The following is a 65,061-nucleotide window of genomic DNA, read 5'->3' on the forward strand; positions in this document are numbered from 1 at the left end:
GTTAATCTTTAATAAAGATTCGAGGAAACTAATATATCACCATGACCAAAACAAAAAAATCAAACAGACAAACACAAGTCCACAAAACTAGGCGAAATGTAAAAGCGAACACTACCGTTTCAATATTCGAGTGGATAGTGTTTACACTATAAGCTTTTTAACACAAATGCAGGTAAATGGTATGTAAGTTGTTTTATTAAATATGACTTCAAATTAATATAGTGAAAGATTGAATACCCTTCGTGTATAGCTCCGAATCCTTGTCCTTGTTGGTTTTGTCAGTTCTTAATTCAACGTTTGTATTAGGTTTTGGGCTTTCATGCACTTTGGTCGAGCATTACTGAAGAGACATAAATTGTCGAATGCGCATCTGGTGCAATAAAAGAATTTCCGTTAATGCTATTCCTGGGCATTAAAATATTTCCCTGATCTGGAATCTATTCATTATTTTACAATATCACATTTAATTTTTAAGTCATAATTAACAAGAGTTAACTTCTGAACACGTTTAATATGTCTAACTTTTTCTTAAACTTAATAGCATCAGCGTTATTCCCATTTCGTTGAAATCATGCAAAAATAACAGAATGGTTTTGATTTTTGCCACCGATTTAGGAGCAAGGTCATGTTGGCATTTCAACATGATTTCAAAAAGTAAATAAGTTCGACTTCGAAAAAACATATTTTTACTGTGAAAAGCACATATATTTCTTTTAATAATTTATTTTCCTCTTTTAAAACTATGGAAACTGATTGTTTTCCTGATATTGACAATAATAGATGTGCTATCTTAACACAGAAAAGCAAAATGATCGATGTTCGCAGATGGCGGTATTTTGGGCAACTGCAAAATCTTCAATATAGGGTTATTTCTAGAACAATACATAAAAGTTGAATTTTTAGAATTATGAAAAAAAAAAAAAAAAATGCCCTATAAACCATATATTTTTTTTTAATTTTTGGTCATGTAAATATCGATCACCCAAGATATATTTCACTTTCAGAGCATTTTTTTATTTTTTGAGGATTTTTTAAGCATTGCAAATTTCTATAATTATTGCGCAACGTACCTCTAAGTTTTTGTCTGATTATTTTATAATTATTGTATCCTGTTCTATTTGGTTCATATGATATTTTGAAAAATTATATCATACACGAACCAAAAAATGTCATTTTGTTTAATTCTAGCAAAATTTTGAAATGTTTATTCTTGACCTCTGACTTTGATTTAACGGAAATTGCACCGTAAGAATATTTTTACGACCAGGCAAAACAGAAGGTACAGAAAATAAACTTTCAAATGATATATAATATACCCGTGTGTTAGGTGGGTGCATTAAAGTCCTTAACTTAAGAGTCTTTTTGGAAAATATCACTCGTCTAAAAGGGTACGATAACAAACAATCCATTGAGGATGCCAGGTTATAACTGTGTTCGCCAGCGCGTTTCATCTACAAAAGACTCATCAGTGACGTTCGAATCAAAAAAGTTTAAAGGCCAAATAAAGAACGAAGTTGAAGAGCATTAATTCCGAACGGTTTTACTAATATGAGCTCTGCAAATTCACAATAATAGCTAAAGTAAATCATTCCGTCATTGTTTGAACCTTATTTGTACGAGGTTAAAAAAAGGAAGAAAAGCGAAACTCCCTGCGTCTTTCTCATGCTTAGTATGTTTAAATAGATATACGTATATATTTTTTATCCTGCAATTTAACATTTTTTTGTACCTCCCAAATGAAAAAACATTTCATAAATTTGCTGCATCTTAAGCGCTTTCATCTGGAATGTTCAAACACAAAAATAAAGCAGGTCAAGGATGTATAAGAACTTGAATACATGAAGACCTGTATGACCAAACTGGACATACAAAGACAGCAAAATCCACGTAGGGTCAGCTTTTACTAAGGGAGTTGGAGCCTTAGGTTCTAAATAGTTTCTAAATTTATCAACGGAGAATTTAATAATGGCATCGACAAAGTTTTAATGATACAAAATACATGATACATATAAATGTATGCACCATTATCCGTTTTAATCAGTGTTGTCAAATCAAACCTAAAACTGGGAATAAAACATTAATAACATAAACGATATCAATTTTATTGGAGAAAATGCGCATTTCGGCAATTGAGTCTTCTCAATGATGCTCGACCAAAATTTGAAAGTCCAAACCCTAACTCAATCATTCAAAGAGCTTATAAAACTAAAAGGGATCAAAAGTAAAGCCAAACTCGCACACCGAATCAGAACTTTTTGAGAAACATATTAAGATATAGCAAAAAATATCCGTATTTTCATGCCCGAACCGAAGTACTAACTTCTGACCAAGTTATACCCTCGGGGAATAACGGCCAGCCAACAGAGTTATCAACCAGTGTTATTTATAACATTAAGGATATCAATTTTATTGCACCAGATGTGCATTTCGATAATTGAAATCTTGAAGAAGAGAAATTAACTGATCGTAGCTTGCTTACTATGGTAATTGATTCTTCAGTCATTTCATGACTTAAATGTTAGTAAATGTATCTGTCTTGTTTGAATGTCATTTATGTCATGAAAGAAAACGATCTGAAAGAGGATCTAACATGTTTCAGATTTTAAAAAGCAATTTCTTTCACCCCTTCATGCTAGTTTAGAAAGAGCGTACATTTTAGGTTTACAACGGGTCATAACTTTAGAAGAGACTTCCAAGAATACTGCAGGGCAAGTTTGGTTCCAATTCGCTCATTCGTTTCAGGCAGGGAAAATATTTCTGAAAGGTATGCGATAAACACCATGTTATGTCAAAAGCTTACACAAGCCCTTTTGTGAGCTGTCAAGGAAAACATAACATTCAACGCAATGCATGTGGCACCGGATGAAATAAAAAATAGTTTTACTTAAACAATTTCAAGTTTCACAATCATATCAAGTTTATATAAACTGTTAAATTAATATATCATAGAAAACTCTTATTTTATGACAGGATATTTTTTTTTTAATTTTAAAACCACAAAAAACAAGTGTCTATTAAAGTATGCTGTTACAAGAAATAATGCTTACATCAACGATTACATATTTCGAAATTACGAAATACTATGTTATAAATATCATCTTATAATTTTCAAAAAATGCTTCATCTTATCATTATGAGAAAATGCTCTACAAAAATTACACTACGTTGAAAGTAATAGATAGATCAACTATATAGATGTCATTTATAGAAGACATTATCGCTGTCTTGAACGAATTAGGTAACCGATTTCGATTTAAAAATGTAATCGTGATGACCAAATCTACCGTTTTGCTGTCATGTTATTCGCGGTATTCATAGAATTTAACATGTTCAGACTACTATTAGATGATACCTGTAGCAAATCAAATGTCTTCATTTTATCTATATTTTAGTCTGGGGTTTCATCCTAAAATAAACATAGTCTTAGCCTAATTATACTATTAACCGACAAAAAATACAATGTTATTTTCTACCGACATTATGCGGTACACAAGTCAAGTGTAAGTACGTTGAAACTTCTCGTCTATTACATTGATGATGTCAGAATAAAGTGTATTTGGTATCAAGCTCTTACCTATTACATTGATGATGTCAGAATAATATGCATTTGACATCAAACTCTTACCTACCACAAAGTCTGGCCAATTATCCATAAAAATGAGCTTTACTTGTAAAACACGTTGACACAGAGGTAAAGTCAGGTGACCCAGTGGTACAAAACAGGTACATAGAAATAATAAATGATGCAAACATGTTAAGCTTTATCACATAGCTAACAACTTAGTTGAAATAATACTAACAAGTTAGAGGGAAAACGAAAAATTCCTACTTCAATTTGGAAAATATTAGACCAACCTTCGACACATAGACGCCGGACGGAACCTGAAATTACGTTAATCAAATAACTGATATTTAGTTTTATGATGATGAGTCTATTTTGGGACCCTTTATAGCTTGCTGTTCGGTGTGAGCCAAGGCTCCGTGTTGAAGACCGTACTTTGACCTATAATTGTTTACTTTTTACACATTGTGACTTGGATGGAGAGTTGTCTTATTGGCACTCATACCACATCTTCTTATTTCTACTTAGTAGACTAACGGGCGTCTGGCGTACCAAATTATAAGCCTCGTATCTTTGAGGAGGTTTTACAACCAATGCATCGATGTCACTGCTGTGTTTGTATCGTTCCTTGGCTTCCAATTGCCCAGTAGTCAGCACTTCTATGTTGACACGAAATATCATTGGTACAATCATTATCTGTAAATTTATTGTTTATAAATTCAATATTGAATTATTTGAATTGCTCAGGTTTTTCTATTTTTTTTTGGCAAGGACAGGCTAAGATGCATCACAAAACGTGCGGAACATTCAAGATTTAGAATATTATCTATTCGACAAGGTTTTGCAAGGGTTAATAAAGGCGACATTAGTTTACCGATTTTCAAATCTAATAAATCGACCAGGAAGAGATAAATGTAGGCAACAAAGAGAAATGAACTCCAAAATAAGCTAAACCGGATAGAATTTTCAACTGTAACCAGCAATGGCCTGAAAAGGCTTTCCCATATGCAAATTCTTAATTTCAAGAGTTTCTACTTATTAGTGGCATAAGATACCATTTCTTTGAGGAAACACCGAAGCAAATACACCTAAGAAAAGCAAAATAATCTCCACATCTTAACAGAAATAAGCACGTGCACTTAGAGGAACGGGGAATTTACAGACATGAAAAAATACGTGGACCATTTGATTCCGGTTGCAAACCTGTCAATAGTTAATTGTAAGTCAGTAAAGGGTAGGAACGTTATAAACGAAATAAGTGAAAAACAGCTCAGGAAAAAGTTTGGTAAGAGAAAGAGCCATCTATCTGGTGATGTAGACAATCCAACACACTTATTTAATGATAACTTCTGTTGGGAAAACAAAACTTTTAAATCAGTTAGGTGACATTAAGAATACGTGTAAATGTCAAATGTGAACTAGACTAATAGTTATGATACTTATTATGTTTTTTTTTTGTCGTTTTCGTTTTGGCTTTCCACCTAACATCCAAATCCACAAAATTTTGGCATATTCTCCAAAAAAACAATTTTTGTTCAACGGCCTGAACAGCAAGACATTTTACTCAAAATTTTGTTCCAAATATTTTTCGGGAGGAAATTTAAAGCTATACCTCATTTCCAATTGGTACGAATAAATATGCAGTATTCTAATTAATTTGATATTCTTTATCTCCTTTCCCCTGAATTAATATTTCAAAGAATAACAGAGTTAATTCCTTTGGTTATTTCTTCATCTTAGATATCATCAAAATGCTATACTTTTTAATCGACAACATATTTGGTGATTTCGGTGGATTGATACTTCAGCAGACATTTGGTATTCTAATGGGTACTAATTGTGCATCATTTATTTTCGACTTGTTTTTTGTACTCATGGGAAGCATAAATCATACAGAACCTTCTCAAAGACAAAATGAAAAAGCATCATGCAAAGTTCTTTATTTGCACTTTCAGATATATTGTTGATGTTCTGTCACTCAATAACCCACATTTCAATGAGTGCTTACATCTCATATATCCCAGTGAACTTGATATTTAGGATACGACCGAAAGTAAAAGGTCTGCTTCATTTTTTCATCTTTCCCTTAATATTGGCATAGATGGACGACTTCAAACTAGAAACTATGAAAAACGTGATGATTTTAAATTTCTCAGCAGTAACATACTCTCTGCTCCATAATATGACGTTTAGATATCTAAGTTAATACGTTACGCTTAACATGTTCACTTTATACGAACGTCATTAACAGGGATGTGTTCTTTACACAAAAACGTTATGAGAAAGACTGAAATCGACACTACATAACATCTAGATATTTAAACAAGTCACTCTTACTTTTCTCCCTCTATACTATAACATTTCTCGGTACTTGATGAAAATATTTAAATACACATGTACGTCGTTTCCTCATAATATATTTTTTTTCTTCTGTTATTTGCATAAACAAAGGGAATCAAAATGAAATAAAGCTCACGCTGTCTTTCCACTTTTTTAACCAGAAAGATATTTCTGGGGTAGTTTAAAATATGTTCTGTTTAGAACAAATAGCCCGATGTTACATGGTTATCATATGGAAGTATTACATTCAATTTGCTACAGTTTATACGTTATCACTTGATCATTAACATATTTTTGAAATTATACAAAAATTTAAAATTAGTGCACTTTAGGAGACAAAAAATGGCTCTTATTACATATTAGGTACGATTTTGTATGTGTAACATTTATCGGAACTGACAGTCATCAATTTGCTGATATCTAGATATTTGACCTCAATTTTCAAGTTGACAACAGACTCCTTTCCTTCAGGTTTGCATTTGCAATTGAATTGCGTATTCAAATAATATCATATTTCTTACCCTTGACAAATGAATGTATGTATCGAAGTTAATGAAGTCTCTACATAGAAGTGCACTTTTACGCGTTTCACTGCTTGAAAATTATGGCTTTCTGAAGTTTGAGTGCATTGCAATATATAAACCTGATATATCGGTTTTATAAAACATGTCTGTAAAACATAGTAGTATAAACTCGCTGGTTGGTTTTGCAGTGCCTACTCTGGTGCAACTGGGAAATGGAAAAGCCCTTCTAATGATAAAGGGTTTTATACACCAATAATCATACTTACAAAACTACAATAGTATATCTAAAAATAAATCTGTTAAACTTATGTTATTTGTAATATGCATGCAATTTTATGTTGTCTTGTTTTCATTAGTAATCGAGGGAATTGAGAGATTTAATTTTTTAAACAATTTAAAGAGAATAGGTATTTTTGTACATATGTGCGGTCTTTTTGCTGTACTCGCAGTGAATGATTCATCGGAATAAGCTCCGTTTGAATTTGCCTAATGAATTACATTTACAGTGTAAATCGTTGCTGCATATCAATCGATTTTATTGATATTTTTCCTCTCTGGGCTAGCTGCTTATAAATACGGCAAATGGGTATGTTCCTGTGATGTATAGCAACATTGCATACCAATTTACACAATGCTCTGCTAGCCAGCTGTTTTCATCGCTTGCATTATTTAGACGAAAATAATAACATAACCGTTATTATTTTCTCTATTCTTATAAATTTAATTACTACTGTTTACCAGATAGCTTTCCTGTGAACTTCAAATAATTCGCATCCTCGCAGAAAAATATGCCAAACGTTGATCAGTTACCTTTATCACAGTTTGCAGGAAGGGGAATTTATGTAACTAGTTGGTTTTCCACTGGTTAAGAAATATTTCGGCTAAGGTTACTTGAGTACAAAAAAAATATAAAGGAAGATTATAAAGCAATAAGTGTATAGCTACCACTCTCTTACCTCCAATTTATTCATCCTTTTAGTAAAACATATAGTTAACTACGTATCGGCGTACGATCGCTTTAGTTGTCTGTCACTGTGCGTTTCTTTTTTGTTATTATGAGTCTTCTTGACACTTTTTTGTATTTATTTCGTTCTTTCTTATTCGATTCATCTTCCGTTTGTTTTTTTAATATAAAATTCGCCAGCAATATGCTCCTAGTACTAGAAGATGATTCCAGAGATTTAAAAAAAATATCCTCACTTGTGAACAACTTCTTAATTCCGCTTTTGATCTACCGAAAATCTTCTTCTTTCGTTTAATGTTTTGTAGTTTCTAGTTCTCCTTTGTACCAAATTATGAGTATGGTATCTTCGATTTTTTTTACATCCAATGGGTCGATGACACTGCTGGTGGACGTTTAGCCCGATGGTTTTCACCAGCCCAATAGTTAAAAAAAGGATATACCAAGGTAAATTAAAAAGGGTAAGTCCATATAAACCGACAAAATCAATTGTTGTAATCCAACGGATAACTTTTCCCTGCACATGAAATGTCGTTGATCGTTCATTGTCTGCTAAACTGTTTATGTGTGGAATTATTCCATAATACAAAGGTTTTTTATACCCCAGGAATATAAAACCTAAGTCGTATATATAAGAATAAAAATATCAAGATATATGTATTCTCTAACTAAGGGCCCTTCCTGAGCAGCATGTAATCAACACAGACATCCATTCGTTTGATGTGTTTCAGTATTTGATTTTGCCATTTGATTAGGGACTTTCCGTTTTCGATTTTCCTCGGAGCTGGGTTTTTTTTGTTATTTTACTTTTTACACAAAACAATACACTATGATTTAAAAAAAATGAAATAATAAAGTTTCATATAATTATAATACTACAGAAGAAAGAATATTTATTATTCCAATCAAGGGCCCTTGACGGGCAACATAACATGTACACATAAAACAATACATCATGATTTGTAACAGAAAAACATTTTTATATATTAAAATATACTACATATATTTCTTTATCTTGTATAAATCATGTACATTTTAACTCCAGGCAGGACCTAAATGTTTCGTCTAATATCTAAACATTTGATAATATAATTCCCTAATTACGTTATGACAGACAAATTTTAATTAGTAAATGAACAAACACATTTTGCCTCATTTCAAAAATCTGAAAAGTTATGACAAATAGTGTTGATTTCTTTAAGAAATATCTCTCTATCATCATTGTATGCTGAATGACTAATAATTAAATGTTGTTCATCTTCAATCAAAATAAGAAAACATTTCACACAAAGCATCTGATCTCTTTCTATATGAAGTTTTATATCTGTGTCTTTCTTTTTTGAGATCATGGGCTCTGATTCTCATATTACATATGGCACTTCTCAATCGAAAACTGTTTTAAGATAGATAAATTTCTTTGGAAAAAACAAGTTTTTACTTTGAAATAAGTATTTTATTAACTGCTGTTTGTATTTGTTCTTTATGTGTTCCGAAATTTTATAAAACTTTTAAAAGTATTTGCTTAACTGACTTGATAAAAAAAAGGTAAGCTTTAAGCCATAAAACCAGGTTCAACCCACCATTTTTTCTTAAAATGTCCTGTACCAAATCAGAAATACGGCAGTTGTTATCAGACAGTCCGTTTCTATGTATGTTGGCGTTTGCTTTTGTTGTAGTTCAGTGTTTCTGTTGTTCCGTTGTTTTCCTCTTATAGTTGATGTGTTTCCCTCGGTTTTAGTTTGTTACCCGGATTTGATTTTGCTTAATCGAATTATGACTATTGACCAGCGGTATACTACTGTTGCTTTTATCTAAATCTCAATTTCGAATATTCAGCTTTTTAAAAATATAATGTGTGGATGAATACCAGCATTTGATACTATAAGTAAACATGTTTTGTTACACAAATAGGTATCATACAGTATACCACGTTCCATAGTTCTTTAATTCTAAACCAATATTCACCATTGATAATACAACTGCAAAATACAACGGGAATTCACCAAGATCTCCTACCAGACTTGAAATATACTTCATATATCTAGAATTGGATTTATTTTTAAAAAATCATTGATATAAATGTGCTTTGATAAACATTCATTTTCTTTCTGGCATGCTGCAGTGCTAGTTTTGAACATATCTGTTATTTCAGTGCCATACATTAGACTATAGGTTTTTGTATGTTCATATAAATGTAAAATAGTATATTACACAAATTTTCGGATTTTTTGTTGTGTTCAATGCTCTACAACTTCGTATTTCATTTGGCACTTCAGGTAGTTTGATTCAACTGTCGCTGTTGAGTCTTATGTAAACAAAACGCGCCTCTGTCGTACCAAGTTATTAGCTTGGTATCTTTTGGGAGTTTTTACAACCACTGGGTAGATACCATTGCTGATGAACGTGTCGTCCCCGAGGTTATCACCAGCTCAGTAGTCAGCACTGTTGTGTTGACATGGAATATCATTAATCGTTCATTTTCTGTAAATTTACTATTTATAAAAAGAAATATAACAAAAACACCAAACTCCAAGGCAAATTCAAAAGGGGAAGTAAAAAAAATGACAAATTCAAATAAAATATTGAATTATTCCAATCACAAAGGTTTATCTCTAGCCAAATATAGCCTTAGTCGTATTCTGCACAACATTTCGGAATTTTTTGTTTTAAATGCTCTTTATCTTCATGCATCTTCGTATTTGATTTGACCTTACAACTGCTCTTTGATTCGAGTCCCAATGATGAGTCTTATGTAGACGAAACGCGCGTCTGTCGTATAATTATAAGCCTGGTATCTTTAATGAGTTTATATGATCTTACAGGATTTTTATCGTTCATCTTTTTTTTACTTTTGTTGATAAAGGGGAAATTGTCGTGAAAGCTATTCTCTAAAATCATAATCAAAATAGTCGTTCAGTTTCTCTTGTTCTACTTGAAGCCTGCAACATTCTTCCTAGTCAATGTCAAGTTTGTCGCCACTATTTATTTTGTTGCTGTAAAAAAATCAAGATTGACATCTAAATGTTTCATGGTTAGTGTAGAGGAGGTAACTCTGAAAGAAAAATATATAAAAAGTAAAATAACAAAAATACCGAACTCCAATGAAAATTCAAATCGGAAAGTCCCTTATCAAATGGCAAAATCAAATGCCCAAACACATCAAACGAATGGAAAATAACTGTCATATTCCTGACTTGGAAAAGGCATTTCCTTGTGTAGAAAATGGTGGATTAAACCTGGTTTTATAGCTAGCCAAACCTCTAACTTGTATGACAGTCGCATAAAATTACATTATATTGACAACAATGTGTGAACAAAACAAACTGACATAATAGGGGTACAGCATTCAACGTTGTGTTATAATCCTAATCACTATAAAAAACAAACAACTTTGTCAACAAAGAAAAACAAAACGGCACATAGATAAAGCACATAAGCAAAAATGAAAGACAAAAATACAAAAAAAAGACCACAGCACAACGTCATACTTCAAGACCATCATGTATTTGTGAAGTTGATACGGAATATTTATCCACAAGGTCTTGGTATCTTCCGATAAACTTTTTTTAGAAAAAGGACGAGAAGTTCTTTTACATAACCCTGGTTCATCAACCTTCTGCTCAGACACTGGTGACGTTTCAGTCATTAAACGTTCACTAATACTCATATATATGTACAATGTAAAATAACACTGATATTCTATTCAGATTTAACGTCTATATTAATAATATTTAAAAGCAAATCTTTTATCAGCACCTAAATATTTAGTTAACGTACAAACTGTAATGAAAATAGAACATTTATTTAACAAAGAAATACATGATTTCCTAGTCAGGTCACTCACAGGATTAGCCGCTGTGGCGTCATTTAGAAGATATATTGACCGGTTGTATCTGTAATGGTCAGTTTACACATGTTAAATCGAATATAAGCAATAGACCTTTTTGAAGAAATGTGATGCACAACAATATATCTATTTTAGACAAATTGTAACAAATTATATGCTTACTAAGTTGAAAGACAAAATTTTAATATAGCATACGTATATATATGAAAACATTATTTTTTTATTTAAGTTTTGTTGTTTATCTAAGAAGGCCCAAAGCCAAAATGAAAGACAAAATCCAACTATATTATTTTGAAACTAGATAAGATCTGACAGACTGATGTCTTTTTATTGAACGTGTGAATTTATAATACATGTGCATTGCGATTTTCATCTTCAATGCAAAAGGGAACCTTAAGATACCTACCATATATGTATATATATGGTATATGGAAACAAACGATGTCTGACTTGCAAACAAATACTGGTTACCCAGACTTTTAACAGTCACTCCACTGGTACAGAATACACCATATTTTGCAATGATAATTGCAAGACTACAAATGTTGTGTATCTCCTACGGTGTAAATGTGGTAAACAGTATGTTGGCGAGTCAGAACAGCCGTTTCACAAACGAATGAACGGTAATCGTAGCGACTACCAATGCAAGCCAGACCTCCCTCTCAGTCGACATTTGAGATCCCCTGGCCACACTAAGGCAGATCTCAATCGACTGACCATTACAATCATTGACAACAACTCTGCTTGGTCTAGGGAGGATAGGCTCACTCGGGAAAGATTTTGGATAAGAAAATTAACAACTTTGGCACCAAATGGGATAAATGAAAAGAGACTCCATGCAGTGCTTCACATTTGGGTTATATGACTTATTATTACAGTCTCTGTTTCCATTTCTTTACCTTACTCATCTCTAAAATAAATCTGTTGAATATACCAATTTAAATTGCTTAATTTTTTGAGGGATGTAAAAGTACCAAGCCACGTTCAACTAGTTAACCTTAGTCAAAATTTATTATTATATTTTACGGCCGTTTGTTTGCGATGTTTAAATACGCAGACTCTGTTGTAACTACTCTACCGTTGTCAAATTTGAAATATTTACAAATTTAGATCGTTCAGTGCTGTTTATTTGGAATTCTTATTTACGCAATCGTTCTTGTAACATCATAACTGTCGTCACCGTTAAAGCTTTAGAATTGTGCTAGTTCATATCGCACATTATTATTTTTATTTAAAGCATATATTTGAACTCTCTGTTGTAACTAGTCATATAACCTATGTCGTGTTTAACAAATATTTAAAATTGTGCAAGCGTCTTACCTGATGTTCGGTTGGACTTTTTTATTGTAAAAATTTCAAGATTGTTATAGTTTAATCTAAGTAGACTGATATATGATTCATTCAACATCACAATCATATTTACTAAGGAAGGATATCTGTTATCCGAAATATTTATAAATAATTACATTTATAGTTCCTTTTTTGATATTGGTGTTGTTGTGTACACTTTTTAGGCGTTTATATAATTTATTTATTGTGTACATGTATCGTTACTCGTAACGATCCAGCGCCCTCGTGGGAAAAATCATTGACTATTATTCAGACGTTTTATATATATATATATATATACAAGTCTAAATTGAAAACAACGTTCAAACCTATGATTGCGTTGGATAAAAACCGCAATTTTTATACGTGTGCATGCAAAACAAATTTCTTGGTAGAGGGGTCTAAATACAGCACAAACAACATTTTCCAAAAGACCAAATGAGTGAAAAAGCATATATGGCATGTAGCTATCAATATAATCATAAAGTATATTATCTAAATATCGATGATCAAGCTTTTGTAATGGTTCATTTTCTTTGTCAAATGTTGGATATATGTCGTAGTTCAGTTTGAGAATACAAAAAACAAAACAAAAAGCAAAACAGCAAAAGCAACACATAAAACAGTCGGTGTTACAATATGTACTAGTCGTGCATGTGTGACTTCTGTTGTACTCATTTGAATCAGAATGCATAAAAACCATCTAAAATATGAAAAGAAAAAACGTCTTCCACAAAAATTTACAAAAATACCGAACTCCAAGGTAAATAAAAAAAGGCAGAAGTCCATAAAACCAGGAAAGTAAACTTGGAACAAGCATTTTCCGGTGAAAACGGTGGGTTAAACCTAGTTTTATAGCTAGCTAAACTTCTCACTGGTATTTTACAGTTCCTTTATTTTGATAAATTGTGTGAGCAACCAATTAGACATAATTGGTTAATGTGACAATAATTTGGATCCAGCCGCCAAAATTGTGTAAACATATATCATAAATCTACAAACACAACTGACTTTAAAAGTAAATCTAACGAAAAAGCCAACAAAAAGGGAAAACTGCAAAGTAAATAAAATGTTACATAACGTCAGCACCTTGAATATATAACTCAACACCATCCTGTATTATTTGTGAAATTGACACTGAATATTTATCTATTAGGTCTTTGACAAAACCCTGGTTCCGACACCGATGACGGTTTTGAATATCTGAGTTGCAGCTGGTAAAGTTGGTACATTGATGCTAAGATAAGGAAAATTTATTATTTCAAAATTGAAATCGTCTCGTTTGTCATATACTCTGGTACTGAGATGACCGCTGGATTCAAATTCGAGGTAAATGTCTAAAAATGATACGGAGGACTCGTGTCTGTGGTTTCTTTAATTACTTATCCAGGAGGATATATAAATAGGACCCAATAAGAAAAGTATTAATTGTTAATGGAGAGAACATCATCAAATTACATGTATGTGAAATTAAATGATATAGCTTCTCCTATCTACTATTTTTTTACACAAGTCTAAAGGAACTCCAACTATGAAAATATGAAAAGATTGGCCATGAGAGGCGCAAAGTTGGTTCACATAGTAATGCCGACAATCTACAAGAAAATTCTACCTCCAAATTCAACAAATATATTGTCATTGAAAAACTCCAGAATACTGATCATTTGTTCTTTGGTGTAGCATGAGTTATCATCGGGTTCATATTTTACATGATATGCCGAATATCTTCAAGGTTGATGACCCCTTTTGTAGCCATTTGTATTTCGAAATTTTCAAAGTGCAATAATATCAAAACAGCAAAGATAATGAATAATAGAGATGTGCCATTTTTTACATATACAAAAGGGAAACTTTGTTCAAAGTAATGAATATTATTTATTGTTTTATTGCATTTAATAGAAAATGGGGATTTTGTGGCAAAAAAAAGCCAAGATTTTTGCAGAAAATCCTAAGGCTTTAATACAGAGATTTATCGTTATAAAATTTCAAACATAGATTACTCACTTGTTTGTCCATGATGTGCTAGCGTTTATTGTTTACAAAAAAGTCATAAAAACCTTCACATTCTAATAAACCTCGTGCTGAGTCACTAAAGTCGAGCGCACCCTAGAAGGTGTATTTAAATTGGTCCATATTTATATTTGTTTTAATCAATGTCTTAATTTATAAACTTGTTTTAAGGAAATCATTGCTAGCACTGCATGCAATGATCCTCTATCTATCAGGCACCGCATTGTTAAATATTAGAGTACAAGGGGTTAGGCTGTGGATTTTCTATAAAATTTCGATATGTTAAGCATTGAAACAACAAAAGGGTACATTATATATGTATAGATTTGTATGGAATCCTTTTTATGGAGAAAAAGTATTTTTTATTATTTACTTTGGATGGGTTTTTAATTCATCATGTGGTATGGTGGTGTAAAGCGTGGGAAAAATTGAAAGAAGGGCCGAGATTTAAAATGTTCTTTAGAGTTTTTGTGAATCTACATATGGGTATAGTTATGCTTGTGTATGTTCATATTATACGGACTTCATTAGCAGGGATATTCTCCTTACACAAAACTGCTCTATCAGAGTAGTGAGAAAGAACGACTGAAATCGACACTACATAAGATTTATGGTCACCATCAAGAATTGGTTGATTAATACGATATGTCAGTATCTTAACTCACTAGCGACATATTTTTGCAGTCTTAGATCTTTCTTAGCCAGAATAGTTGTCTTATCTGTAATTTTACCGTTTGTGTTCCATTCCCGATTGTAACATTTTGACTGAGTATTGATTCGAGTGACGGTAATGCATGCATAGCGGGAGACGCTTATCCTGTCGACGGTCTCGCTCTAAGGAGTTCGTCATATTCCTTCACTTTTAGTTTGTTACCTTGATTTGTCTTCTTCATCGATTTGTTTTGCGACTACTGTTGCCAACTTTATCTTAAAAAACTGAGCAAAGATACCAAAGCTTATAATTTGGTACGCCTTTTGAACATAAGATTCATCAGAATCAAATACAAAGTTGAAAACATAAGTCAGTAAATTCTGCTTTTTGAATAGTTTAAGCTAAATATGTTTATGTCATTCGTATCGTTTATCAAAACTATTGTATTCAAATTTTCAACTGCAGATACTTATTGCAGAAACATAGCAATGACATTATTCAAAACCTGTTGTTTGAACCTCCAAGTATTTAAGTGAAACATCAGTCCTGCTGATCACCTTTTCTCGATCTTTTAATTAGATCGGAAAATACACTTTTCTGTAAAAAGTTTAAGGTAAACTAAAGGACTAAAAGCAATTACGTAGATTCCAAATGTGTTCAGACTTAGATGTCGTTTATGTAAGTAATATAAGAAAGTAAGGTATTAAATTTCAGAGTGCTTCCCTTCGTAGCCTTCTACTGGTTTAGCTTTTTGAGTACTCTTTCAGCTATGATGCTCATTTAGAGTGATATTCTATGGGGTTAGTTGTTTTCTCCGTGAATGATTGTGCTCGGGGGCTTCATAAATTGCAGAAATATCAATGATTGGCATACAAATATTTTACCTTGCAGCAGACAAATTCTTTATGCTACGGTGAAACAGACGTGTGCTTATTGAAAGTACAGAAGTGCGCGATTCACATTACTCAGAATTCTAAATGTCGACTAGAAACAAAAAACACCTCGAGCAAACCTCACAGAAGTACAAATTTGAAGTGTAATTGGCCACGCAAACGCTGCTAGATTAGTCAATCGCAAATATCTTATAGTTAAACCAGATTGTAGCATATATCGTAAATATGGGAAGAGTTATGAAATTAAAACAGCAGTCCTTATCGTCATACGCAGCAAATTGCGTAGCTCCAAAATAACTTAACTGGATACAATCATTCAAGTACACTTATACATACATATACACATGGACACAGTGCAGGCGGTGTTGTCTCGATATCTCAATAGCATGAGTCTAAATTGAAAACAACGTTCAAACCTATGATTGCGTTGGATTATACGTGTGCATGCAAAACAAATTTCTTGTTAGAGGGGTCTAAATACAGCACAAACAACATTTTCGAAAAGACCAAAAAAGTGAAAAAGTATATTTTAACAAAACGCATTTGACTAACAGGTCGAACAACAAATGTTCTTAAACCCTGCTGACTGCCATTGGAGATTGCCAAATAAATGGATCACCGATGTAATAAATGGATATTAATTTTGAATTTAAAACTAAATAGAAAACAATAAACTTGCGGAAAAGATGATATACCGCAAACAAAAGGTGCAAAGGTTTTTGTACACCATATCCGGATTTCGACAAATAATGTCTCTTCAGTGATGTTAGGAATCGAAACGGTATTTGGAAAGCCCAACAATTTGCCTCAATTTAGGATAGACTCTTGAATTTTGAGGAGTCAAAATAGGATGAACGGATCATATAAACCCTAAGGCAAATATAATACAAGCCCAAACGAAAAAATAAAAACAAGTCTAAATTGAAAACAACGTTCAAACCTATGATTGCGTTGGATAAAAGCCGCAATTTTTATACGTGTGCATGCAAAACAAATTTCTTGTTAAAGTGTTTTAAATACAGCACAAACAACATTTTCGAAAAGACCAAAAAAGTGGAAAAGTTTATTTTAACAAAACGCATTTGACTAACAGGTCGAACAACAAATGTTCTTAACCCTGCTGACTGCCATTGGCGATTGCAAAATAAACGGATCACCGATGTAATAAATGGATCTTAATTTTGAATTTAAAACTAAACAGAAAACAATAAACTTGCGGAAAGGATTATATACCGCAAACAAAAGGTGCAAAGATTTTTGTACACCATATCCGGATTTCGACAAATAATGTCTCTTCAGTGATATTAGGAATCGAAACGGTATTATATATATATATATATATTCTTTGCACCTTTTGTTTGAGGTATACCATCTTTTCCGCAAGTTTATTGTTTTCTGTTTGGTATCAAATTTATAATTAAGATCCATTTATTACACCGGGTGATCCGTTTATTTGGCAATCGCCAATGGCAGTCAGCAGGGTTTAAGAACATTTGTTGTTCGACCTGTTAGTCAAATGCGTTTTGTTGAAATATACTTTTTCACTTTTTTGATCTTTTGAAAAATGTTGTTTGTGCTGTATTTAGACTCCTCTAACAAGAAATTCGTTTTGCATGCACACGTATAAAAATTGCGGTTTTTATCCAACGCAATCATAGGTTTGAACGTTGTTTTCAATTTAGACTTGTTCAATTGCTTCGCTCTCACCCCATATGGAATTTACTGACCCCGTATATATATCTTATTATGTCACTAGCACACTATGTAACTAATAATATTGGCTATATGTATCCTTGGTGTAGAAAGCTGATTAGAATTGATTATTTAGGCTGGTAGCTTGGTCTACTGGATGCGATTGTAGTAATCCCTCACTACGAAGTGGTGCCACTCCACTGCTCTCGGTTCGCTAATGCTTTAATCATGTATTTCCAGAACAGTTTTGTGTTACTGTTTTGATTGTTTTCATCTTTGGGTGTTACTATGTTCTCAAAAATAATTCCAGTATGCACGACGGAGTTATCTCTGTTTCATTTGCTTGATTTGTTTAAATATAGAGCTGTTCTGACGACGTTTTAATTTACGTACATTCATTTGCAGCTAATTCTTTGATATTCTGATGAGTTTAATCTATTTCCTGTTTAATAGTTTTCTACTTTGATTTCCTATATAAGGGGATTCTCCTTGGTTTTTGTTTCCTTGAAATATGCTTGGAATCTATTTCACTGAAGACAATATCGTGGTCTGACACGTCAGGTATTACTTTGGTACGAGTGAAGCGTGACGGGTTGTGTGTGACCACTAGATCCAATGTATAAGACCTCTTAATTTCTTGGTTCCTCTACGAGTTGTACAAGGTTATTGTCATCTAATATGTCACGGAATTTGTAGTGTTTTTTTACGAAGTAGAGTCTGGTTTAAGGGTTCTTGTTAATTAATTTCAGCCTAGAAGGTTAAAATCACCACCAACTACTATGAAGGCATTTTTGTTGCCCGTTTTAGACTGTGACCTTGTTCTTGAAGACTTTCTTCCTTTGCTATTTTTGGGTTGTAATATAATGCAAGGTACATGTCTCTATTTCCAGCTAGACTTTTTTAGCCCACACAATTTCAAAATTGGTCTATAGTTCAGGCATATGTGTACCTAGACGGTTGCTGGTTATGGCTACTAGTATTAGCACTCCTCCTTTTATATTGCGATATCGTTCCTCAGTCCTGTATATGTTATAGTTTGGTTGAAACAGAGACATATAATACTGTATTATATGTCTCTGGTTGAAATATCTGATTATCTGTTGGAAAGGAGTCTACTCATGTTTGGTACTAAGGACAATATCTGGTTTGGTGCTTTCAACCAGGTTTTAACTAGTCCTTGCTTTGATTAAATGGACTGAAAATTTACAGTTTATATCGTGATTGGTATAATTTTCGATTTTTAGCCTTTATATTTGGTCCTCAGGCGTGGATAGGTTTGTCAACATCCCTCTACATAATTTACAGAGGCGTGCCTAGTTTTTATCTATTTAATTTGTTTTGTTCTGGTGGTTTAATTTGTATACTATGCTGTTTATTTTGCTTTGTGCCTTTGTTATTATTTGTGCATCGGTGTCTTCTTTTATTATGCTGCACGCGCTTATGTTCTTGTTTGTATATTGCTTTTGTCAAGTTTTATATGCTGATTATAGTCTGTTGAGAGAGATCTTTAGAGATGATGTTACTATTTTGTAATCTATATATATGTGCAGACTTGAAATAAAATATAGTTACATACTTGAGGATACCGTAATTCAACTTGAAAACTTTTAAAAATATAATTCGAATTATTGATTGATTAATTGGTGTTTAACGCCACTTTCAGGACTATTGTGCTATTTTGTGGCGGTCAGTTTTATTGGTGGTGGAAGCCGGATTGCCCGGAGAGAACCATCAATCTTCGGTAGGAAAACTGCCAATCCTAGTCGATTAAGATTGGAGACGAGCGCACCTGCTACATGCGGGATTGACAGGCTAGTTTTACATAAGTTCGAATACTTAGACCACTTGGTCACCGAGGCCCCCAATTCGAATTTGAAAAAATAAGTTAAATATATAGATATGTTTCAATATGACGTAATTTGAGATCGAATTATTTCCATTTTGGAGGAGTAATTGGTTGATTTTCTTATTGGACTAACCAAAGATTTTTTTTCAGAAAACACCATTTTCACCATAAATTATATGAAGATAAGACTATCCAGTCTTAAAGGTACAGTCTTAGGTCAAAAGTGTTTCACCTATCAGAAATTCACCTATTATTTCATTTAAAAACATTTTTTTTTTTAAACCGTGAGTGTCAAAAACTAATTTGGAGTTTGAATTTTAAGTAATTTTGAATGTTAAACTCGTAAATGTGTACAGGTTATTATGAAATACTCTTTACAATATGTAATTACTGAGAAATCATTATTTGCATACAAATATTGAAATTAAGTGTCATTTTTTCCAATATAGTCATATGTCTTTAAATTCTCAAAAATATGAATAAAAAATATATTTCAAAACAATTCAAGAAACTGCAGACATTTTTGCATTTTATAAAACAATATTCATTCAATCTGGACTCATATATCTTCAGTAGAATTCTTATTTAAAATGAGTTTTTATATGAAATAATAGGGGATTTCTCAAAGGTGAAACACTTCTGACCTAAGACTGTAGTTATTTGATCTTATTTGTCAGACAAGTTTTTTAATAAAGCTAATACTTGTTTAACTTTGGAGGGAGATAACTCCCGACAAAATTTTCATGGTTGCTACACTTATCACGTGACCAAATAATTGAACAAATAGCAACAACTGTCATGGCGGAGGTAAGATCCACGATTGACCGAAAAAAAGATCAAATTTCACCATTTTCTGCTATTATTAATCGTGCCAATCAGGTCTACCATAAAAGCATACACAATTAAACTAAAAATTGGAGCGTATGCTTGTTTTTTTTTACTATTTAGAGTAACATTTTAAAAAGCCTTGCAAACACAGAAACATGCCATAAAATTTATTGAGGATTGATAAATCATTTGCTGTATGAATTTGAAGTGAACGCAATATACAATAAGTTTATGCCAGTTACAACCTGACGGTTAATCTACCAAAATGTCCATGCAGAAATGTATCAACCACAATAAGTACATACATTATGATTCGGCCTAAAGGATTTCCTTGTGAGACAACAATCATAATAATTTATAAATAAAGGGTCATTGAACGAAACAAAAATATGACAGACAGCAACCAAAGAGAAAGGGTTCAAATATTATATAAGTGTATAAAATTCCTACAGAAATTGTATACACCTTATTGTTATTTGTCCGCCATAAAATGTCCATTACTGGCGAAGATGTTCCTAGTCCATTTAATTATGACATCTGGAAAGGCTTTTTGAATTTTTTGCTGTGACATCTTCCTATGACATAATAACACCAGTACCTTTTTTTTTCATCTAAATTCCAAAAAAAAATTTTGTTCACATCTACTGTATGTGACCCAATTTTGCCATGAAATTTTTATTTACAGCTAGAAATTTTTGCATATAATTATAAATTATTACCTTTTGTGTGCATGTTGGTGCAAAATATTTCCAGGAATATCCAAAAGCTAAAAAAATAAGGTCCCCAAAAAATATATGTCTGTTTATGGTTACATGACCGACCCTACGCAGACCCTAAGTCATTTTATTCCCGTCATGACATATAGTGAAAAATTAACTGAACTCTCGTCAAAAGCGAAGTTAGAGTCTCCTATAAAATAAATCAATTGCTGACAACTTCGTTTCATTCAAAACTTCCTGTTTCAAATTTTGGTTTTCGTATTTCTTCAAGATATATAAGTCGACATATTCTTCTGCTCAATGATGACAACATTATCTTCCGAGAATATAGGTTGATTTCTAGAAGGGCATTGATTCGGGTTTCAAGTAATAGGCTGTGCCCAATAATGCTAATTGCGGTATGTCAAAAATTTCTGTGAATAGGAAACCGTGGATTTTTTTATTTACTTTGTGTCAGGAAATTGATATCAAAAGCGCAAGAATTGTGGATCACATTGGTACAAAAACATGACTGGAATAAAGTAATTGACATAAGCACAAACTTGTGCGATTTATGACTGTATATTGAGTTGGCAAACGTACATGTACTGTACTATAGCAAACCCTTAGATTTAGCCCAAGGCTGTCGTTTTTGTTGACAAATAGCAAACACCCTCTGTCCCCAGCCCCTCAATAGAGTCATTAAACAACTTCTTCTTTTTAGTTCAGTTCATGTTTTACATTATAATTATATTTGCACCTTGCATAAGAATCTTAAAAGTATCAACCCTATTATTTTCAACACAGTTTGAGATTTCATTTCACTCTGTACTCATAATATTTGTGTTGCATACCAATGCATATGCTTCATTTAATGGACACTACATGTACAAATCATAGCTTAGAAAGAAAAATACATTTGATCTAGGTATTCTAAAAGAGAACATTTCTCCACGTTTTTGCTATTTACTAAAAATCTGTTTCTAAAGTGGCAATTACATGTAGAACAGTGGTTGCCAATCAGAAATATAATTTAAGAATTTGAAAAATAATGTAGAATTCCTTATATAAACATGATATAAGCTTATTATTCCCTTTGTATATGAACAACACGTCACAAAAACGTTTAGGAGGAAATAAAAAGTAAAGAATAAAATCCTCCCACCCACCCCATTTTTTTCAAAAATCTGGATGAAAATCTGCTAATTGATTTTAGTTGGCCTAACCAAGGGAAATAATCCAATCAAGATATGGGTAAATTCGGCCCATGGTCAACTCGACCATGACAAGACGGACCGCATGTCAGACTCAAAATCATGTTGCTATAAATAAAATAAAATGGAAATACCGACATACCTACCCTATTTTTTAATAATTATGTAACTTTAAACAGACACATATTTTTGTTTGGCCTAAGTTACAATTCCATCCAAGATGACCATGAACTACTTCACTTTTCAATTGATTACCCTGAGATCCTTTACCTTCAGGGAACATAAAATAAATCTACAACCTGAACTGTAAAATTTGACAGACATGAATTTCTGGAACATTCGATATATGTCATCTGGAAATCCTGGGCCACATGGAGTTGGGGTTGTAGATTTATTTAAGTTTCTGACAAGTGGAAAAAATATAATCGTGCACATATCAATGAAAAATTAAGACATAAAACTCAGACATCTGTTACTGTAACTTATTAAGTATTCTCAGGTATTATTCGAACAATATAAAAAAGAATTAAATAAATAGGATACATATGGCCATATATATATATATATATATATATATATTGTAAAACCCAAACATTAAAGCGCTGTGAGCGAACGAGCACCTTTCTTTTAAGTCTCACCACTTCTCCCTATGGTTCTGAAGTACATTTTGTAGTGTGATCCCTGCACCTTCAACAACGAGAAACATAACTTGTGGTCAGCTATAAAAGTCCAAGACATGAAAAATGTGAAACAATTCAAACAAAAAACTAACAGCCTAATTTATAACAATACAATATAGGAAAAACAAATATGCAAGCAGCATACCTGCCAACTTTTCAAAATCTCCATGGGGGATTTTTATAGTTGGCAGGTCTGAATATGACAGACATTAAACCAATGACAATCCACTGAATTATAGCTATAGGCTCCTAACTTGGTACATTTACAGCATGCACATAATGAATGTGGCAGGGTCAAACATGTTTGTTAATGTTCAACCCTTCCCCTATCCTGGGACAGTTGTGTAACAGCACAGCATAAGAACAAACTGTAAAAATCAGTTACAAGAGCTTAACTGAACTTATCTCAGACAACACATAAATATATAAATTTATATTGAAAGACAGAAACTCTTGAGAAAAAATGAAATCTGTCATTTTAAAATTGTAAAATTAATGTTTCTTTTTCAGTGTATTAGTGACCATCTAACTTTGACGAAGACCTGTTTTGGTTGACATGCCACACTCTCCATTGATTTGCTTTCATTTTTTGTATATATTTCACTGTGCTTTCAACTCACAAACGTTGTTTAGTGTATGTACATAAATCATTAGCTTGCTCCATGTGAAAATATAAGAACAGATATAATGAATCGATACCAGATATTTAAACAGTTAGGAGATGGGACTTATGGAAGTGTTTTGTTGGCTAAAAGTATAGAAAACCAAGAAAGTGTTGCCATAAAAAAGTAAGTAGAATATGATATACAGAGGTGAAGCAAACTTTTTTTTAAAAAACTTGATTTTTATCATTTTTTCCAATTTAGTTTTACCCATTTACAAAATGTACTCGAGTCTGCTACATGTACCGGTATGTACATTGTACATGTACATGTTTTATGCCAGTGTTCATTATTATTGTTTTTTTTTTCAATTGATGTCCTGCTTAAGTTCTGCAAAAGTAATATTTAGGATCACCAGCCTTCAATAGTAGAAGGCATTATGTTTTCAGGTATGTTTGACAAACCGGTATTAGGTTATAAAGCTTTGGTTTAAACTTGAAGGCAGTTTACCATAAAGTTGTCAAATCAGCTTTAAAGTTACATGTAGTACGCATGTTCAAGAGAGGACAACATAATGAGTCAAGGAGATAACAGTTGATTACAACACTAAGATGTTAAAATTAAATGCTGAGCCTTGTAGTTTTCAATTTTCCATTTCTAACAACTATAGGGCCACATCTTTATTATTTTTATTCCAAGATAATTCTTTGGGGACCATTAAAAATATTTATTGCTTTGTCCTGAAAGAGTAACACATACATTGTATTAGCACATACATTACAAAAAAGATTGCCATTGGACCAGGGCTTCCAAATTAAAACAGTCATATTTTCCAATCATGACCTGCAAATCTAATTTTTTTCTGGCTGTAACAGATACCAAATGTCGATTTTCCATTTCACATACTTAAGGTTAGGGTGATCTTTTTCGGTCATTTAAGTGACTCAAAAAATAGTTGCTGTAAAACAAGTCCTTAAATTAAATACCCCTTACCAAAAGGATTATAACATGTACTATCAAGGTTACAGTAATTGGTTGTCTGAGAGCAGAGTTTACCTGTTTACCAGACAGGTAAACTAGTACTGGACATCAGTCTATCTTTTCAAGTTGTTTCTACTGTTCAACTGATTTTTCATTAAAATAATTTTAGCAATACATGTATATATTATTCAACTTTCAAAACAATATTAAAATTGATTAAGCTTATTAAAACCAAAAATTGAGATAAAATTTACAGTACTATCATGAAGATATTATAAGTGTGCAATGTATGCACAGGTGTGAAATTTAATTATGCACCCGAAAGCTTTCAAAATGGAAAAAATAAGTTAATTCAGTTATCTGATGTTCTCAAGCATTTTTACGAAGAAATGACATGGAAAGAACTACTCAAACTCGAATATGCTTGACACAAACCATACATGGGTTTCATTTATTTTGTCAGTTTTATCACAGGCAAGTCAACATCCAGTACTAGAAAGCATGGGCTTATAAAACAAAAGTACAGTTTCTTATCAGAGTGTAATTGTATTCATAAAGAATTTAGCTCAAGCGTAAGCCTGTTGTCTGATTGCTGGTATTGAGATATTCCATGCTTCAAATGATGTTCTGTCAGTTAATGTATCTCCTGTCATTTCACAGAATCCATATTAAAAGTTTGAAGGAATCATTTTCATGTGATGTAACCTAATTTATTGTGCTTGATTCCCCAATCTTATAAATGGTAACCTTGATTTGTTGGCAATGAATGCCTTTAGTTATCTTACATTGTAGAAAGTATAAATTAAAGGATTGAGAAAAAAAATCTGGCTGGATCAATTTTTTTTAGAAGCCCTGCATTTAACCTATGGGAAAACAAATTTTCTTTTTCATCTTTTAAAATACTCTTACATTTGTATAGTCTGATCAGTCCCTGGCAGGAAAAATGTATTTGAGTTCCTTTGTAAAAACAATCATTAACATTTTAAGTAGTTGTGTAAATGTGTAATAGCTGTAAAAAAAGTACAGTTATTGTCAAGTAATGAAATAGATGCTTATTGTCCATGTACATGTAAGCTGATTATACCAGTAGTTGTTTTGATTACTTCCAAGTAGGATAATCAAGGAAAGTAAACATATGGTAACTATTTAGAACAGAGGCTTTAAGCATTTTGACTACTAGACATATGGTTCTGTGCATATGTGTTTCTTTATATCTCATATAGTTAAGTCCATTTAGATAATCAATGATGTTCCACACTTACTGACATGTACATTTGTAAGCAACATTCGCTCACATAAACAAAGTCACATTTATATTAGACATTTTTTAGTAAAATATTGTTTAGGGTATATCCATAGCTCATATCTAAATTTTTATGGAAAGTTTCTCATACAAGTCAATTTTGAAAGTTTTCCCTTAAATTAAAGAAGTCTAAAAGGCCTAAAGCAAATATGTTGGGCAATGTATGAATATGTTTTTACTGTTTAATGACAGGAATAATGCCTTGTGACCATAAGAAATGCAAATGTATATATTGTTTGATAGATTTATGATACTTAATATTTTTTATCCTAGGGGCTAAATAAGTAACCACATGAGGTCATAAATATTTTTATAAACGATGGAACATTTTACAGAAAAACTAATGTAATTATAAGATCTTTTTTCTTTTAAAAATTGTGCTATTTCTTCAGAAAAGTATTTACATATGAATTTATGAACAGGTGATTAAAATTCATGTTTATGCCCAAAATATGCCAAAATCCGACTGACATTTCTTTAAAACTTGTTGTCATGAAGGTATTTAACCATTTTTATACGACCGCAAAAAAATTTTGTGGTCGTATATTGGTATGACGTTGGCGTCGTCGTCGTCGTCCGAATACATATTGGTTTTCGCACTCTAACTTTAGTTTAAGTGAATGGATCTTTTTGAAATTTGACCATAAGGTTAAATACCACAAAAGGAAGGTTGGGATTGATTTTGGGGGTTATGGTACCAACAGTTAAGGAATTAGGGGCCAAAAAGGGGCCAAAAATGAGCATTTTCTAGTTTCCAGACAATAACTGTGGAACGGTTTATGGATCTCTCTGAAATTATACTACAAGTTTCCATACCACAAAGGGATGGTTAGGATTTGCTTTGGGGGGTTATGGCTCAAACCGTTTAGGAATTAGGGGCAAAAAAGGGGGAAAAACAAGGTTGTCCTGGTTAATGGACAAATACTTTAGTACAAAACATAATTTAAAGCAGTGTAAGGGAGATAAATCAAATACATCATTGAAATTATCTCCCTTACACTGCTTTTAAATTATGTATAAAGTAATGGTTAATGAACAATAAAGATAATCTAAAACAGTGTAAGGGAGGTAATCCAAATACAACGTTTTGGTTACTTCCCTTACACTGCTTTTAAATTATGTTTAAAGAAATGCATATTTATAAAGGAAGACCAGTAAAAATATCTGCAAATGTTTTCATCTTTTTTTTTTTACAAAAAAATCCATTTGAAAGATTTGACACTATATTTTTATTAATTCTATTAAAAAATAGATTAAGTTAGCACTATGGTAAATTTAAATGGGTAATTATGGTTGCCAACTCCATTGGAAATTTGAATTGAGATTATGACCATATCTTGAGGGAAAGAATTTTTTTGGGGGGAAAAGGGGGGGGGGGATAAAAAGAAATTGTGGGGGGCCAATTTTTTCTCATTTCAGATTTCAGAAATTAAAAAGAATTATTCTTCAAATATTATTTTTTTTTCAAATTTCAAATATTGAAAAATTTCAAGAAGTAATCTTTAATTGCACAGTATGGCGCATTAGATTTGTAAAATCTTTGATCACATTTATTTATTTGTTATGCCGAATCTAACAGTGTATTTAGATTTTTAATTTTGGGTCCAGTTTTCAAATTGGTCTACATTAATGTCCAAAGGGTCCAAAATTAAACTTTGTTTGATTTTAGCAAAAATTGAATATATGAGGTTCTTTGATATGCTGAATCTAAACATGTGTTTAGATTTTTGATTTTTGGCCCAGTTTTCAAGTTGGTCCAAATTGGGGTCCAAAATTAAACTTTGTTTGATTTCAACAAAAATTGAATATATGGGGTTCTTTGATATGCTGAATCTAACCATGTATTTAGATTTTTTATTTGTGGACCCCGTTATCTAATTGGTTCATATTGAGGTCAAAAGGGTCCAAAATTAAACTTTGTTTGATTTCATCTAAAATTGAATTATTGGGGTTCTTTGATATTCCAAATCTAACCGTGTATTTAGGTTTTTAATTTTGGGTCCTGTTTTTTAAATTGGTCTACATTGAGGTCCAAAGGGTCCAAAATTAAACTTAGTTTGATTTTGACAAAAATTGAATTCTTGGGGTTCTTTGATTTGCTGAATCTAAACATGTGTTTAGATTTTTGATTATGGGCCCAGTTTTCAAGTTGGTCCAAGATAGGGTTCAGTATTTAAACTTTGTTTGATTTCAACAAAAATTGAAAATATGGGGTTCTTTGATATGCTGAATCTAAACATGTATTTAGATTTTTGATTATGGGCCCAGTTTTCAAGTTGGTCCAAATTGGGGTCCAAAATTAAACTTTGTTTGATTTCAACAAAAATTGAATATATGAGGTTCTTTGATATGCTGAATCTAACCATGTATTTAGATTTCTTATTTGTAGGCCCCGCTATCAAATTGGTTCATATTGAGGTCAAAAGGGTCCAAAATTAAACTTTGTTAGATTTCATCGAAAATTGAATTATTGGGGTTCTTTGATATGCCAAATCTAACCGTGTTTTTAGATTTTTAATTTGGGTCCCGTTTTTATACGCCCGTTTACGGGACGTATTATGGTATACCGTTGTCCGTCCGTCTGTCCGTCCGTCGTCAACATGTCGGACATTAACTCAAAAACGCTTTAACCAATTTGCATAAAACTTTGGTGAATTGTTTATATTTATTGACGTGAGCTCCCTTTCGTTTTTTATAAATTTTAGATTTTGCGTTTCCAAGTTATGGGGTTTTATTCATTAAAAAAAGGGGGATTTTCCAGTTTTTGGACAATAACTCAAGAATGCTTTCACCAACTTGCAAGAAATTTTGGTTAATTGTTTATATCTATTGACATGTGCTCCCTTTTGATTTTTATAAATTTTAGATTTTACGTTTCCAAGTTACAGGGATATTCATAAAAAAAAGGGGGATTTTCCAGTTTTCGGACAATAACTCAAAAATGCTTTCAGCAGTTCTCATGAAACTTTGATGAATTGTTGATATCTATTGATGTAATCTCCCTTTAGATTTTTATAAATTTTAGATTTTACGTTTCCGAGTTATGGGGTTTTATTCATTAAAAAAAGGGGGATTTTCCAGTTTTCGGACAATAACTCAAGAATCCTTTCACCAACTTGCAAGAAATTTTGGTTAATTGTTTATATCTATTGACATGAGCTCCCTTTTGATTTTTATAAATTTAAGATTTTACGTTTCCAAGTTACAGGGTTTTATTCATAAAAAAAAGGGGGATTTTCCAGTTTTCGGACAATAACTCAAAAATGCTTTCAGCAGTTCTCATGAAACTTTGATGAATTGTTGATATCTATTGATGTAAGCTCCCTTTAGAATTTTATAAATTTTAGAATTTACATTTCTGAGTTATGGGGTTTTATTCATTAAAAAAGGGGGGATTTTCCAGTTTTCAGACAATAACTCAAAAATGCTTTCAGCAATTCTTATGAAACTTTAGTGAATTGTTTATATCTATTGATGTAAGCTCCCTTTAGAATTTTATAAATTTTATTTGTTTATAGTCTGACAACAGATTTACTAAGTATTGCGCAACAGCATAGTGTATTGCACAACAGCAAGAAATCTTTAATTGAATATAAATTCAATTCATATAACCAATTTCAAGTTCTTTGACTACATTTATTCAGAAACCTATAATATGTCAAATATTTAATTACAATCCAAATTCAGACCTGTATCAAGCTTGAATATTGTGTCCATTTTTGCCCCAACTGTTCAGGGTTGGACCTCTGCGGGCGTATCCAGCTGCGCTCAGCGAAGCAGTTTATTTAAATTGGTCTTCATTGAGGTCCAAAGGGTCCAAAATTAAACTTAGTTTGATTTTAACAAAAAATGAATTCTTGGGGTTCTTTGATATGCTGAATCTAAACATGTGTTTAGATTTTTGATTATGGGCCCAGTTTTCAAGTTGGTCCAAGTTGGGGTCCAAAATTAAACTTTTTTTGATTTCAACAAAAATTGAATATATGGGGTTCTTTGATATGCTGAATCTAACCATGAATTTAGATTTTTTATTTGTGGGCCCTGCTATCAAATTGGTTCATATTGAGGTCAAAAGGGTCCAAAATTAAACTTTGTTTGATTTCATCAAAAATTGAATTATTGGGGTTCTTTGATATTCCAAATCTAACCGTGTATTTAGATTTTTAATTTTAAGTCCCGTTTTTTAAATTGGTCTACATTAAGGTCCAAAGGGTCCAAAATTAAACTTAGTTTGATTTTAGCAAAAATTGAATTCTTGGGGTTCTTTGATATGCTGAATCTAAACATGTGTTTAGATTTTTGATTATGGGCCCAGTTTTCAAGTTTGTCCAAGTTGGGGTCCAAAATTAAACTTTGTTTGATTTTAACAAAAATTGAATATATGGGGTTCTTTGATATGCTGAATCTAGCCATGTATTTTGATTTTGGACATTGGACCATAATAGGTAAATTAAAAAAAATCAAGTTCTTAGACCACATTCTTTCTGTGTCAGAAACCTATGCTGTGTCAAATATTTAATAACAATCCAAATTCAGAGCTGTATCAAGCTTGAATGTTGTGTCCATACTTGCCCCAACTGTTCAGGGTTCGACCTCTGCGGTCGTATCAAGCTGCGCCCCAGCGAAGCATTTTATTAAATACTTTGAGAGTACTTTTTGCATACTTTGAAAGTACATACCATATAAATTATATTCTAAATATCTTCCTTATTGAAACCCTAAGAAATATTCTAATCTTTTATCTCTGATACTAGTCTCAATCTTTTTGTACATTAACCAAGTTAGCCAGAATAATAAATGGTAGTAGACCTAGGTCTCTTATAGAATTCAAGAAATATCTCTTTTTTCCGATAAGGTAAAAAACATGAATCAAGCAAGCTTGCAGGACTAATGGTAGAAAAGTCTTTCATGAAAACTGCTAGTTTTGTTTGCATTTGGCAAAAATATAATTGAAAGAGTTGGTTATTCTGATTGAACAATATTAAAGATCAGCCATTGATTATTGTGAACATAAATCCAAATGAATGTTACAAGCTCTTTATAGTGACTAGTTTCAAAATTCCCATCAATGTGTGTCTGACTCATTTTCTAGTTGATAATTACAAGGAAATGCCTTTTTATTATACCTAGCGACAATAGACAACTTTTATTCTTGCTTTGGATACTCTTTTCTCAGCAGATTCAATTGGTTCAATGAATAAATACTTGGTTTGAAGCATGACTTTAAGAGTGATTATACCATGTCATTGAGATTATTTTTGTTGGTTTTTATATCATTTACATGTAGATGTATGTCAAATGCACAGACCTATGAATTTTGATTGGGCTCCTTCTGAATTTTGAGTTCACTATTTGTTTATGTGTGGACATTTGTATTGATAGCCATCAGCAGGTTATGGGTATGATTTATTCACCAGATAAATCTGTGTGACAGGTATATACATCATTTATAAATGATTGGAAATCTTCCAAATTCAACCAATTCAAAAAAATTATTGTAAATTGCAAGAACATAGATATAAAAGTTTTATTGTCTTCACCTGATTTGAATTCCTTTCATGTAAATCGTGAATGTTGCCATATAATTTAAATGGGAGCTGTAGACTATAGTTCTCATGACTTGTTAATAAACATAGGGGTTACTAATAGGAAAATGAATGATAATATACAGACAGAATTTTTTTGAATGACAATAAAGGAGGAAGAAGATACTGAGGGGGCAATGAAAAACTATGACGATGGGTTTTTTTTAATGACCATGACTATCTTATAATCAAAAACCATAATTAGCCATAAGCATGATAAGAAAAACAACACCATATAGCCAAAAGATAAATGATATTATTGCTGAAGATATAATCCATATAAGATTCCAGAATTGTTCACATGAATAAGAAATTTGAAAACAGGACAAAGCTCAATATTTTCATTTATATTATGCAGCCATTATGCTTATCTTTTGCTTATACGAATGCATCAAGGATTCACAATAGTATACAAAGATAAGAACTTAAAAGTGATATTGAATGAAAAATTTGAATTATTTTACAAGCTTTAGATTATTATTCAATATTTTCATAACTATTAAAGTCTGCCACTTAACTTGCGTTGTCATTTAGTTTCAAACTGAAAATGATACTTTATACTGATAAATATGTTGGAAATTGTATATACCGGTGTATTGAAGATTTTTATCCAGCCATTCTGGATCTGTTTGATCACTCCAGATTTTAAAATGGTGCAGAATATTCTTTTTATTATGACAAAGCTTATACACCATTTTAATCATCTACTGCCATTTTTGACATGTTAATTTTTATTTGCCCTTGAATTTAGTAAAGAGAGGACTTACAGCTAGCTAATTATAGATGTACACTTGCATATAAACTTTCCTTTGTAAATCAAAATTTATAAAATATTACTATTTATGAATTTATGTGAAAGGGTAACATATCAAATTATCAAATTTTAGCAGATGATAAGAATTGTAAAGTATTTTATTAGTATCTTATGCTAGTGTAAGTAATTGAAATTGAATAAAATTTGGTACAAGTCATGTATTGATATCAAAGTTGATTCCCTCACTTTTTTCAAATACTGGTATTGCAATTCTTTCCTAATGCAAGCATCCATGATAAGAGTACTGATGATTGACAACTGTCATGAAACTCTCAAAGGTGTTAGTATAAATTGGAATCACCTCCACCTTAATGCCAATCTTAATTGACCTCAATTGATATCTCTTGTATTGCATAATTGAATATGACACTTTATTATACAGCTTAATACACAATTTAAATAATATACCTATAAATGGAAAAAGTATGTGTAAAAATTAAGTGCACCTTCTAAAATTGAATTATCAAAATAATTATAGAAAGATTATGGAAATACGTATAAACCATTCATTTTCAGTGTCATATAATATTTTATAAAAAATCATCAAAGGATCTTAAGATGATAAACCTAATGCTATGCTAAGAAGTACTCCCAAAAGCAACCATTTTCAGGTGATTGCAAGCTTGGTTTTTTAGCTCACCTGGCCCGAAGGGCCAAGTGAGCTTTTCTCATCACTTGGCGTCCGTCGTCGTCCGTCGTCGGCGTTAACTTTTTACATTTTGAACTTCTTCTAGAGAACCACTGAATGGAATGAAACCAAACATGGCATGAATGTTCCTTATGAGGTGCTGACCAAGTGTTGTTACTTTGTAGCCGATCCATCATCCAAGATGGCCGCCAGCGGGGGACTAAGTTTAACATAGGACCCTATGGGAAATGCATACAAATGACTTCTTTTAGAGAACCACTGAATGGAATAAAACATAACATGGCATGAATGTTCCTTATGAGGTGCTCACCAAGTGTTGTTACTTTGTAGCCGATCCATCATCCAAGATGGCCGCCAGCGGGGGACTTAGTTTAACATAGGACCCTATGGGAAATGCATACAAATGACTTCTTTTAGAGAACCACTGAATGGAATAAAACCAAACATGGCATGAATGTTCCTTATGAGGTGTTGACCATGTGTTGTTACTTTGTAGCCGATCCATCATCTAAGATGGCTGCCATCGGGGAACTTAGTTTAACATAGGACCCTACGGGAAATACATACAAATGTCTTCTTTTAGAGAACCACTGAATGGAATGAAACCAAACATGGCATGAATGTTCCTTATGAGGTGCTGACCAAGTGTTGTTACTTTGTAGCCGATCCATCATCCAAGATGGCCGCCAGCGGGGGACTTAGTTTAACATAGGACCCTATGGGAAATACATAAAAATGTCTTCTTTTAGAGAACCACTGAATGGAATGGAACCAAACATGGCATGAAAGTTCCGTATGAGATGCTGACCAAGTGTTGTTACTTTGCAGTCGGTCCATCATCCAAGATGGCCGCCAGCGGGGGACTTAGTTTAACATAGGACCCTATGGGAAATACATACAAATGTCTTCTTTTAGAGAACCACTGAATGGAATGAAACCAAACATGGCATGAATGTTCCTTATGAGGTTCTGACCAAGTGTTGTTACTTTGTAGCCGATCCATCATCCAAGATGGCCGCCAGCGGGGGACTTAGTTGAACATAGGACCCTATGGGAAATACATACAAATGTCTTCTTTTAGTGAACCACTGAATGGAATGAAACCAAACATGGCATGAATCTTCCTTATGAGATGCTGACCAAGTGTTGTTACTTTGTAGCTGATCCATCATCCAAGATGGCCCCCAGCGGGGGACTTAGTTTTACATAGGACCCTTTGGGAAATACATAAAAATGTCTTCTTTTAGAGAACCAATAAATGGAATGGAACCAAACATGGCATGAATGTTCCTTATGAGATGTTGACCAAGTGTTGTTACTTTGCAGCGGATCCATCATCCAAGATGGCCGACAGCGGGGGACTTAGTTTAACATAGGACCCTATGGGAAATACATACAATTGTCTTCTTTTAGAGAACCACTGAATGGAATTGAATCAAACATGGCATGAATGTTCCTTATGAGTTGCTGACCAAGTGTTGTTACTTTGCAGTCGATCCATCATCCAAGATGGCCGCTAGGGGGGGGGGGGGGGGGGGGCTTAGTTTTACATAGGACCCTATGGGAAATACATACAAATGTCTTCTTTTAGAGTACCACTGAATGGAATGAAACCAAACATGGCATGAATGTTCCTTATGAAGTGCTGACCAAGTGTTGCTACTTTGTTGCCGATTTACTGTTCAAGATGGCCACCAGGATATTTTATTAAATAACGGGACCAATATTAATCAAAATTTGGCCTCAATCATTATTTGGGTATCTGTTATGATTTTTATCTATCTTTACATGATTTCTAAAACCAAAGTAGAGTCAGGTGAGCGACACAGGCTCTTGAGAGCCTCTAGTTTATCAACTGTTAAATAGATTATCTTTCTAAATTTAATGCCATAGTAATAAACAATTTTTTTTTGTTCACCACCATAACTGAAAATATCTTTTGAAATTATGCACTCAACCCTTCCTGTCTTTCCATCAGTGATTTAGATCACTTAGAGAAGTTAGATTGTCAGAAGTACCTCAGAAGAAGCACACTTTTTTCTCAGAATTTCATTGGCATTAACTTGATTAAGGAGTGATTTAAAAAAGGAAAGTACCTCTGGGAATTTTAAAGTGAAATAATGAAAACAAAGTTCTAAGTTTCAATCCTTGTGTTGTCCGTAGTAATACTAGTTATTAGTTTTATGATTTTAAATTGTCCCTGTGTATCTTCTCTCCCCCTTTTTTTTTTAATAGAAATTGTGTCCGAACACAAATTTATATTTTGGACCAAAATCACTTATCCCAAGTTCTGATGGTTGTCTTTAAATGTCTTACAGGAGTTTTGGAATAAAGAAACAAAATATGAGATCAGAAAAATTTTCCAACTAGCACAAATTAGGCTGGATCACAGCACTGATGATGTTTCACGATTTTGTCAAGCCAGAATGAAAGAAATAGACAAGGGGCGGCTTAAACTAGTTGTATAAAGCTAGATATTTCAAAAGGTTAAAGAACCAGATTCTTCATGCCTTGTATAGAGATGCCTTATGTGTTGAAGTTTCCGACTGGCATATGTCCATTGTCCTTGACCTTATTTTCATGGTTTACTGACTGTTTTATCTCACTAATTATGAGTTGTGGGATCGCAACATGTCCCTCTGGCAGGGTTAATATAATCATTACCTCATTTCATTGTTCAGTGATCAATGTTAAGTGTTTGTAATAAGGTCAGTGTCTCAGATACTATAAGTAATAATTTAACTATATATGGTGTTTATAACATTTGTGAGGTGAACATGTCTGTCTTGCAGGGTTAATCTGACCTTGACCCCCTTTTACATGGATCATGAAATACGTGTACCTGTTGTAAATCCTTAGTCTTAAAGACTTTAACCATAATAGTCAATTGTCATCAGTAAAGCAGGCAAGACATTTCACTGTGTGCACTCTTGTTTAGCATAGGCAGAAAATTTTCATTGTAGATCAATTAGATCATCGAGTGTTTGTATAGAGTTTAAATTAGATGGAAAAAAATATGACCTATTGCCTATACTAGGTACATGGATACACAGTTGTTGACTTATTACCTCAGATGAGTGAAGTGTTCAGGTTGAATACTGATTTATATTTTTTGTTCAAACTTTCTTTCCTTTTTTTACAGAATGAAGAAGAAATATTATTCGTGGGATGAGTGTTTAAATCTACGAGAAGTAAAGGTTAGTATTTTTAAAAAAAATTTCTTCTGTCCTTTTATAAGTTGTACCTACATATTCAAATGCATTCTCAACCACTTAGATACTTGTGATCGTAAAGGAGGTCCTATTATTCCATGAAATTTGAATTTAGTGATATCAAGTATCATAAGCTAAATTGAAAAAATGTAAAAGTATTTGGTAAAATACAAAATCATGAGGCATTAAAAAATTCCATCAGTTTTTTACTATTTTGTGATGACATCCAGTGTTCTCCCCAGGAATTTTGGATAGCATCACATTTGGCGTAAAAAAAAATTGTATTTATTTTTCAATGTCATTTGTTGCGTCGCGGCTATGCTCTCTTTCTTTTAAGTTATGTTGATTTTTTTCAATTCATAACTTAGAATACAATTAAAGTATAACTGTTCTTTTAGTTTATTTCTTTAATATTCATTTATAGTTACAGAATTATATTTTTCTTGTTAGAAACTACCAACTAAAAATCTAGTACAAAAGAGAACTTCTTTTATATCAAAAAGGAAAAGAAAGTATCATATAGTAATACCATTTCAATTAAAAACTATTCTGTTTATCATGTTCATGAAATTCATTATTTCCTGGGACTCAATGTATCAGTCCTAGTTGTTTCAAACAGATATATGTTTTTAACATTGTTAAACTACTTTAATCAGTAAATTAATTGAAACAATGCGTTTACATAGAAATAAATACATTTTGCAAGGAGATCTAACAAATAGTCTGTAAATTCGTGTGGAATGAGTAGCTTTCCCTATTGGGATCATTATTATTCTGTCTTCATAATTGCTTAAATTCAGGATAAACTATTTTTTGCCAAAATTGGGATGTTTTTGCCTCAGGGGGTTCACACCTATATATTGGTTAGTTTTTGTGGCTTCTAAGGGCCATTCAGATATAAGAAACAAGATTCTCGGAATGTCTTGAAAATTTTTCTATCATTAACCTATGTTGGTATTTATCTATGTCTGATATGGCCCCTCTATGGATAGACTTCCACGTGACATTGTATATTTCAACAATCAAAGTTCATTTGTAGATCAGAAAGTAAAGACTGGATTGCTGTAAAAAAAAAAAATCATTTATATATTCCAACCTATTTGACTTTCGACAGAACAAACACGTTTTAATGTGAAAGTTTATTAGATATCAAGCATAATGATAACACAATTATATATGTTTTGAGACATGTTGTGTTAACAGTATTTAAAACAACATGCTATTGTGCATTGTGAAAATAAACCTGGGAACAGAATACTTAACAATATATTATGTCCCAGAATAAACTGATTATAATTACCACCTGATATTTTGTATTGCCATCATAGTTTGAGCTAACCTGGCACCCTGGCCTAACCTCCCCTTCGCTTCAGTACTGTCGAGCAATGAGCCAGGATCCAAAGCTTTAGCCTGAGCAAATATCAGAAAGCAAACAGAAAATTAACAAAACGATATTTCTTGTTAAAAATATTTATCTAAGGTTGGAAACACAGTGTTCAGAAAGCAGAAAGATAATTAAACAAAACGATATTTCTGTCAAAAATATTTTATTTCATTAATAGGTACTAATTAATAACAGACCAAGGGAATATTCATTAAAATTATTAAGTTTTACCTGAAACTAAATTTATCATTACTAGAATATAATTAATAATGTTATAATATATTATGTCCCACAGGTTTTAACAGTGAATATTTTTATGAAAATTTTATGCAACATATGAGCACCCATTATCAGAGATGCACATAAATAAATTAGTATCTAAAATCTGAACTGTAGTGAATGAAAAAAAAAATAGTTGCATGGTTTCAATTCACAAGGATTTTAAATCCTTGCATCTCACAAAAAAAGTAATTATATTTTAGTATGGTTTTATTAATTTCTTCTTTTATTTTGTATAGCAATATATTCATAAAATGGGAAAGTTAGTCTCAAAGAAGAGATTGATTTAAAAAAATGTTCATCAGTATATACTCAAGATGTTTGTGTTTATTGATTGTACATTTGTATATTTTGAATTTTCAAAAAACATTGATTAACAGGAATGAATGTTAATTCAAATTTCAATTATTTTTTTGTTTTTAATAGTTCAACCTTATAGCATCTAAATCTTTGCAATATGGTGCAATTTTGAAAATTGTATGCATTGTGTTGACCAGTTATCCTACACACGTCTTGATTCATTTCCTTTAAATTACACCCTGTTCACATGACAAAATTAAATCAGATTTAAAATCCAATTGGAGAAAATTTTTGGTTTGCGTTCACACAAATTTTGGTTTGCGTTCACACAAATTTTAGATTAAATGGCATTGAATCCGGGGTCAAACCACTGGAGGCAGGTAGTTTAACATCAGAATTCAACTAAAATTAGTTTTGAGCCTATAATAAATGAATGTGATGATGCAAATGCATATTATAATCCAGAATATCAGTGTGTATGCTTACCATTTTCTATTTCTTGCACAAGTAAAGCATGTTCATCTGAAAGGTATTCTGACCTCTAGTTGTTTCTATTGTCTTTTTTAGCTCACCAGGGCCCGAAGGGCCCCATGTGAGCTTATGCCATCACTTGGCGTCCGTCGTCTGTCGTCGTCGTCTGTCCTCGTAAACTATTTAAAAAATCTTCTCCTCTGAAACTACTGGGCCAAATACCTTCAAACTTTAACTAAATGTTCCTTAGGGTATCTTGTTTATAAATTGTATCCGAAGTTTTGATCCATATACAAACATGGCCGCCATGGCTAAAAATAGAACATAGGGGTCAAATGCAGTTTTTGGCTTATATCTCAAAAACTAAAGCTTTTAGAGCAAATCTGACATGGGGTAAAATTGTTCAATTGGTCATGATCTATCAATTCTGAAATTTTCAGACAAATCAAACAACCCATTGTTGGGTTGCTGCCACCTAATTGGTAGTTTTAACAAAATTTTGCAGTTTTTTGTTATTATTTTGAATATTATTATAGATATATATAAACTGTAAGCAGCAATAATGTTCAGCAAAGTAAGTTCTACAAAAAAGTTAATATGACCATAATTGTCAATTGATCCCTTAAGGAGTTATTGTCCTTTAAAGACAATTTTACACAATTTGTTCATCAAGTTTGCCAACATTTAAAAATCTTCTCCTCTGAAATACAGGTGAGCGATTCAGGCTCTTGAGAGCCTCTTGTCTTGAGTGACTTTCCTTTTAACTTTTATTAAACATCCTTTGTTCTTTTGAGAGCATCTTCAGGTATTCATAAAACTTCTCAAAACAAGATAAATTAAGTTTTTCCTGTAGAATATTTGGATTAATTTAAGTTAGATCAGGAAATCCTTAACATTTGAGATGTATTATGAGACAAAAAAAATTGTCAGTATGTAAGAGGTCCTAATGAAGCTGGTGTGTTACTCTCAAGAACAAAATATGAAAGCTTCTCAAATTTGCATTACACAGAGTAAAACTTCACATGGAATTTGGACTTTCAATTTTTCTATACCACCTCTACCATGAGTACACACAGCTTCAATAATGAGTAAAAGAATAATTTATGGCACCCAGGAAACAAAATATGAAGATATGGAAATTAAAATAAATGCAGTCAGATTGTAAAGCAAACTGTGTGCTGCAGTTTATATTGTGATCAGTCTATCACTCTATGCAATTTGCTTTAGACATTTGGTTTGCAGCAACTGGGAACTGCAATAGGATTAGGACTTTGTATATTAAACACAAGAAAAAAATATGTAGACTTCTAAGTTATAAATAAAATAGTCAAGCCTTAAAAGGTAAAGTCAAATGGTAGCTGTATACACTTTTCTACAACAACTAAAAATCCAACAATGTGTGCTTTTTATGCCCCCGCTGTAGCGGTGGGGGCATTTAAGTTTTACCCTTGTCCGTCTGTACGTACGTCCCAAAATTGGTTTCCGTTCTTTAACTTGAGTTTGCCTCAACCAAATGTTATGAAACTTATACACAATGCTTATTACCACAAAACACAGATCAAGTTTGAATTTTGGTGGCGTCACTTTAACTGTTCTAGAGTTATGCCCCTTTATAAATGGAAAAATTACAAAATTTTATTTTCTGTTCTCTAACTTAAGTTTGCCTCAACCAAATATTATAAAACTTATACACAATGCTTATTACCACAAAACACAGATCAAGATTGAATTTTGGTGGTGTCACTTAAACCGTTCTAGAGTTATGCCCCTTTATAAATGGAAAAATTGCAAAATTTTTATTTTCTTCTAAATATCAAGTAATTTTTAAAATTGGAGTTATTTTCCTTTGTCCGTGATTATAGTTGAATCAACTACAATCAATGCTTTATACAGTGCAATGTTTAATTGTGACTTCTACTGATAAAACACAGATCAAGTTTTTGGGTAGTGTCACTTTAACCATTATTGAGTTATGCCCCTTTAAAAATCGAAAGATTGCAAAATTTTTAGTTTCCATTCTGTAACTTAAGTTTGCCCTAACCAAACATTATGAAACCTATACACAATATTCATAATCACAAACTAAGATCAAGTACAAATTTTTTGTTTCCGTTTTCTAACTTTAGCTTACCTCAACCAAATGTTATGAAACTTATACACAATGCTTATTACTACATAATACAGATTAAATACGAAATTTGGTGGCGACACTTTTACCATTCTTGAGTTATGTCCCTTTATAAACATAAAATTGCTGAATTTTTCGTTTCTGTTCTCTTAACTTTAGTTTGTCTCAACCAAATGTTATAAAACTTATACACCACCATTCTAGAGTTATGCGTGTTTACAAATAGAAAAATTGTTGCTGAATTTTTAGTTTCTGTTCTCTACTAAAGTTAGCCTCAACCAAATGTTATGAGACTTACACACAATGTTTATTACCACAAAACTCAGATCAAGTTCAAATTTGGGTAACGTCACTTTTACCGTTCTTCAGTTATGTCCCTTTATAACTATATGATATGCAAGCGGGGGCATTATCTGTGTCCACATGTGGACACTATCCACATTTATATTAAATTGATTTGTGCAAGAATCTACACACAATGACATATTTTCAATAAAGGTGTTTTAACATATCATTACCTTATTCTCATTACAGTCAATTATTTCAAATCAAAAGCAAATAAATCAGCAACAATTTTTGGTGACCAGTCAGCAGTCTCTTGTTCTTTCCTTTTTTTTAAAGTACGCAACTTGGTTTTTTTTTCGGACAACATTGGACACATAAACAGACCATCAAAAATTTGTATTGGTACTACCACACCCAAATGCGTCTTTCTATTACATATTCATTTTTGATGAAGGATGTGGCCAATATTTCCAAGAAAAAATAGACCTAAAAATGTACTTAGACAGCTTTAACTAAAAACCAGAATACTGTGATATTATTGAAGCCATATACACTGATATGACTGTCTAACATGGAGTTAGCAGACAAATTTTTTGTTTATTTCTATTTTGAATATTTTAGATTTTAGGTTGTATAAAACAAATTTCAATATTCAGGGCCTTTAGGCTTTCTTCATCTTACCCTTTTAGTTCGGCTTTTCTTCTTATAGCTCAAAAGATATTCTTATATTTTTATACATACATTGTATATTTTGCCATTGATGACATTGCTGTAAAAAAAATGCTTCTGTTTCATAGACAATGTAGACCAGGTCAATGATCTGTTCTCAGAGTTGAAATAAGAACATATATATGTAGTGTTTTTTGTTGCTGTTTTTTCTATGGACACAAACAAGAATTTTTGGAATACTTTGAACCTCTTTTGTTTATAAAAGTGTATACATTAAATTTAAACCTTTGATGAAAGATATAGTAGCACAGTCTTGATAAATATTTATAATTATATTGATTCCCATGATCTTAGACTTTAAATTTATTGATCTGTATTGACTATGACCTTCAGTAAAGTATATAACCTACATTTGTATTTAAATCTACCGTAGAAATATTGTTTTATTGCACTGTATGATCATTTTGAGCAAATATATACAAGTATATTTATTCATTCTTATATATTACGGATTACAAATGTGTCGAGTTTTGTGATTGGATAACAACACAGAGATGTCAGTATATATTCAGGAAACTGCCAGGGTATATACGACGTGTTTTACCCCAATTGGAACCTCAACAATGTCATCATAACGAACGTTACTATATGACGTAGTCTTAACCTATACAGTACACTTAAAGAATGCAGAGGCTCACAGAAGGATAATAATGACGTGTATTCGTCATAATACGTTTTTAATTTAAAATCACGCGATTTACACATCAAATAATTAATTAATGTTTTAAAGTGTCATTACAAATAAGTGCATAAATTTTCACAGCAAATTACAAAATCCTCCACGTATGCGGAAAATATATACGGCCTATACTGCATGGTGAATGTTTAACAAATACCTGGTACTGGAAAAAAAACATTAAGGCAGGGGTAATCCGTAATATACGGTAATTCAGGTTTCAGACAGGGTATATAATTTGACATTATATACCCTGTCTGAGACCTGAATAACATATAATATCCATGTTAATCATCAAGTCAAAACATTTATATTCTCTATTACCGGTAGTTCCTTGACATTAAAAGAATATGGACTTTGTTGTTATTTTTCTTTCATTCCTATGAAAATTTAAAGCCCAAGGTGAAAAACAGTAAATCATATCTTGACAAACATGTTTGCTGTTTACAGTTTCTCTCTATATATTATAATTTAAAAGGAGATGGCCAAACCCATTTTTTGCATTCTTGAATATTTTCTTGAAAACTATAATAGGTGAGAGAGAACAACAAAAATGATCATCTAGATAAGATCTATTAAGAAGCCAACATAACTTAATACAATAATGGTGAATATGAATATCAAAATGGCATATTTTGGACAGGGCGGTGATTCAGGCATTTAAGAGCCTCTTGTTTTCTTTTTATGGGTATACACTATAACAGTAGTTATCTTTTTTATGCCCCCCGCCATCATGGAGAGGGCATTAAGTTTTACCCTTGTCCGTCCGTACGTCCCAAAGTTGGTTTCCGTTCTCCAACTTTAGTTTGCCTCCACCAAATGTTATGAAACTTATACTCAATGCTTATTACCACAAAACACAGATCAAGTTTTAATTTTGGTGGCGTCACTTAAACCGTTGTAGAGTTATGCCCCTTCACAAATGGAAAAATTGCTGAATTTTTCGTTTCCGTTCTCTAACTTTAGTTTGCCTCAACCAGATGTTATTAAACTTATACACAATGCTTATTACCACAAAACACAGATCAAGTTCGAGTTTTGGTGGCGTCACTTAAACAGTTGTAGAGTTATGTCCCTTTACAAATAGAAAAATTGCTGAATTTTTCGTTTCCGTTCTCTAACTTTAGTTTGCCTCAACCAAATGTTATGAAACTTATACACAAAGCTTATTACCACAAAATACAGATCAAGTTTGAAATTTGGTAGTGTCATTTTAACCGTTCTAGAGTTATGTCCTTTACAAATGGAAAAATTGCTGTTTCCGTTCTCAAACTTAAGTTTGCCTCAACCAAATGTTATGAAACTTATACACAATACTTATTACTACAAAACTCAGATCAATAACAAATTTGGGTAGCGTTACTTTTACCGTTCTTCAGTTATGTCCCTTTATAACTTTATATTTTTTAAATAACTTATAAGAAAAATCATAAATTCAATGAAAAATAGGATACATGTAGGGAACTGCATCTAAGGAAGCTGACTTTGATAACTTTGAATTGTGAATTTTGACAAGATTTGATATTGATTTCCTTTCATTTCAGTCTTTAAGGAAATTGAACCATCCAAATATAGTTCGACTAAAAGAAGTTATACGAGAAAATGATCAACTGTTTTTTGTGTTCGAATTTATGAAAGAAAACTTATATCAGTTAATGAAAGACAGGTGAGTTAAGTTGACATTGTTATATACATATATACAAAGCAATTCATTCTGGACATTTACTCTGAGGTAAGAGATCCTGAGTAAAAGAACCTCTAAAGTTACCAAACGGACTTCAAACTCATAATTTGAAAATAAACTGACAAGGCCATGGCAAATTTACTTATTTATATATTTATGAGTAAATATTGTATAACCATACACCAGATTTATTGGTGAAGTGAAATTTACAATGTTATAACTGTACTAGACTCATCAATAATATTTATCATTACAATGTTTGGAGTTAAATTGCCTTTTACAATAACTTAATGTAAAGCAATGATGAGAACTATAATATCCAGTAAACTTGGAGAAAACTCTGTTTACTAGTACAAGCACTTAACTAAGAATGTTAGCTTTAGATGCCAAGGGCCTGAACCAGTTATTCATCTGTGCATGAATGTGAAGACATATTTTTAATTAGTAGCTTCTGCCTTGTTGAAAACCATGACCCAGTTTGTAGGCCTAGTGTTATGCTTTTCAAAAACAATTAGCAACAAAATGAAGTCTCAAATTTGTAGTTATAATATACGCTAATATATATTTAAAAGCAGCATTTTTCATGTGATGGTTGGAATTTAAAACAAGCAATAATTTACAACAGCCATTCTCTTACTATCTAAGTTTGAAAAATAAATCTTATTTTGTTACTTTTCAGAGATAAGTTGTTTCCTGAGTCAGTAGTACGGAACATCATTTACCAAGTTCTACAAGGTTTAGCATTTATGCATAAACATGGTAGGTAGGAGTTAAAGGTAGTTTTAAAGGTATTTTAAGGCAGATGTGCCTGATATACAGACATGTCTTATAAAGAGATAATTGCTATCTTTTCTAATAACTTCAGTGACCAGTAACTTAAAAATATGCAAAGTTATTAAAAGTAATCCTTCACGCTATAAACATTGTTATCTGTCATCCCACTGTCTGTATCACTCTGTTCAGCTCTTAATAAAGTTGCATATCACGACTTTGTGACGTCAAATACGTTGACCCAGCCTTAATAACTTTGACCGGGACATATCACCTACGTCATAATGAATGAATCGACGTTGATAAGTTTGACCCAAACTTATCAAGTTGTCTTCCAGTGTGTTGGTGAAACTCTTGTTTCTATCATGCAAAATACTCAAATACAAACCAATTAATCGATTATCTGGTTGTCTGCATATTTATATTGTAAAATATCAGCTGCTCAACACAATATGAAGCCTTTTTAAACTCGTTCGCTGCGCTCACTCGACAAAAAGCTTCATATTGTGACTAGCAGCTGATATTTTATACAATATCAATATGTAGACAACCCGATCAACAGATAATAAAAAGATGAAAATAATACCTCCTCTTTCAAGCTGTTGAAGGATGTAAACTGCTGAAATTCAATATACCGGTAACAATATTTTCATAAATGAAGTCTTTTTCAATATATTAAAGATGAACATTGTATAATACATCCAGATTAGTCCATGTGCGTGTTTTTAGAACTAACATTTAAAAAAGGACAATGGATCATTTGATTTCTGAAAAATTGAAATTTTCAGAATTTGAATTGTTTTATTTGCCAAATATATATTCTATTTATTATTTCATAATTCAGAAAGGTGAAAAATGCTAGAGCTGTTGGAGATTTAAGTTGATGTTAATACACTGTATGCTCATTTAATTATATCATATAATATTTTACAGGTTTCTTCCACAGAGATTTAAAGCCAGAAAATTTATTATGTACTGGCGCTGATTGTTGTAAAATAGCAGATTTTGGTCTTGCCAGAGAAATTAGGTCAAGGCCACCATACACAGATTATGTCTCAACAAGATGGTTAGTAAATGAATATTTTCTGAAAAATAAGTTTCTATATTTATTCATCTTCTTATAGAATGTACATGCAATCAAAATCAGATCACCAGACAAAATACTATATATGTTGCTACCAAAGGGCATGCACACCTCATGGTTTTAAATATGGAAAGTATTTTGCAACAATTATAATAATAAATAAACTGTACTGTATGTGTAAGGTTAATGTAACTGAATGTCTGCATCAATGAATTAACAGCTCAATGGCTATTTTGTAGTTTACTCTCTTCTGACATTGTTAAAAATCAAGTAAACCATGAAATTATTTGCCATACCTGAAAAAAAATGAAGGAATTTCCTCTTGTACATTATATAGTAGTTGAAACAAGGACCTTTAAAACATGCATGGGCAACCTGTTGAACCTCATCTGATTAAGATTAAACAGATAACTGTGTAAGAATTATTAATTTACCTTTTGATTTTTTAGGAGAGCATATCAATATTCATGATTCTATAATTGTAATTTTTTAGAGACTTAACCTGGAACTATGACTCGTCTGTAGATTTGTTGTAAACTTCTATGTTTATATTTAAATACATATATTTTTAGGTACAGAGCCCCAGAAATCTTGTTACGGTCTGTGAACTATAATTCTCCAATAGACTTATTTGCTGTTGGTGCAATAATGGCAGAATTATACACATTGAGACCATTGTTCCCAGGCACTTCAGAAATAGATCAAATATTCAAAATTTGCTCTATATTGGGAACTCCTCAAAAGGTGAGTGTGTACATACATAAGTTAAGAATTGAAGATGTAAAGGAGAATTCTCCTCTGTTGTTCTGTTATTTTAAAATGAAAAGAAAGACCCCAATTAAATCAATCTGCTAAACAATTGTACAATTAAAAGGTTTGGTTTTTGAAGCCTTCCAGCAGTTGCTAGAATATGCATAAAGATTTTTTCAGCTTAACAGTTTAGTTCTATTTTTAGTATAAATTTAACCTTTTATGATACTTAACCTAACATATCTTTGTATTCTAGGATGAATGGGAAGAAGGATATAAACTGGCTGCTGCAATGAACTTCCGTTGGCCTCAGTGTGTAACTACAAACCTAAAGACTATTATACCACATGCCAGTCCAGAATCTCTTCATCTTATGAAAGATATGTTATTGTGGAACCCCAGTAAACGACCAACAGCTAGTCAGGTATAACATAATCAGTAACATGTACTTACATTTACCTTATATCTGAACAGTATGAAAATTCTGAAAACAGAAAGTTTGAATAAACCTCCAAATTATAAGGTAAAGCTTACTACACTTGAAAGAGCTTCATGATGTATTTCTGTTACTTCAGTTGGTCCAAAAATTTGTAAGAGAAATCAATGAATATGTTGTACAACAATTTTAAAATGAATTTAAAAAAAAAGTTATATAAATAAAGGAAAAATAATAAGAGAAAGTTATAAAACACTATGTGGACACTTGCTTATGTGTACCTAAAATTGTTGAATTTCAACTTTAAAAATTTTCAATTAAGTCAACTTCACAGAAATGTTATTCTGACATGTCTAATTAAAGTGAGATATAAAATCTTTTAATGTACAAGCAGCAAAATAATATATTGTGTAATATTTTGTAGAGTCTGAAGTACCAGTATTTTAATGTGGGTCAGAATCTTGGCTTACAACAGACAGTCAGACCGTCACCAACTATACAAAATAATCCATCACCTGTCATTTCACCACAAAAACCAAAGCAAGAAGAGAAAATGTACAACTATAATCCATCTTTCAACCAAAATTCACCATATCACCAACCATCACCGACTCACCAAGCAACACCACAGTTCCAAGCATCACCACAACCATTTACTGAAAAGAAAAGTAACCCAATGGTAGCACCTTCATATGGAAAACAGATAGATAATGTAAGTAATAGGAAAATATTTCTGTTAAACGTTGCAAAATTTTTATTATTAAGTGTTTTCACCAAGCTTTCTTGTAACTGAAAAAAAAAATCAAAGAAAAGAAAGCATTTAAAACAACAATATGAGTAACTTTTCTTAGTCTGAAATAAAAAAAAAAGTTGAAAAGATATTAAATATTTTGATTTTTCAGCTTCCAGTTATTTATAAAAATGTTACTATTGAAACTTTAAAAGACATTAATCTAGTAAATCCCATCCTGCTTACATAAAGAATTTATTATAGGTAAAACACATTCTTAAAGGACAAAGAAACTAACAAAGTTAATTGACCTCAATATCTTCTAACATTTAAAAGCTTGCAGCTAATTCATGGAAGAAAGTCCTCAACAACAAAATAATTAAATGTTGTTACCACATAAACAAGAACTGATTTCTTTGTAATTTATATTATAGGATGCATTTGCTGTGTCAGTAAAGAAAAAACCTCAGCAGAGTGGAAGAAAACGTTGGGGGGCTGGATTGTCAGAGACGTGGGATGATTGGGATGACTTTGACTTTGGTGCACCAAAAAAGCCAGCACACAAACATGTAGCAGCCAAACCTTTACCGTCCATTGGTCCCAAAAGGGATGTGTTTGGTAAAGAAAATGATGATGAAGACGACTTTTTAACGTAAGTTATGATTTTATACTAAAAATGAATACTGGTAACAATATGTAAAGTGTATATTACAAATTTAAGCATTTTGACATTTGTTTGTTTAATGATATTAAAATTAAAAACTGAATAATGTTTTTGTTTACAGACTTGTGATTTGTATTGTGCAGATTTATCACTGTTTATACATATGAATATCTTTCTATATTTTTGACTCTATTATTTCAGGAGTATATTAAACAAGAAGAATGTAAATAAGGCTCAACCCCGTGTTCCCTCTGGAAGATCATCTGCTTCTTCTGCAAAAAATCATTATCTTAGTAAATCACGATACCTGCCAGGTGAGAAAATAATTTATAAAAATCAAGATTAAAGGAGAGAGACCAAGTGTAGGAGATAAAATTCACTGGGATGATTTTGTTGTCCATTTTTATCAATATATCCTAAGCTTCTAAATAATACAGATAAACTTCTTTTTGTTACTTGATTGCTTACAGGTTACAAGAGTGCAATTATTCTTAATGCATTTTCCATAGAGTACCAGTGGTGTTCCGTATTTTTTTTTCTGGAAGACTACACAAACTAGGGAAAAACAGGTAGCAGTTCCTGTTACTAGAAATGCCAGTGTTGCATTACAACCAAAAAAATAAATATGGTCGTGCGGCAAAAATTGACTTAAAATATAGTTGAAAAAGATCGTCTATATTTTTTGCTTAATGAAAAAGGCATATTTTTAATGGCCCCGACATGCAGAAATGGAAGATATTTTCTATACTTTGCAAAATGTGAATTTGATTTTCTGGATTTTTTAAACCTAAATGGATAAGCTTTCGATTAAAAGTAATTCCAATTCTGTATCATCCAATCAGAAGCCGTACAGGATTCTATTCTGAGTACCATCTTGGGATAAAAAACTTGCCAGTAAAATGTAAACAAATAATTGCGCTCTTGTAACCTACAAAGCACTGATAAAAGTAACTATAACATACACATTACTAATTTAAAGAGTTATATCACATGATCCAGGTCTATCCCACTTAATTTCTTCATGGAATTGTTATGTGCATTGATTTGATAGTGAAGATTTTGTATTTCAAGACAAATTCTAAAAAAAATTGTTTACATATATCATATAAGAGAATGTACAGTTACAGGGGACATAACTAAAAAATATGTACACTGTCAGAATTTTAAGAAACAATAATATTACTCTTTTTTTCAACAACAGTACAATAGAATACAATTCAAGGCAACAAAGGTATCAATCAATAAATTAAAAACTTAATGACTTGAGATATACCATTTGATATGGTTGTTCTGGTTTTGTGGCTCTGGTTGGAAATCAAATACCTTGTCTCATTTCAGCATATTTTAAGTTTTGCAATAAAGTTGAATGGATCAAGCATTTAGCAAAATTTTAAGATCACCATAAGTATACTGACATATGAATTATTTGTTTATTACATTTATCAGTATAAATGATATGAAAAAGGAATCATGGACCAATTTGAGCCAACTTTGCCTTAAATAATTTTGGAGAGTCTATGAACATAGTAAGATTAAGCATATGTTCTTGCCAAATAAAAAGCTTAGGTACTGTTACTAGGAAAAGAAATTAAAAAAATGGAGCTAAAGATACCAAAACTTAGGGGGGATCTTAGATGCTCCTGAGGGCAAGGAAGAGCTTGGTAAAACACAAGTCTCTGACATTTTAAAGATGCTGATGAAGGTAAATCAAGAAAAGCTTGTCAGACATACCAAATTTATAAAGTGTTATTTGTAGTAATTATGAACAAATTAAATTAATTGGCTTTAAAGATATCCCAGGCCCTTTTTAAATTATATCTGATGACCTTTTTGTGCCAACATAGATTGTTATTGTAGCAAGAACAAAATACTGAGCAATAACAAATTTCTTTAAGGGTATCATATTAACGACATTGAATTTAATGCTTAGCATGAATCATATTGGATAATCAAGGATGTTTAATTTTTTAAACCCTTTAGGTATTTGATTCAGGAACAACCTTCAGTTTAAAGATCTATTTTGTGAACATAATTATACATTTACCATATATCCATCTCAATTTCAATTTATGATAATTAGTTGGTAGCTAACATTTTTACCTGAATTTTGTCATAAATTTTCCAGGTGTAATACGCTCGTCTATAGTAATAGTTGGTAATTAATCACCTGCATGGCTTGGTGTCTTCTGCTGTCAGAATGTCTTTGCTTTATCTTACTTAATATAAATACTTACGCAACACAAGTTCTACTTTATTAATAAAAAAATGCTAGTTTTAAGATTTTTGACAACATGAATATGAAAACTAAAAAATGCACAGGATTTTCTTGATGTTTTTGCACCTTATCAGTATAATTTGAACAAAAAAATCTCTCTTGTTAGTCAAAAAGTAAACTGTGTTCACCTTAAATATTATTTAACAAGAAAAATTAAAAGAGTAGAAAAATGTCAACGAAACCCAGTTTATGAACCCTTAAGCTATTGAATAGATGCAATGTAAGTAAGTTCACACCAAAAGGAGGAAAAGAAAACAGAAAATTGTGATTTAATTATTGGATTTCAGAAAATGAGATGAAAATATAAAACAAATTAAACACACACTGATCCAAAAGCAATATAAATAGTGTGCTTTTCCAAATTTTCACCATGTTATATATTTGTTGATTTTTATCTCAGCGAACAACTTATTCATTGTTATTTGTGATATTTCAGGTATTAATCCAAAGAGCAGTGCCAAAAAAGAAACACCAAGCTACGGTGCATTATTAGGTGCCAAGGCATCTCCTGGTGGAATCTCAAATGTCAGCAGGCCTTCAATAGGTATTAAAGTAATATCTTAAGATTGATTTTTATGCCTCTCCTAGGGACATTATGTTTTTTTCGGTTTGTGCTTCCTTTTGTTTGTCTGTCCATCTGTCTGTCTGTCCCGCTTCAGGTTAAAGTTTTTGGTCAAGGTAGGTTTTGATGAATTTGAAGTCCAATCAACTTGAAACTTAGTACACATGTTCCTTATGATATGATCTTTCTAATTTTAATGCCAAATTAGAGTTTTGACCCCAATTTCACAGTCCACTGAACATAGAAAATGATAGTGCGAGTGGGCAGGTTAAAGTTTTTGGTCAAGGTAGTTTCTGATGAAGTTGAAGTCCAATCAACTGGAAACTTAGTACACATGTTCCCTATGATATGATCTTTCTAATTTTAATGCCTAATTAGAGTTTTTACCCCAATTTCACGGTCGACTTAACATAGAAAATGATAGTGCGAGTGGGGCATCCATGTACTATGGACACATTCTTGTTCTAGGTGACTTCCTGGTTAAATCCTAAATATAAACCTAAGATATTATTCAATTATTATGCAGTAGTGTAAAAATCTTTGTTTGTAAGAAATTCCACCCTCCTATAAAGTCTTATACAGAATTTTTATAGTCCAAAACAAAAATGATTACAACACAGCTTTTTTTTTTACCAGAACTTTAATAATTACTATTTCTTTAAAATGAGATGCAAATTATTATGATTTAACTGTTGTGAATATTTTAAATTAATATATTCTACCCTACAATGTTTTGTTTACCACTAGACATTAACTTGCATAAGAAAAACAACATCTTATACAAAGATTTAGCTACTGTAACACAAACAAGACTTGCTACATATACAAAACATTGAAAACCAAAGTGTAATCTATGCAGACAGAGAACTCACTGGAAACCATGGAAATTTAAAGTTTTTAAACTGAGGTCATACATGTTTCAATATCTGTAAGTTACATGCAAGCCTTTGCTATATTTCTACATTTACCTTGATTTCCACAATTATAAACTGAAATATGATGATAACACTTATTTTTGTTGATGATTTTTAAAATAATATTAAACTACTTACACCTAAAATGTTTATATTTACAGGTCCAATAGGAAGTACAAGAAATAATGCAGATGCGGGATATGTTCCTTCGTTTATGTCAACCACAAAGAACACAAGTAAGGCTCTATAGGATTAAACAGAAGCTCAATTCGTTTTGTCTTCAGTAATTTCACTGAAGAGAACTTTTATGCTATCAGTTAAATTGACCATAGTTTGAGTACATTATTACTTTGGTAAAGGTATTTAAAATAAAGTTTTAATTCATGATGTGTTTTCCTTTGAATGCAATGGATCCAAAACTAATTCCATATATAATTGATTTATAGATAAATTTACATATGTATATATTATAGATTACCCACCAGTTAGTTGGAAGAGGGCACAGCCAGGACCTTTATCTATGAACAAGAACTCAGCAGGACTGGGTGGTAAACCTGTAGGGGGTGGTACACATGGACGCACTGACTGGGCTGCTAAGTAAGTTCTATTAAATGTTATTCGTGAATCGAGTTATGTAAGTACTCAACAATTCCCTTTTGCTTTACCATATGCCAGAACAAATAATTCCAAAAAGCATTATATTTGATAAAATCTTTACTTGTATTATGGACTAAAAGAAATACAGAGGTTAAAATGTTGGCAAGCTCAAATTAATTTAATTTATCAATAATGAAAGTGTTCATATTTACATTCGAACACTGTTTGTTGTAAATTAAACTACTACAAGCTACTCATTTTTATTAATTATTGTATTTTAAATGAGCTTAATTCATGTTTTGTATGTTTCTATTTTCAGGTATCTAAAGTCATGAGAAGAAGTTGACATTAGGTGTTGTTCAAACAATCAAGTGCCACACAACGTCCACACACTGTGATACATTGTTATTTTGTTGTTATTTTGTCTCATACTTTTTGTTAAAGATTCTTGTGTCTTACATGTGGGGAATAAACATTATTCTATTAAATGATCCAGACAATATTATGTCTGATCGAGGGTGGTTTTGAGATTAGATGTAGTCTGTAAGGATAGTACATACTAAAGATTTCTTGCCACTAACATCATGATGTAGTTAATAACATTTATAAATCAATTTTTCCTTTCAAGTACTGGATTTATAATTCTTTTGGATTTTTTGTTGATTTTTTTTTTTATTAACTGCATTTTTGTGCCATTAAATATTTATTAAAACGGGAAAAGTAATAGAAAGTTTGAAGAAGTTAACTTAAAGTTAAGAGGAATATGAAATATATGTATTTAGGTAATATGGTATTGAATTTGAGCATGTAACATGGAAAACCTTTTCTAATCAAGATTAAATGGGTTTCTGTATTGTTTTATTGTTTGTGAAAATGGTAAATCTAAAAAGATCTTTGAAGTGCTTAATAAGAAATATTTATTTATACTGTGCTTTTGTTTGAAAATGTCAATAAGTAAAAAAAGAAGTAAAATGTATGAGAGAGGTAATACCTGAGTGATTTAAACTTCAGTTTATCGTAATATAAGTGAAAGAAAGTTGCATTTTTTGTCTTACACTTCCACTCAACTCTATAAGACATTTTATTCTTTTCTTCTCCTCTCATGAAACTATATGCACAGGTTTGAACATCTTGGGCAAGCTGTTCAAGTGTCATACTTTGTGGCAACACTGCTTCCTATTTAGTATCCTGTTCAATCATATTTTTAAATGTTCTGAAATACTCAGTCTATCTGAAGAGTAAAGTTACCATAAAAGATGTACAGAAGGTTCTCATTGAAAAGTAGAACCAATGAAAGGTGTACTGTGGATTCATTATTATTCGTTGGATACCAATTTTCGTGGGCTTCGTGGGGACATTTTAACCACAAATTCAAATGTTAAACGAATAACAAATTTCTAAAGGCTTTGTATGTAGAGATTCGCAAAACCACGAAATCAAATACCCACGAAAATGCAAGTTTTCCTCAATCCACGAAAATTGATACCCGCGAAAATAAATGAATCCACAGTAATTGCCACAGTAAAATTGTTATAGAAGGTTAGGCTGTGTCTTTATTCTAGTAAGTAGACAGGATCAACTATACTTCATGATTTGTGTTACGTGTGTCCATTTGTTAAAAATATGGTTTTCAGGGTAATTTACATTCCTAATTTCATTTCATTTTATGTATACTTAAAACAAGTTGCAAATTCAGAGCAGTTAGTTTTTTTCCCAATACATAATTTTAATACAGGCCATACCTAATTGTAACTGCAGATTCTCTAGCTTAGACACTAGTCATTCTAATGTAAATTTTATGGGAATTGGCTTTAGCTAAACATTATGTTCATTGGAATTTGTTTGTCTTTAAAGTAATGGGTATATTACATGCACGCAAAGTCATAGCTATTGTCTTCCTTTTTTATGCCTTTTGAAGCTCTGAAGACTAATCAAACTTTATTTTCAATTTTTTTTAATAAGCTTTTTAATCAAATATACTCTCAGATCATGCATATAATGCTACTTAAGTGTATCATCTCACATTATGTAGACAATTTCTCAGAATGAAATGTGGATTGATAAATTGTTAAATCATGTATCAAGAGATTCTTTAATTTATGGAGTGACCTTCAAACTTTACTTGGTTTGAAAAGGTGTCTTCACTTGTTAAGATTTGTACATAGTTGTTGCACCTTTGTTGTTGATTACAAATTTACTCATTTGCATGTCATGTTTTATTACAGAAATAAGAATCATATTTTATTGCAAGGTTAAATGATGATTCTTCAACTATATTATTTCAGAACAGAACTTTACATTTAACTTGAAACCTGTGCTAGTTAAGCTAATTTTCAGTAGAGCCAACTTTCTGATGTTTGTCCTTGGGGAAAAACTATACATATATAACAGGGCATTGTTTTCTTTTAGTGGCGCATAAAGATAAGCTATTAATTTTTTTGGATGGCGTTTGGAAATAAATCAATGTAGCATTTTGAATTTTGCAGAGTTGTAATATATTGTTTTGATACTTGGAAACTTTCTTTAGACTACCTCAGTATTTTTTTATTATTATGGTGTTGTATAAAGATTAAGGGTTATGACCAGAATGTTTTGAAAAAGTTCAGTGGTTTTCTCCAGTCACCCTAGCTTCATCCACCAATAAAAACTGACTTCCACTATATAGCCAAAAGTACTGAAAGTGGCATTAAACGCCAACAATCAATCAATCTAAAAAATGGAAGTACTATAAAACATTTTCCCACTTTAATGAAGAAACCTGTACAGTTAGTAGTTCTTTAAATCAGTTTTCATGAAATGTTTCAGTTGCATGAAAACTTTAGCTAGTGCCATACAATATGATAGTTTTGCACAGAGAGAAAGTTGATTTTTCTATACAATTGATTCATTATTTTTTAAAGGTAATGGTTCTTATATGCAGTAACATTTCATATTGAAGAATCATTTTAATATTTGGAGGGGTTTTGTTGTCTTAAATGATTTAGAAGAAGACTGTTTGTTGTTGATAAGAAAATAGCCAATTACAGTTAAAACATGAGTAAGTGACACTCAGTTTATATACTACTATCTATATTCATTATTGGTATTTTTTTTAGACAAAATGAATAATGGCTTTAGACAAACACATGACAGTCTAAATTAATAAACACATTTTTTTACATATTATAAAAAAATACCATATCAAATATTACTTGAACATGTTTTTTGAGAGAGAATACTAGGGAGAAAGTAGACTGATGCATGGTAAAGAGAGTGCAGTGATTTAAATGTTGTTATTTTTTTGTTTTATATATATTAAAATTTCAGACATTTGTACTTTACTTAAGCATGAATTATGATGTAGTATCATTTATGATCAAGAAATATGGCATATAGTTATTATATGATCACACCAAATAAAAAGAAGTTGAATTTCAATGTTTTATTTCTTTTGTACTTAAAATTAAAGGAGCTAAAAGCACAAGACGTGCCACTATATATTTGTGTGTGTCACTGAATAAGGACATCTTATATATATTTTTATACGACCGCAAAAAAATTTTGTGGTCGTATATTGGTATGACGTTGGCGTCGTCGTCGTCGTCGTCGTCGTCGTCGTCGTCGTCCGGCGTCGTCGTCGTCGTCCGGCGTCGTCGTCCGAATACAAATTGGTTTTCGCACTCTAACTTTAGTTTAAGTGAATGGATCTTTTTGAAATTTGACCATAAGGTTAAATACCACAAAAGGAAGGTTGGGATTGATTTTGGGGGTTATGGTACCAACAGTTATGGAATTAGGGGCCAAAAAGGGGCCAAAAATAAGCATTTTCTAGTTTCCAGACAATAACTGTGGAATGGTGTATGGATCTCTCTGAAATTATACTACAAGTTTCCATACCACAAAGGGATGGTTAGGATTTGCTTTGGGGGGTTATGGCTCAAACCGTTTAGGAATTAGGGGCAAAAAAGGGGGAAAAACAAGGTTGTCCTGGTTAATGGACAAATACTTTAGTACAAAACATAATTTAAAGCAGTGTAAGGGAGATAAATCAAATACATCATTGAAATTATCTCCCTTACACTGCATTTAAATTATGTATAAAGTAATGGTTAATGAACAATAAAGATAATTTAAAACAGTGTAAGGGAGGTAATCCAAATACAACGTTTTGGTTACTTCCCTTACACTGCTTTTAAATTATGTTTAAAGAAATGCATATTTATAAAGGAAGACCAGTAAAAATATCTGCAAATGTTGCATCTTTTTTTTTTACAAAAAAATCCATATGAAAGATTTGACACTATATTTTTAATTCTATTATAAAATAGATTAAGTTAGCACTATGGTAAATTTAAATGGGTAATTATGGTTGCCAACTCCATTGGAAATTTGAATTGAGATTATGACCATATCTTATGGGAAAGAATTTTTGGGGGAAAAAAGGGAGGGGGGGGGTAAAAAGAAATTCTGGGGGGTCAATTTTTTCTCATTTCAGATTTCAGAAATTAAAAAGAATTACTCTTCAAATATATTATTTTTTTTTCAAATTTCAAATATTGAAAAATTTCAAGAAGTAATCTTTAATTGCACAGTATGGCGCATTGGATTTGTAAAATCTTTGATCACATTTATTTATTTGTTATGCTGAATCTAACAGTGTATTTAGATTTTTAATTTTGGGTCCAGTTTTCAAATTGGTCTACATTAAGGTCCAAAGGGTCCAAAATTAACCTTTGTTTGATTTTAGCAAAAATTGAATATATGAGGTTCTTTGATATGCTGAATCTAACCATGTATTTAGATTTTTTTTTGTGGACCCCGTTATCAAATTGGTTCATATTGAGGTCAAAAGGGTCCAAAATTAAACTTTGTTTGATTTCATCTAAAATTGAATTATTGGGGTTCTTTGATATTCCAAATCTAACCGTGTATTTAGATTTTTAATTTTGGGTCCTGTTTTTTTAAATTGGTCTACATTAAGGTCCAAAGGGTCCAAAATTAAACTTAGTTTGATTTTAAAAAAAATTGAATTCTTGAGTTCTTTGATATGCTGAATTTAAACATGTATTTAGATTTTTTATTTGTAGGCCCCGCTATCAAATTGGTTCATATTGAGGTCAAAAGGGTCCAAAATTAAACTTTGTTTGATTTCATCAAAAATTGAATTATTGGGGTTCTTTGATATGCCAAATCTAACCGTGTTTTTAGATTTTTAATTTGGGTCCCGTTTTTTAAATTGGTCTTCATTGAGGTCCAAAGGGTCCAAAATTAAACTTAGTTTGATTTTAACAAAAATTGAATTCTTGGGGTTCTTTGCTATGCTGAATCTAAACATGTGTTTAGATTTTTGATTATGGGCCCAGTTTTCAAGTTGGTCCAAGTTGGGGTCCAAAATTAAACTTTTTTTGATTTCAACAAAAATTGAATATATGGGGTTCTTTGATATGCTGAATCTAACCATGAATTTAGATTTTTTATTTGTGGGCCCCGCTATCAAATTGGTTCATATTGAGGTCAAAAGGGTCCAAAATTAAACTTTGTTTGATTTCATCAAAAATTGAGTTATTGGGGTTCTTTGATATTCCAAATCTAACCGTGTATTTAGATTTTTAATTTTAAGTCCCGTTTTTTTAAATTGGTCTACATTAAGGTCCAAAGGGTCCAAAATTAAACTTAGTTTGATTTTAGCAAAAATTGAATTCTTGGGGTTCTTTGATATGCTGAATCTAAGCATGTGTTTAGATTTTTGATTATGGGCCCAGTTTTCAAGTTTGTCCAAGTTGGGGTCCAAAATTAAACTTTGTTTGATTTTAACAAAAATTGAATATATGGGGTTCTTTGATATGCTGAATCTAACCATGTATTTTGATTTTGGACATTGGACCATAATAGGTAAATTAAAAAAAATCAAGTTCTTAGACCACATTCTTTCTGTGTCAGAAACCTATGCTGTGTCAAATATTTAATAACAATCCAAATTCAGAGCTGTATCAAGCTTGAATGTTGTGTCCATACTTGCCCCAACTGTTCAGGGTTCGACCTCTGCGGTCGTATCAAGCTGCGCCCCAGCGAAGCATTTTATTTTAAATTAGATAAATATACTGCAAAAAAAGCTGGTATTTTCTTAAATCATGAAAATTTAATAAAAATAAATTATTTCCAAAAAATTTTAACACAAATTTAGAGAATACTTTTTGTAAAGATGATATTCCACATCATTTTACAAAAATCCGTATGTGTTTATATTTTGAAAGAAAAAAGTTAAGTGTGTATGTCCAGTGGATAGAAATGTCCATAGAAACCAAAATTTTTAGTAAATGTCTAAAAATTTCGACCCCATTTATCTCAAATGTAGCACATGATGTTATATTTTTTTATTACATATTTAAATTGACTAGGTGGAAAATAGATTGTATACCAATTTTCGTTAAAAAACCAATGTGGGATCAAAACTGTATTGTGTGCCCTTAATGGACTATTCATCCATACATGAGATGAGGTGAAAGAGCTGGGGCGTGTTTTATTGGTCTCTTCTGCACATCTTCAGAATGTCTTCTGGTGAAGAGTCCAAAAAAATGAATCTGGACCTCTTCTGGAGATATACAACGGAAGAACAATAAAACAAAAATTCAATTTGCCGTCGAATATAGCAGATTTTTGTTATGTTGGATGACATATTAAATGAAGTTTACGATGATTTTATAGAAAATTAAGATACGTCCGTTAGACATGACTGTAAAAGTGTGCTTTGTTAGTGACATTTTTCTTTGTACTTTCCTCTAACAAAATTTTGCCAGACAAATCAGGCGTAAACCCCCACTATTTGATTTTTAAGAATAACCTTAAACTGCACAAAAACTTGTCAATGTTTGTCTCGAACGATCAAAAAGGTCATATTGTCTATCCAATTTTTTTAAAGTAACCAAACTGGATTATATATATTTTTGGGAAGCAGGACAAATCGCCCCACACCAAATCACCCCACTTTTTCACCAACTCGCCCCACTTTTAAAAAATCGCCCCAAACTGGTTTACCAACTCGCACCACTTGTGAAAAGGGTTAAATCCCGTTAATTTTTCTCCTGCCAATTAATTAACTCGCCCCACTTAATGAAATAATGTAAACCTAGATGAATATATAATTTCAGGTCTGCCAACTCGCCCCACTTAACTAAAAAAATCTTATACAAAAAAACGAAAATTTACTTAATCATTATTATTGACATTGAGTTGGCATGACTCAACTTGATTCATCAGGTATTTTCTATTTTTCATAAGTGGGTCGAGTTGGCATTACTCAATTCATCAGGATTTTTCTATTTTTCACTGGTTGGGCTAGTTGGCATTCACGTCACAGAAAATACTGATACTCACTTCTTTATGCTTTATTTCAACAAAAAGAAAAGAACTACAAAATAGATATAAGAAGATGTGGTATGAGTGCCAATGAGACAACTCTCCATCCAAGTCACAATTTGTAAAAGAAAAACCATTATGTATAGGTCAAAGTACTGTCTTCAACACGGAGCCTAGCTTGGCTCACATCGAACAGTCAGCTATAAAGGGCCCCAAAAATGACTAGTGTAAAACCATTCAAACGGGAAAAACATGTGTATCTAAGGTTTTAATAGGTATTGATTTCATTTATAATTGGGGCAGGAACATAGATATACAACGGGATTGCATCTTTTTTCATAAGCGGGGCGAGTTGGCATTAATAAATTCATCAGGATTTATCTATTTTTCACAAGTGGGCCGAGTTGGAAGACCTTATATCAGAGGGATTTTTTCCCCTTTTCATAAATGGAGCACTATATTCAACCTATTTTCAATGGGATTTTTTCCTTTTCATAAGTGGGGCGAGTTGGTAAACAAAAGTGGGGCGATTTTTAAGAAAGTGGGGCGAGTTGGTGAAAAAGTGGGGCGATTATGTGTGGGGCGATTTTCCAGAGGGGCGATTTGTCATGGATTCATATTTTTGTATAAAGCAAAGATATCGGAAAGTTCTCAAAATCATTTTTCTCTGGTGGTCCTTGAAGAAAATCTTCTGGTCCTAACTATTATTTCTATTGCATAATTTCGATGGTCAAAACCTTCGGACCACCACTTTTCAAAAAATTTCATTGTATATGGATCTATATGCAAGTATACAATGTATACCAGACATTTCTTAGACTGTTTTTTCTTCTTTTCTTTTTTAATAAATCCGTTGGTTGTGTACTGATTGATACTTCAGTCTGGGAGAACAAGATTTATTTCAGTACTATAGTTGTAATTAGCTTTGAACAAACTTCCAGTAATTGCAAATACTCTTATTTCGGTGCTTTGTGTCTTGTCTTAACGTAAGTTTTTTTTGTGTGTCTCGTACCGATCTTTTGAGTTAATCTAATTGCAATTGATTTGTGCAGGTTGTTCTTATATTGTACTATTACACCACTATCACAGCTTCAGGGAGGGTTGAGCGCTCACAAATATGTTATTGTACTGTTACACCACTGTCCCAGGTTAGGGGGCTGGTTGGGCCGGATCCCGCTAACATGTTTAACCCCGCAACATTCTGTATGTATGTGCCTGTCCCAAGTCAAGAGCCTGTAATTCAAGGCCGTAACTACCATTGAGGCAAGTGACTCGATCTGAGGCAATTGCCTCACTAAAATTTCGACACTGAATTTTTTTTTTGGTGTATTTGTCTATGGTAATTAAATACGAAATATAGTCGTTTGTTTTTTCTGTCTCAACCTTAATTTCTTCTATAACTTGAGTCACATCGTTCCTTTTAAATTGTTCTTCCCGGATATAACTCAGCATCTCACCGGATTTCTCGATTACATTAACCTAGTAACGGTAATCATCATGGATCTCTGGTTAAAAACAGACTCTTGCAGAAAAAGGAAAAGCGACACTGAAGGTGAGGAAGGAATAGTTCTAGCAAACTAACTGATGTTGTTTGTGATCACAACAGGTGTTAAGAGTTCGAGTAATGAATATATTTTCATTGGAACTAATCCAAAAACTATAATTAGACTGACAAATCAAGTACTGCGGCACCCGCACGGGAGCAGTCCTATCTGCGTATTCGTTTCCCCGTTTTCCTCAACTCATTGTTCTCTTTACAGATAAACAAAATATAAATAATATGAAACCTGCATGGATTAGTTTTTATCCATGTTTCTTTTACCTTAATTTTTTTAAGAACATCCCGTAATCCAATTTTGACATTATTGAGGGACCGGTGTTTTCTAATTCGGGACTACGGAATTTCGTGTCTTTTCATTCGGGATTTCGGGATCGGACCCCTTCCTCCCCCTCATTATTCGATTCTCGATCTAAAATATCAGTGACGAGTGTTTGCTGTGAACGTTCTGTTTCTGCCCTGAGACGACTGAAAACTTGGGAAAGAGCATGCATGATTGGCGAGAGACTGTGCGCGGTCTTGCCATGCTCCATGTTCAGCGCGATAAGGATGTCAGCAGATCAAATATTCTGAAACGATTTGACGAAACCGGTCATAGAAAAATTGGCAAACTCCAATTTGAATAACAATTGGTACTGAGTCGATGTTTGTTCTGTTTTCTGGCGGCAGACTCAAATTGATATTTGGATGTTTATCTGACATATGAATCTATATAAAGTTGTTTAAAATTTGGTGTTAGTACATGTCTTAAAATATGAAAAATATATAAAAAAGTGTCCAAAAATGAAAAACATGTCAAGCTCTCTGTATATGCCCAGAATACAGGATTTTACACCATCTATCCCAGACCCCCTGCCAAAATTTTTCGCCTCGCTCCGCTCGGCTCATTTTTTATCAGTTCTGCCTCACTAAAAAAATATGCCTAGTTATAGCCTTGTAATTCAGTGGTTGTCGTTTGTTGCTGTGTTACATATTTGTATTTCGTTCATTATTTTGTACATTAATTAGACTGTTAGTTTTCTCGTTTGAATTGTTTTACATTTGTGATGTCGGGGCCTTTTATAGCTGACTGTGCGGTATGGGCTTTGCTTAAAGTTGAAGGCCGTACGGTGACCTATAGCTGTTAATTGCTGTGTCATTTGGTCTCTTGTGGAGGGTTGTCTCATTGGCAATCTTCGTTTTTATATCAACCCTGCCATATTCTTTGTGTGCCTGTCCCAAGTCAGGAGCCTGTAGTTTAGTGGTTCATGTCTCGACTCATATTTGATATTTTGTAAATTATTTTGTTATGTATAATTAGGCCGTAAGATTTTTCGTTTGAATTGTTTCTCACACTTTTCACGTCGGGCCCTTTGACAGTATCGGGTTTTGTCATTGCTGAAGGCCTTAATTACGGTTGCCTATAATTGCTTACATCCACTTCATATTTGAACTCCGGTGGGTAGTTGCCTCATTAGCAATCATACATTTCTTCGTTTTTATTTATTTACCTGACTTTTAAACTCGTGTTTCCTGAACCGAGTCCTGAACCTGCATGACATATTTGTCACTGGGCGTTAAAAATTAGCAACAAACAATCAATCAATTTAAACTTGTGTTGAATAAGAAGAAAAACCATTTGATATTCATTCCACTAGTGGTAGGTCAATGATATTTGGTATGCAGTTGGATAGGAATTGGCATATTTCATTTCTATGGAGATTATTTTGCCCCGCCCCCTCATTCATGCTCTGTTGACTTTGAAACTTTTGCTTAGTTTACATGTATTAGTTTGTGATAAGGTCAGTTTAAGATGAACCACTAACGTTAAGTCAATGATATTTGATTTAAAAAGAAGATGTGGTATGATTGCCAATGAGACAAGTCTCCACAAGAGACCAAATGACACAGAAATTAACAACTATAAGTCACCGTACAGCATTCAACAATGAGCAAAGCCCATACCGCATAGTCAGCTATAAAAGATATGCAAGTCTCGTTTCCATGGAGATTATATTATATAGCCCCACCCCCTCAACATGGTTCATTGACTTTTATATAGTTTACAAGTTAATGTTTGTGTTTAGGTTTGTTTAAAGGGAATGACTTATGATAAGTCAATGGTATTTGGTATGCAGTTGTATTATCATCTCATTTCCATGTAGATTGTTAAGCTAAGTACCTTCAGTCATGGTTCATAGACTTTTAATATTTGCATAACTTACATGTTTAAGTATTGCTATTTTAATTTCAACATTTGCATTATCAAAATTACAAAAAGGTGAGTCATACCTCTGTGTTAACAGTTTATTTACAGACACTGGTGACTTCTTCTATTTCTTTGATGTACAACTTCAGTTTACACAACTTCAAATCTCTCAATGGGATTTTAACATTTTTTTATTGAGTCTTCTTAAGAGAAATGCATATTCTAATTTAATGAGCCCTGTGTGGGAAACATTCACACATCAAGTTCATTTGCAAAGAACAAAAGTAAAGGGGCATTAGCTACTAGATATAAAAAAAGTAAAATATGATTTTTTTGTTGTTCAATCATTAATGAAAGTGAAAAAGTTGAATAATAATTCGCTTTCAGCAGCCAATTTGGTTCCATTTTGTCAGAATAAGCAAAGAAACATCACTGATGAGTTATTCACTTGCAAGTTAATAATTCGACCTCATTGAATCCGTATTCATGTGACCTTCTATTTAACCCCTTAGCTGGAGATGGGTTACGCATGTATTCAGCCATTAAAAGGAAATGAATGTCAACATTGAAAGTGAAACAAGTATGAACCATTTTGTTGACTGATTCAATCCACAAAAAAATCTTTCTTATATAGGTAAAAACGATGATAAACATACTTTTTAACCTACAATATGAAATCAAACAGACCTAGAAAAATACAATTGTACGTGGTCGCTATCTATTTATATCTATATCTATGTTTATATCGGGTTATATGACCGTCGGCAGTCTTCGAAGGTCATCTCAATGGTTACTTAGATAGCATCTAGACAAAAATACACACGAAATGTTGATATATATTATAGAGTTCATGCATAGTTAATTGTTTATTTTAGACTTTTTGTACTTTGGATAAACGTTTTAGTATGTTATAAATCAAATATGAGAATTTGAGTCAAATGGTGAACTTGAATTTGACAGCTAATGCCCCTTTAACATTAACTATCGTGTGCAACTCCTTATATTCAGACTCCTGTGTAGGTCAATGACCCTATAGTTA

At 32.1% G+C, this 65,061-nt stretch overlaps 1 protein-coding gene across 1 annotated transcript; it reads left to right on the top strand.

The window, feature by feature from the left end:
* Positions 1 to 20,436: 20,436 nt before the first annotated feature.
* Positions 20,437 to 56,358, top strand: LOC127730955 (serine/threonine-protein kinase dyf-5-like). The gene is made up of 15 exons (XM_052239597.1): positions 20,437 to 20,463; positions 23,587 to 23,864; positions 36,153 to 36,207; positions 44,019 to 44,140; positions 44,838 to 44,917; positions 45,863 to 45,995; positions 46,586 to 46,757; positions 47,020 to 47,187; positions 47,624 to 47,911; positions 48,364 to 48,581; positions 48,795 to 48,907; positions 51,305 to 51,412; positions 52,506 to 52,580; positions 52,818 to 52,941; positions 53,261 to 56,358. Exons 2-15 carry the CDS (start codon positions 23,764 to 23,766, stop codon positions 53,274 to 53,276), a joined length of 1,773 nt encoding a protein of 590 aa, XP_052095557.1. The 5' UTR covers positions 20,437 to 20,463; positions 23,587 to 23,763; the 3' UTR covers positions 53,277 to 56,358.
* Positions 56,359 to 65,061: the final 8,703 nt, after the last annotated feature.

The sequence above is a fragment of the Mytilus californianus genome, unplaced genomic scaffold, assembly GCF_021869535.1.
Source record: "Mytilus californianus isolate M0D057914Y unplaced genomic scaffold, xbMytCali1.0.p SCAF_1, whole genome shotgun sequence".
In the NCBI taxonomy this organism is placed as follows: Eukaryota; Metazoa; Mollusca; class Bivalvia; order Mytilida; family Mytilidae; genus Mytilus; species Mytilus californianus.

Excerpts from the sequence above, each read along its gene's own strand:
- LOC127730955 (XM_052239597.1), top strand. The coding sequence starts at position 23,764 with ATGAATCGATACCAGATATTTAAACAGTTAGGAGATGGGACTTATGGA. Across the intron at positions 44,141-44,837 it reads TATCAGTTAATGAAAGACAG|AGATAAGTTGTTTCCTGAGT; the intron begins GTGAGTTAAGTT and ends GTTACTTTTCAG. Across the intron at positions 47,188-47,623 it reads AACGACCAACAGCTAGTCAG|AGTCTGAAGTACCAGTATTT; the intron begins GTATAACATAAT and ends AATATTTTGTAG.